The following is a 61,606-nucleotide window of genomic DNA, read 5'->3' as shown; positions in this document are numbered from 1 at the left end:
AGTGCCCTTGCACTCTGTGAAGAAGAATGACCTGCAAAGCTGTGTATGTGCAGTTCGCCTTAATTAATGGCGAACTGCACCTCCGCCGCGGGTCGGCCTGGCATTGCACCGTCTTCGGGATCGGCCCACGTATGAGGAGTGCTTAACGCCTGCTTCACCTGCGCCGCGGGTCGGCCCGGCATTGCGTTATCTTCGGGATCGGCCCATTTACGTATGGGGAGTTTTTTGCTTACCACGCCAACAACGACACGAAAATTTCCTTGGATGGTAGAGGTACGCAGCTTCGCTGTAAAATGATCGAATAGCTGGTTCCGGTCGACTGTAACGCACAACAGCACTTTTGAAGTCTAGATCGAAGCGGGGCCAATGCAAGTGAGGACTCTTATTTCGAATGATTGTTGCTGGGGGGTCCTGGCTATTGCGTAGAGGTGCACCAGTTCCTGAACACACGAGTGCTAATCGGTTCTACTGAGCAAGTTCCCAGCTGTCATATATATATTCAATATAAACCACCTGTTTTGGGGCACTCTGTAAATCTGCTTACTTGATTCATGCAGGCAAGGAAAAAATTCTTTTGACAGTCACTATGTCTGCAATCCATTAAAAGCTGGGTCTTTATCTCTACGTGTTGCATGCCGTTCTTTTAATTGCTGTCCTTATATGATAGTGCACCGGATAACTGAAGCAGCCGCTTATATGCTGTAGTCGAGCGGACGTACAGTTGGGAACGGCATTACATTTATAGCTATGAAATGAAAGCCGGCACTGCGGCCGCAATGCACGCGCAATCACCGAGCGGCATACAAAAAAAATAAATTGAAATAAAGAAGAGAAAGAAAGGCATCTGTCGTAAGGCATAGATGCATGTCATATGTAATTATAAACGCCGTTTGAGCGGTCTGAACGGATATGATAGCGTGCGAAGTAGTACGAATGACTCTTCCGAGAAATATCGCCAACAGTTTTCAACGGCGCGACCTTGATGCGGTCCAATTCACTTCGATCGCAGCGCCGCCACAGTTTTTTTCGTCGTCGCGCGCGTCACTGCCACGATGAAAGCGTGGTGACGGCAAAGCATGCGTTTGAGCATTTCGCCCAGACGCGGAAGGGAAAAGCCGCAAAAAAGTAAACTTTTCATTCACTTGTGTGTTTTGCCTTATTTGACTGTTGCTAATAAAGTGTTTATGATTTCTTTTCGGTCTCCAGCTTAAACTAACATGGATGAAAACGCGGGACTCTTTACAGAAGCGCTCTCACTTGTGCGCGCTTTGCCTCCGTAGAAAAAGTGCTCATACAGTTCAGACGAACGTCTGAGTCTGAGGCTCTGATAACGCGCGAAACTTGCAAAGCATCTAAGACGATGGCGCGTGAAAATGTGAGTACATGACGCCAAATGGGTCTGAATGCGAACTAAAATACGCAACTAGAGTGTAAGCAAGCAAAGTAAATTACTTTATCGCCATCCTCGCGTGTGCCAACTTGTATTTTCTGCCTTCTGGCGTTTGTCTTTTATAGTGAGGCGTGAAGTGTCGTCGGCACCGTCTTTGTTCAAGTTTGCTCAACTGGTTGTCGTGTTCGATCGTCGTGGTTGCACAATGCCGAAGCGTCGTTCAGAGGCTGGACCGACGCACCACACTCCACAGTAAGCTCTCACTTTTGCGTAGTGTGATTGCTGTTTTCCATGTGCGCTGGCTCGGTCCCTGGAACGCTCGGCCCCTGGAACGCTTTTAGTGCATACGCCGTACCATTGACTAATCTTGTCCTGTTCGGTAAATGCTGAGTGTCGCTTCCTCTGTCTAAACGAAGTTTTCGTGATTTAAATATCAACATATAATTACGGAGCTGTCGTAAAATACCTTGTTTTTCCATCATGCAGGAAGTTGCAGGAGGTTATTACAATAAGCTCGGATTCAGAACGTGACAGCGATGACGATGTGCCACCGGTACACGTTGTCAGTGACAGCGACGACGAGTTCCCTATTTTCCATTCCGATGGACGCCTCGAACGCCAAAAAAGATCTGGTAATCATACCTGCCGATAATCTTATTTTCTCGAACGCTAGTACTGCCGATTCATGGCTGATCCCCCAAATGAGTTGCACCATTGCATTAATGATGATGATTTGGGGTTTTAATGGCGCAGCAGCCGTGCAGGCTATAATGCGCCAAGCACATGTTTTTCGAATTGGTAATGACTACAATGACGGGGCCCGGCTGCATTGAAGCTTCACTCTGTTGTGCTCCATTTGGTTGTACAAAAGCGGGCATTAAGAATCGTAACTCACTTGAAAACCGATACACCCAGCAGGTTACTGTTTAATCAACTTAACATATTGCCATCGATCTTATGCGTGAGCAAAAACAGCAAGCCACGTAAACAGTGTTGTGAAACGTAATCGTCCTTTCCCGCTGTCCATATTTTTTTCATCATCACGTGCTACCAGAAGTACTGCCACTGAAAATTTCAACCTGCCTCCTGAACATTATATATATGGCACAAGACTACTTGAATGTGTTGGAGTTAAGACATGGAACAACATACCCTCTATTATAAGAAACACAAAATTTCGGCCAAGTGCCATTTATTAGCTATAAACCACTGATCTTGTGCCTGTATTCTTGCTTGGAGTTCTGTTGTTTGTGGTTTGATAATTTATGTAACTGGTGGTAATTTCTATGCATGCCGTAAATTTATTTTCTGTTTTTAACATGCTAATGTGTTGCATTCATCCCCTGTATTGATCCCCCTATGCTTGTACCGAATGTCTGTTATATTTCACATATCCGGACCCATCCTCTAGCCTGCGGATATTGGGTCCAACAGTCTTTTGTGTGTGTACTGTAACACCTATGATGATAATAATAAAGAGAGAAAAAAAAGTTCACTGGAATGGAAAGGGAACTGTAAAAAGCACATTAAAAAAAAGGCATGGCATATGTTCATGCTTGTGTAGCACCAGACAATGAATATTGTACTGGATTAAGAGAAAGAAGCAGCTGGTAATTGCTCGCTTAGAAGACCGATAAACATACGGTGCGATGCAATTTGAGAAATAATTGCGCATTGAAGCTTCCAAGACTTCAGAAGAAAAGAAAAGGCTGAATCGTCGCGACGGCACATCACAAGTTGCCGTAGACGTCGAAGCCTAGCTATAACGAAATTATTTTTAAACAGCTCTGATAGTACCCATGTAACAATGGTTGCTTGCGCACGGTCAAATGCTCATATACTGCGGCATAAAGCCCACGGCAAGGTGCGAAAACGTTCTCGCAGCGAAAGCGAAACATTGTGCGCCGACATGCATGCAGACGCGCAGTCAGTCACGGCAAACCCTTGCAATCGCTGCATTGAAGCTTGATTCTGATTTGCTCCATTTGGTTACACAGATAGCTCACTATAAGGACGTATTTCACATAGTTTTCACTCAGCTATTGCCTACCTTTCATGCAAGAAACCGATTTGGGGGAATCTATTGCGACGACCGCGCGCAGTGGCCCAGCTTACTGCACGTAGTAGGTAAAGAGATAGAGTCTGTAAACTATTCTGTGCTTTATGTTTGTCCACGATTATTTTAAAGGTAAAATACTTCTGCCATTTCAAGAGTACTTGCAAAATTGTCTAGGAGGGCTACCGCGTAGTATCCTTATTTAGCGCCAATAGCCAAACCTATGCGGGGTGCGTCGCATTATCCCTCAGACTATGCAAAGGAGGCGCTTCCGACAGAGGGCGACTCTGTAAGTCCTCGCCCCCCGTAGTTGTGTGAAACTCTATGCTCGCCTCCAATACAGACATCGTTATAGTGACGGGCCCCCCGTCACTGTAGTCACTACCTTTCAAATGAGCTTATTTGTTCAAATGTGGTAAAATGGTGTAGATGGCCAAGTAAAAATATAAGAACATGAAATGTGCTACAGTTCTTTTAGGGTTCCTGTGGCTTTTAAATAGTTAAAAGTATCTTCATATGGCACGAATGGTTCATTGCTCAATAAGAGCATGGGATGAAAAGGGATTTTTTTTTTTGTAAGAAATTTTGAAATATCTTTGTGTGGCAGGGCAGAGGAAACTGGATTTATTAGTTTTCCACTCGCCCCCTTGAGGCACACGCAGAGGGAGCAGCAAGCAATGGCCAGCGTCTCAATTTTCAAGTAGACAACGTGTATTCGCACTCCCCATGCACTCTTACTGCATATCCCGGAGGCGCGTCAACTGTCCTCGACTCATTAATTCCTTTACCGTATGTTCCAAATTTATGGATGAAAAACGATTCTCTCTCGATTCCAATACACTGCGTGCACGGGTGTGTTGGAAACCAGACTCCAAGAGCACGACGTTCACACATTCAAAGGAGTGATCTGGCAGTGGAACGTGCCTGGAGAAGGGTAAATTCCGGAAACTTTTCACATGCTCGCGGTGATTGTTGAGCCGCAGGCAAAAAGGGGCCTCTGTTTGTCCAATATATTCCTGCTTACACACCTCGCGTCGAATTTTGTACACGACGTTACTGGAATCACAGTCAAGATTTTTGTTAATTTTATATACACAGGACGAGTTTGATGCCTCAGCTGTGTCTGTTGTTGTCATGTGATCACATACCTTGCAACGAAGCTTCCCACATGGGCGACAACCCTTGGGTGCATTGGGCATCTTTGTCCTCGCCCTGACTAACAAATCCCTTAAATTTTTGTTTCTTCTATATACCACATGAGGCGGCCGCTTGAAGATAGTAGCAAGTCGGATGCTCTGTTTCATGATGTTAAAATGTTGGTTGAGAATGGCATTGACCTGTGGAGCACTGGTACTGTATGTGAGGACCAAGTTCGGATCTGATTGGGTATTGGTATTGCTCACCCTTTCTCCCATTATATGTGCTCGATCTAAGCTGTTCAATGGCATTGTCTACTATTTGTGGAGGATATTTTTGGCCTACAAGAGCGGATTTCAGTTCCTCTGTGTGTCTCTCAAATTGTGCAGATTCAGAACAGATTCTCCTGTATCTGTGGGCCTGGGAGTAGGGGATGCCTGTTTTGCAGTGTTTTGCAGTGATTGGGTGGCTACTATAGAAATGCAGATATTGCCGACGATCTGTTGGCTTTTTGTATAGGGACGTGGAAGTGTGACTGCCACAATGCTCTACGCACTGTTGCGATTATCCAGAACGTCCCAAGTTCCGTAAGGTCAATCTCACCATTGACTGCCACTGTTGCGTAGTCGGGGATCCGTGCGGCCAACGAAGTTTTCATTGGTGGTGCCGTGTCAGGTGCTGGGAAAAAAGTTTTAACGTTTTAAGAGAATTAAGAAAAAGCAAAAGAAAGAGCAAAAAGCAATATAGAGAATACAAAACGGCTCCTACTATTGTAGCACACTATGGTAGTGTCTTAGCGTGTCCAAGTCACACTGTTTCTGAGCGTCCCCTCTCAGCCATCCGGATCCGCTTTTTATGCCTGCATCGTCATTGTTCCTGGTTTCCACCAATCCGGCGTCAGGAGACCACTCCCGGCGTCGGTGAGCTGGTTGCCCCTTTCGGTGCGACCGGTCGGAAATGTACGCCCCTCCCTGAGCGTAAAGAACGAAAGCAGGAGTAACGCACGCTGACTCCGATCCCCAGTGTGGTCATGCCAATTTGGCCTCGTGCCAATTTGGGCTATTAACAGGCGTGCAAAGTCGTAGCCTTGCACCGACCTTCACTCCGGCACGGACAGGCCAATTGGGCTGCTGGCAAGTGTGACGAATGGAGGCGTGACGACTGCATTTAGCAGGTGTAGCTTCTTCCCTGATCTGTAGCATCGGATCTACTATATGACCCCGAACATTAAAAAATGATTTTTTTAAGAAAAGTATCAGTGTACTTAAATTTAAGTAAACACAGTACTTCAGTCTTCAAGAAATAGTTTTCGGTTCCCTTATACTAAATTTATGTACATTTGCTCAAATTCAGTATTTTCTGTGCTATGTACAATATACACACTTTTGTTCTGTGCAACCCTTCTCACATAATTTTATAAACCCTGGAAACTACTAGGTATATGTATAAATAAGTTTTCACAATAAATGCATTATGCTGGAGTAGTTTACAATGCTTTATATGAACAGCACAAAAATTCAGGTGAAGGCAGGCAACACAGGTGCTGACTAACAAAACCATTTTGTTGCAAAGACCCAAATTGGTACACTGCAATATGTAGGTGACATCAGTCTAAGTGTTCTCTGCACATTTTCTGGCTTTGATAATTCACTCCTGTGCTTTTTCTGTGGTGTAGTGTATTTGTGTTTTTGCAACAAAACACAGTTTGTTAATCATGGTTTTTTGCAATTTATGCTTTTTTGCTTGTTCACGTTTCTATGTTTATACAGTGCTGCAAACCAGCTGGTTAATCTTCCTCCTGTGTTCTTCTCTATTTTATATCTGAGCAGGCAAGAAAGGAACTGCAAAGGAAGAGACCACTTGCCAGGAAACAGCCGCAGGAACCAGTGCATCAGTTGGAAAACAACTTCCCTCTGTGGATCCACTGTGTGCGAAACAATTGGTTGCGTCAACCATCTATGGTGACGGTGGGGTCTTCTATAATGCTGTACTGAACCAATCATGCCTCCAAATGAATCGGAACAAATTTTATAATATGCAGCTGGTAGAGGATGTGTACAACGACTACTACTACGTATGGTTTCGCTGGGGCCGTGTTGGAGAAAAGGGAACATCAAAATTGGTCTGTTGTGAGAATGACATCCTGAAAGCAAAGTTGCTGTTTGAAGAAAAGTTAGTGGCTTTTCATATTTAATTCACTGTTTGGATGAGAACTTCGTGTGAAATTTTTGTAATTTGTAGCAATGACAACATAATGTTCTTTCTAAATTTAGATTCCACTTGAAAACTGGCAATGAGTGGGCAGTATGGGCCACTAAAATGAAATTCACAAAACGCAAGGGAAAGTACAACATGCTCAAAATGGACTACAGTCCTGTAAGTACATTTGTGTCGCAGCTGGAAGGTCGAAGATTTACACCGAAAAAACTTGCATTTTAAGGAGTCCCATGGAGACCATATGAACAGGCTTGTTGCGGATATTTCCAAGAATATTGAAAAAAGCAAGCTCGAACCCAGCTTGCAGGTTGGGTGACCATTTTAATCTATGCTTATTATTCCAATCACAAGCAGGTACAGCTGGCTTACTGCGTTATAAATTTTTCAGGAACTCATGCATCTCATATGCGATGTGAAGACAATGAAACAAACTCTTATTGACCTGAAGTTTGATGTGGTAAAAATGCCCCTAGGTAAGTCCTATGTCCATATTTGCTAAAGGCACACAAGGTATGTGTTTTTACAACCTCTAGTGCATTGGTTTGCTTCGTATGTGTTGTGTTACAGGCAGGCTCACGAAGGAGCAGATTCAAGCAGGCTATGAGGCACTTCACAAAGTTGAAGATTGCATTAACAAGAAGTGCCCTAAAAGTCAACTCATGGACGCCTGTAGCGAATTCTACACCTGTGTTCCTCATTCATTTACGTAAGTGTGGTTATTTCAGTTGAAAGTGAACCCGGAGGAGTGGTAAAAGCCGCAGTTGTAATAATGCATGTTATAATAAGAGTCTGCTTTTTCCAGGCGAAAGCAAAGGCCTGAGATGATTTGTACAAATGAACATGTACAAGAGAAAATGATACTGCTGGAGGTAGGTGCACAAGACAAATAGTGGCTAATGTTCAGTTCCAATCGGATGCTATAGCACACCTTCACAAAATGGACAGTTGCAATGGCACTACTAGTTTTCTAATTGTTGAGTGGCTACTCTTTCATTACCATTTCAGCCAGGTGTGAGCAGATGCAGAGGTGTATTACACAGTGACCACTCGCACATTATTGCGCAGTGTAAGTGAAGTGTCCTCGTGCATAAATCGGTAAAATTGTCACTTTGTCGTATCAAAATTTCGTTATATTGAAATTCAACTCTTTTTTTTTTTTGCATAACAGTAAACCCTCAACTCTAAATCCAGTATCTCAAAATATTGGTCAAGTCGAAATTTTTTTCCAGCTGTGGTTTCAACCCATGTGTTTTTCACTTCTTATCTCGACTTTGGAAATACTATCAGGATGGAGGCAACGGAGCAGCATTGGCAGTATCACTTGCAATTGCTTTTTACCTGGCTGCAGCTCGCTAGCCAAGCCATGCTCCCCGCTCATCGTTCTCCCTTCTCTTCTGTCACAGCTCTCGTGCACTTGCTCGGCTGCTTGCATGCACTTTTTGTGGCCTTATGGGGCAGGGGTGAGCTGGGAGTCTGTTGATGTGGATTCCTTTAGTAATGGTTTGTACAGTGATCTGTGTTTTTTAGTCTAATAACTCGAAAGATTTTGTTTATTGCTTCCTTTTTAGAGCGCAGCTCTTTGGCGTCCGTTCCTGGGTTTCGCGTCGTCGTTGGCGTTGTCGTCGGCCTCGTAACCAGCTCCGCCCCCCTTTCATCCCCCCAGCGCTAGCAGCGACCGACTGATACCGCTGGATGCCGCTGACGCCGCTAGAGAGTCAAGATAACGTGACTGCATAGAACACCGTCGCCGCCATGCAGAAAGAGGAGGAAAGGGTCCCCCCCCCCCCCTGTTCTTGTGTGGCGGATAGGGTGCTCTTCAGTTGCCGACGCGCCGGTTATTTCACGTAGGCCCCGGCACGTCGACGAATACGTGACCACCTTCCCACGGCTAGACCTGGTTCTTAGCACTGCGGAAGCGAGGGTATCATATTGTTTGTGTCGGCATCGGCGGCGTTGTCCCTGAAACCAACTCCGCAGCTGGGGTTGACTCACTATCGGCGTCAGCGGCATCAGTCAGTCGCTGCTATCTCTTCCCTCCTCCCTTTATCGTGTTGTCCGCTTGCTGCGCGCGCTTCTGCCCCCATCGTTTGCCGCTGGGTGTACACGCGGCCCCCCTCCCCCCTCTTCCTGCGAGTCTCCGGTTGTCAAAGCGCCGGCTCGAACTTAATTCCTTTCTTCGCTCCTCCTCCAATGCAACCCCTGTGCGGTGGCAATCAGAGAGCCAGATCGGTGGCGGCGGATCTGTATATGTGCACCGTCCGAGCCGAAATTGCCGCTGCCGTTCGCCACTGCGAAATTATCTGCCAGTTCTTTCTCGATTGCTCGATTTCTTCGCCTCAATCTATCGAAAAGGTGAAACAGCTTATTTGCTGCGCTCAAATTTCGCATTAGGAAGTAACGTAATCGTCGGTAATTTTTTTCACTGAAATTTTGCAACAAGATGACATTTTTCGTCTGCATTGTTCAATGAAGCAATTCATTTTTGCTTGTCTAGTTCACCAAAGTGTTGGGGAAAGGGGAACCTACATCCTGTGTGCATTTTGCCATCACGAAAGCAAGCTTTTGAAGATATGTGAAATGGTTTCGCTGCCTGTTCGGCACTAAATATAGAGACGAACAGGGCAAACAATGATGGCCCCTTGCGCCAAAAATACCCCATGCATCATCATTATCATCATCAAACAATGATGGAAGTGTTTTATTGAATGATGCAGATAAAAAAAGCAAGCATGTTGTGAAATTTGAGTGGGAACAAAGCAGAGGTATGTGCCAAGTCTTTTTTTTTTTTAACTTGAAATAAAAGTGCAGGTCACTGTACATTCACTACGGGCAGGTTCTAGCATTGCTTTAACCCAGGAAAACAAAAGTTAAAATTCTTACAGTAAAGTTTAACTGAAAATTAGTGTTGGCTGGAAGCATATGTGCCTGAACTTGGCTTTTATGGAGGACTTATCTACTGTGATTAAAAGATTGAACTTATGCTAGGATACATATTTCAGGCTTTGGAGGGTATCCAGACATCCTTGGAACTTCTAAAGAAGGAACTTCTGTCTGGGAACCTGAGCCCCATCGACCGTTTTTACAAATCACTCAATTGTGGATTGACTGAATTGGACTCCACAGAAACTGATTACAAGGTATTTTATGGTGAAAAAGTTCTTGCTGTGTGCTTTCTTGCGAAATAATGTGCCACTATTATTTATGCCATGCATACAAAGCACCTCAGTTTGAGTTGTAAGAACTATTGCTGTAAATGTCAGATTATACAGCAGTTTAGGTTCAAGCTATTAGATTCTTCCTGTTGAAAAACCTGTAACACATTTCTTGTATACTCATCGTTGTTGAGAACAGACATCAGCAGAAGAGAGCAAAAATTTCAAATGTTTCTATGAGCTTTGTTGTGTCCGCTAATGTATGACTCTATGTCTTGATTGAGAAAATTTGCATTTCAGGTGTGGAAGCAAAGTGTACCATTTCAGATATACTGCACCAATGTCTAGGGATTAGGTTGACAGAAACAATTCAAAAGAAAGTTCATATTCTAAAACAATGGTGTTGCCAGTGCAGACGCCCATACATCTATTTTCCTGCATCTTCTGAATCTACTTTACACATGACTGCACATGTCTTTTTGAGAGTGCCTCAATATGTACACAATGCATTTTAAGCATGATTGTACCATGCTTGCAATTCTGAAGCGTTGCCATGCTATGTGCACTTGTAGATGTGACACACCAAGCGGTCATATGGGATCTTGCAGCGGTTTACAGCACTGATTTCAAATGATGCCTTCCATGTGCTTCAGTATATTAATTTGTGCTGCTAAGCCACTATAAGCGCTGGTGTTGCAGTTGTTCTTGCATAGAAAGTTGGATCATGTGACATCGCTTCTCCACAGCGACAGCGGGTGCAGTGATTTTATCCTGCATTTTAGGAAGCTTGTGTTACAGTTAAACCTTGATATAATGACTTCAGTGTAACAAAGTTCTCGATATAATGAAGCAATTAACTTTTTACAACTTATCCATAGATTTAAAATCTCAGTAAAATGAAGTGTGCTTATATAAGATTTTGATGTAACGAAATTTCACTGCTGCCACGAAGAAATACCGAGACTAAAATGAAAACTTCCGCATATGCAGATGGTCAAATAGTGAATTACAAACAGCTGCTTGCGAACGCACCTCTGAAATCGCTTATTGCACAACCGAGAGGGACTGCCGAAGTGTAGTAGCGTCATGGTTGATATAAACTGCAAGTGCGATAAGATACTCTAGTGCCTTGTGTGCTGTGTGATTTGGATGTGAGTGAAAGCATGCGAGGGTGAGCCACTAATGATAGTGACTTCAGAGCTGTCTTCCTGCGAGAGCAAGGGGAAAGGGGGGTAGGGGAGCAAGTTTGCGGTAACGCAATTAAGCACACGCAAGGGGAAGGGGGGAGCAGGTTGGTGTGGCATCTTATTTTCTAGCGCGATTATGGCTACACATAGCTGTCAGCACGGCTGAGCACAATGCAGCTTGCGCGCCGTTTTGGAGGTTATCTGTCATGCGTGTAAAAAATATGCGTACTGAGATGGCAGTGGTATCATGTGTACTGTCTTGCTGCGTGCTTAATGCTGAATTTTACGCAATCTTGAGTTTCGAAGATGCACTGAAGCGCCTTTTCACTGCTGCCGCGAAAGAATACCGAGACAACAAACGGAAACTTCCACTGACGCAGATAGTCAAATAGTTGAATTGCATGTGGCTGCTTGTGAACGAACCTTTCAAATTGTGTGCGCAACCAAGAGCGACCACCGAAGTGGAGCAGTATCATGTTCAGTATGCACTCCAAGTGTGATGGAATGCTATTGCGCCTTGTGCGCTGTATGCTTAGGGTGCGAGTGAAAGTGGCAAATGGGGAGGGGAGGCAAGTTGGCATACGTCTCCTTTTCTAGCTTGGCTGTGGCTAAACCCATGGCTATCAGTGTAGCTGAGCGTATATGCAGCCCACACATCCTGTTTTAGACGCAATCTTCCACGTGTGGAAAGTCTGGGCTGGGCGAGCTGACATGACGTGGCATTGTGCGCTGTTTTACCATACATTTAGTGCTAGAGGTTGTAGTTGCGACTTGAGCTTCGGATACACATTGAAGCGACAGGCAGACAAAACATTCGCTCCCCACCCCACTGCCGGCGCTTTTCATGATGGTGTCGTCCCACTGTGGGCGACACTATCAGTTGCGGTGGCAGAGTAGACGCAAAAGCGTGGCTGTCATATCTTCGTATCACCGATGTAAAAATATTGTCAACACGGCATGAAACCATATCTTTTGTCGCTGGCTCAAGTTCAACAAAATACTGTTTTTTGCTCCTTCAAGTTTGCTTTTTCCGGTTGCCTGATAATTCCGAACATTTTGCAGCCTCTTCAATGTAAGAAATATCCATCAGCAGCTGTACTTATTTGCATAAAAGATCATATTTCAGTACAATGAAGTAAATTGCCGATTTTAGTGGCTTTGTCATATTAAGGTTTAACTTTACTGACTGCCATATTAGAACCGAAAAAAAGTTGCTTGGGGCCTTCTGCATGCTCTTCAGTATGCTTATCCAGGAATATATCCAGCCAAAGCTGGGATTTTTTTTTGTCAGATTGCTTACTTAAAAAGTAGCCACAAGATGTCTGTGCAAATGTAAATAGACCTTTCTCTGACATGCAAGTGCTACCAACGGCCGCACAAGCATTTATGGAAAATGTGTGTATATTGCAGAGATGGATGCTGCACTTTCTCTTTTTTTCCTACACTGTTTGAGCACTAATAACGGAAGCAAACTTGGCAGGGTGGCGCATGTTACTGCCTGATTCAAACAAGAACTTCTTGTTTGCCTAAATGCAGTAGCTTCTCACCTCTCTGGCATTGTAAACATGATCGCGCAATGTGCAGATTGAATGCTATGCTCAATGCATGCTCCACCTTGTTTATTACTGAACTTTTTACTAGCAGACATTAAATCACTTCAGTGCGAGGTAGAGGTTGAGGAGTTTGCTCTACAGTTTCTTGCAGAATATTTTAAAGGTGAATAAAAACAATTTATTTCACTCTGTGTTTGTTGTGCAGTAATGTAAAGCACTCAATTTTATAATTATGTCAAGCACCACATCCGAGAGTGACAATCTAAAATGTTTCAGTGTGTAACGTGAAGTTGTGCGAGTGCTCCGATGAAGCGTATTGCTTAGCTGTGATTCATGGTTTAATATCTGAACCCGGCTGCGTATAGCACATGCACAAAAATTTACTATTGATATTGATAAAAACAACTATTGATATTGTACCGCTGATTAGAATCAATATAGAAACAATTTTCATCGCGAAGCAGCAACCTGCTTCATTTGTGACCAGTGTAGTCAGATAAGAACGCAAACGTGAGCTTCTTCCTAGATTCGGTGGGCTGTGGAAACTCAATATTGGGAGTTCCAGGCCATAAATGAGATCATTCTGCAATGTTTTCTCGTAAAAGAGGCAGGAGCATAAGTGGAAATTTTTTTCTTGTTTTTACCTAGAAATAAAAATACATGTAGCACCCACCCAGATAGCCACAAACATCCAATAGATGTGCCGAATTGATCCAAACACCCAGCAAAAAATGTTTCATCCTTTAAATGCACATAAATCTAAGGGACGTACAATGGCATCAACGTTTTGAATGCCCAGTGAACATCCATTGAGTTCATTCATCAGACATACAGCAGACGAAATGTTGGATGTCCATAGAACGTCTTTAAAAACAGTACATTAGGCCTACATTGCACCTCCATAAAGTTTGTAGTTTAAGCGTGCATTGTAGGCCCTCCAAAGCTTTCGCATTGTATACGCCCTTCTATGATTTTGACGTGGACGATGCTATGCACTTGGTGCATATAGTTCGTGCGATTGTATTACGCTGTATCATCAGTTCACATGTAATGGATGTCCATATGACGTCCCATTCTTTTGCTGGGCGTCGATCGATCGGTTCTACTTCATAAAATCAATGTTTGCACATGAAATGTAATTTTTTCAGTAGAACAAATTGCACAAACAGCGGGCGAAGCGAAAGAAGAATGTACATGGCATCCAAAACTTTCGTGTTGCAGATTCTGAGTTTTTGTAGACTTCTTTGTTTCCAACTTTGGAAAAGTAATAAAATAACAAGGTACCGTAAAACCTCGGTTCATTCGGATTTCACGAGACTGGAGAAAATGTCCAAATTAACCGAATGTAGAATTAACGAGGTTTCGACAGTAATAACTAAAGAAATGTCTAAAACATCAACATACCTTTACTTCATGAAATAACTGGTCATTGTTGCTTGTTGCGCGCGAGAAATTTGCACGGAAAGCACAATTTTTCAGAGTTCTTGTAGGTGGTGCAGTCTGCACAGACTGTCGGGAGAAACAACACAGATGTCCTCCAGAACTTTAAGGGCATCATTGGCCTCTTTAGCAGTGCGGCGCGTCACTTCACATGCATCCATGACGCGCGCATTTTCGCTATCAGAGTCGGGCTGTTCATCGCCTAGTACATCCAGTATCTCATCGTCGTTGAGGCAACCGGCAGCGGCAGCGTCACTATCGATGTGGATCTATTCGTCCAGCGGGACGTCCGGAGGCAGAAGTCTGTCGAAGCGACTGTCATCTTCCTCGGCGTTTTGGTTAACATCCGGATCGCCGGCTTCCAAAGAATCACCATCACGGACAAAGCCACTGTGTCGGAAGCAGTTCGCAATTACTGCGGGCGGCACATTGCTCCACACATGTGCCACCGTATGCACTGCACTGAGCAGAGTTACATTATATTTTTTCTTTGCCTCCATACAGAGCAACATGCGCTCAAGCACTTGTTTTCTGTATCGGCCTTTCAGATACTGAATAATTCCCTAATCCACTTTGCGCGATTTTGCACAAAAGCGGTGGTCCAGTTCGCCCAGCCAGGCCTGAAGTATCGCTGAGGTCATCCACGCCTTTCGATTCGAGCGATAGTCTACGGGAAGTTTCTTTATGCTTTTGAAGCATCTCGGCTTTTCTGCTTTGCCAATTATCAATAGTGGTAGCTGCTCTGTGCCAGTCATGTTGGCAGCCAGCAAAACTGTTATTCTGTCCTTGCGTCGTTTACTGCCAACGCAAGGATCCCCCTTAAATGTGATGGTTTTATCCGGCAGGTCTTTGTAGTAGAGGGCTGTCTCATCTGCGTTAAAAATGTCACAGGCATCATAATCAGCTTGGTGTGCAGGTAATCCAACCCTCAAATCTTCGACAAAGCCTTCATTCACCAGCCCCTTTCTCACCGCATACGCTTCGGTAGACCAGGCCGTGTCTTTACTTGAATCGGCCCATCAAGCCTTCTGATGCCTTGAAGTCTTTGATGCTGAGCTTCAGCATGTACTTTTCGGCTGGCGCACAGATAAGAGGGCCGCTCAAAAGCAGCTGTACATCGCGCGAATCGGCAATCCATCTTAACAACGCTTCTTCGAGTTTCGGGTGCGCTGCCTTTCGCAGTCTCTTCCTGGTGTCAGCGAACTTGTCGCTGTCGTACGCCTGAAGAATCTCCGCTTCATTTTTCACGTACGTGCTGAGCGTGCTTCTCTTCACATTGCATTTATTCATTATTACCTGCCGAGGCACCCCTACCTTCACGGCTTTCAATATTTCTACTTTCGCTGCCAAATCCTTCGCCTCATACTTCACCTGCTTCGGTGGGGCACGAGAGCACATGGTGGCATGGCTTGCACGGTGCGGCTAGATACGGCAACAAAGTGATGGGTACACGCACAATGTCCAGAAAAAACAAAGTGTAAGTGGAAAAAGGGAAAGCGCGAACAAAATTTAACACACACACACAAAATAATTCTGCCGTCCTCGCACATGCACCTGACGTAAACGGATAAACACGATAAAAACGACAACGAAAAAAAACTGCACAACTCCGCGACCGCACAACTGCAAAAGCAAAAGACAATGTCGGAAATGGCGGACAGCAAGCAATACATGTGTACGAAGAAAAAAACATGTATGTATAGATTAGGGTTGCTAGCATAGACCAATAACTGCCGTGCCGATAACCGTAGCGATGCAGAGGTAGTGTCAAGCGCCGAAAGCGACTGCAAAGCCAGATGTACGTCATTGCCGCCATGTTTTTTGAGACGTAGGTTTGTCTGTTATGTAGCAATAAAGTAAACATGGTGGCCTTGATGTATTTCTGGCCTTTCGGCACTCCCAGCACATGCAAGCATGGCCTTTGAGATTGCCCCATGCTAATTGGAGACGCCATTGCTGGCGGTGTGATTTGAACACCCTCTAGTGCCACCAGATCCTATATGCCTCACGTGCCTCTGAGCTCCGTGAACTGTCTGAATTAACCGAAGTACGACGAAATATGTCCGAATTAGCGGGAGTTTCATGCCATAGGGTTATGTACATATTTGACGGGACCAGACAGCGCGTCTGAATTAGCCGAACTTGCGAATTAACAGGGGCCGAATTAACGAGGTTTTACTGTACAGTACATTAAGCAATTAACCGATATATAGCAGAAAAAGAAGCACATAGAAATTATATGAAGAGACTCTACTTTTACTGAGCACCACCAAACGTTTTAAAATGGCGACAACTCTCACGTGCGCAAGTTATTGTGTGGCCTCCGATACTTTACACTTAGTCTCGGAGGCCATGTGTGTCTAACGCAAGGATCCCGATGCATGCCATAAATATTGCACTGAATAAAAATGATGTTTAAGGACGTTAGAAAAGTTGCATAATTTAAAGAGATTTTACGAAGCATTATTGTCCAATTATCAATTATTCTCACAGTCGCGTGCCTGTCATACGTCGCGATGAGCGCAACCATCAAGCAAGCGTATATGGGCATGTGCCAGCTTGTGTTTCGGTAGAGTTTCGGTGCTGGCGCTGAGCCGTGCTCTGGTGCACCCTGAAGGGCTGCAAAAGATAGCAAGCTAGCCTTTCCGTTCTCACAACGAACCACTCTTAGGTTGCGGTGCTGATGCTGTGACACTTCATTTCTTATTCTCAGCGTGTCTGCAGTGGTGTCCGGTCATCAGTAGGCACATGTTTTTCAAGGTATACTGGCAGTTTGTTTTTGCTTTCTTCACTTTTATGCCGGTAATGAGTGCTTAGCATGGGCTGAAGAGCTGATGAACAACGCAAATGCACAACAGTTTCAGCAGTACCCTTCAAGGAGTGTCGGCGGTGTTTCTTATCGGAATAGTATTAAACTGAGCCAATGGCTAAGACGAGTTTGCAACAGCTGAACTGCAACCCGAAACGAATGGCGATAGACAAGCGATGGTCTTGTCTGTCTCCCTTTGTCCGGTGTTTCAGTTCAGCTTCTCATACTCGTCTTGGTCTTTCTTCTATTGTGCTTCTTGCGGTCTGCAGGTTTTGTGCACAACGGCACAATGGTTTCAGTGGTTCTGGCACATGTTTTCGATAGTGGTGCTCAATGTTGTGAAGTAGTCACCGTTCATGCATTGCTTTTGTTCTGTCTACCAGTGCAGTGGAGGTCTTTTGCAGTAAGGGCTGTCTGTAGAGCTAAGTGATCTTTTGTGCTCTTTGTTGCACCTCTGTACGTTTACATAGCTCCTGTGTATAGCATGCAGTATTATGTGCTTGTATCATTTATAGTCACAAGCCATGAACTTTCACGTGTTCTTGAACAGTCAGTCTTTTTGCACATTATATAAAGCTTCACTGTGCTCTACTGCTTGCAAGGAGAAATTTGATTCAGTGGTACTATTTCTATATTCTATATAGGATTCTATATTTGTCAAATTTTTGAAAACATACAGCACTACTTAAAATGCAATCAGGTGCCACCAAAGGCCAAAGCATTGATTCAGCTGATGCTGAAAACGAGCTGCTACATCTACATCTCTGTAGCCTTATCTGGTTAGTGTTCATACACTGCGCTTAACATAGCAGCAGTGGTTAATTGCATTGGCCCCCGCAGCAGTACTACCAAGGAAACATGTTGCAGTGAGTGCTCATCTTAAGGCTGCCACTTCAAAGGGAACATTATTTTTATACTCTGAAAATAGGTTTAGCCTTGTAGTTATTATCGTGATTAGAATTTAGACCACTGCCAGCTTCAAAAGAGGAAGAAAATTTGTAAGCACTCCTAAAGGCACACAGTACGATGCTATGCAGAGCTGGAGGGCAAATCGTACTTGGAAGACCACTCTCTTGCTAGCTGGCTTGAGCATCCTAAACCTTAAAAAGAGGACAGAATCTTAACAACTATGCAAACACATCGCTTATTACCTACCCCGCAATCAGATATGCACCCTTACTTAAAGCCCATGCTTGACATTCACTATAACGACAGGTGAGAACATACCCAAGACACTCACTGTCTCCCCTTGGGCACGTTCGCATTGGGATTTATCTCGACCAAATCAAGCATGGGCTTCAAGTCAAGGCGCATTTCTGAATGGGTGGGTAAGACATGCAAGGTAACTTAAGACGCCTAAAGTAACTGGTTTTCAGCTTCTCTAAATTAAGTGATTAGGTTAAAATCCCAGAGTATAAATCCACACCTATAGCATCTTTATCATGCAGGCAGATCTAAGGCATCTGCTTAAATAGCACTACTGACAATAAAATTTGTCCTTGCAAGCAGTAGAGCACTGCAAAGCTATATATAATGTTCAAAAAGATCGACTGTTCAAGAACACGTGAAAGTACATGGCTTGTGCCTACAAATGATACGAGCACGTAATACTGCACGCTATACACAGGAGCTATGTAAACGTACAGACAAGCAACAAAGCGTGCAAAATATCACGTAGCTCTACAGACAGCCCTTAATACAAAAGACCTCCACTGGCAGACAGAACAAAAGCAATGCATGAACGGTGACTATCTCACAGCATCGAGCACCACTATCGAAAACGTGTGCCAGAACCACTGAAACCATCATGCCGTTGTGCACAAAACCTACCGACCGCGAGAAGCATGTACAGTACAAGAAAGACCAGGACGAGTATGAGAAGCTGAACTGAAACACGGGACAAAGGGATACAGACAAGAATGTCGCTTCTCTATCACCATTTGTTTCGGGTTGCAGTTAAGCGGTTCAAACTAGTCTTAGTTATGTACCAATTGGCTCAGTTTGATACTATTCCAAGAAGAAATCCCACCGACATGACTTGCAGGGTACTGCCGAAACCACTGGGCGTTTGCGTTGTGCGTCAGCTCTTCTGGCCCATGCTAAGCACTCATTAGCGGCATAAAAGAGAAAGAAGGAATAAAAAGAACTGCCAAAATACCTTGAAAACCATGTGCCTGCTGGCGACCATGCAGGCAATGCAAGAATAAGAAATGAAGTGTCACAGCATCAGCACCACAACCTAAAAGTGGTTTGTTGTGAGACTGGAAAGGTTGGCGCTATCTTGCTATCTTCTGCAGCCCTTCAGGGAGCAGAGCATAGAGCAGCACAGCTCAGCGCCAGCACTGGAACACAAGCTCACAGTGCCCGTATATGCTTGCTTGCTGTGCCATTGCAATCGCTGCGCTTATGGCGACATATGACAGGCATGCGACTGTGAGAATAACTAATAATTAGACAGTAATGCTGCATAATATCTCTTTAAATCTGTTAACTTTTCTGGCGTTTTTAAACACCATTATTCATTTAGTGCAAAATTTGTGGCGTGCTTCCTGCTCCTTGCTTTCGAGCATGCTTTCGACGCACATGGCCTCCGAGATGGAGTGTCAAGTGTCGGAGGCCACGCAATAACTTCCACATGGGAAGTTTGCCACTGTTTAAAAAAGTGTGGTGGTGCTCAACAAAAGTAGAGTGCCTTGATATAATTTTCATGCAGTTTTTTTCTACTATATATGTCAGTTCATTCCCAAACATGCTGTACCTTGTTTTCCTTTCTTTTTTTTTTTTCAATTGTCCAGAGTCTGAACTAAAGAAGTCATTAAAGGCAAAAAAAAGGGGGGGGGGGCGATGTCTATGGACATCACTCTAAAAGAAGTTATACCCTTTGGGGTGTTTATCTACCACACAACAATAATCGTCATCTGCCTTGCTTCAATTTCCTTTCTTAAAAATGCCGCGCCCGCTACTTTCCTGTCGGCAATGCTACCTCATGCTGATAACGCGCGCACATGCCGTTAATTACTGGGAAGTACTCGGCTCACAGCGTTAAAAAAGGAAATGCGGGCAAGACAGAAGACGATTATCATTGTGTAGCAAATATACACCCCAAAGGGTGCAAGTGTTTTTAGAGTGCAGCATGTAACTGTTAGTCAATAAAATCGTTGCAATAAAGCCGGATAACCAGTGCTGTAAAATATGTTTAAAACTTTCATTGCTCCCCCATAAAACAGCCAAAATACAGAAAGCCAGTGCCATGAAATCGGCAGTGTCGCACCGACTTCATCAAAGTTACAACTTAGACAGAAAAAAATAGTAGAAGTTTCAGCCTCTTTCTGTCAAAAGAAATGCAAATAGACTAGGAGAAACAAACTAGTACAGGACTTTAGGCTTAGAAATCAAGTAGTATTGAAGGACATATTGAAGTATGTTTATTGTTGTGTGGCAAGATACGACTCAAAGGGTGTAAACTTTTCTTAAAGAGATCCATTACATGTTCACTGAAGATACCGTGCAATCGTTGCACCAAACTACATGCTCCAACTGCGCATCATCGTCCACGTCAGAATCATAGAAGCGTGTGTAGACAATGCGAAAGCTTTGGGCGGCCTACAATGCACGTCTAAAGTACAAACTTTATGGACGTTTCATGGACATCTAAAACTTTGTGCAATGTACATCTGAAGTACTGGTTTTAGAGATGTTCCATGGACGTACAAAATTTTATCTGCTGTACGTCTGATGAACGAACTAAATGGATGTTCATAGGACATCCAAAAAAATAAAAAAACTTTGATGCCATTTTACGTCCCTTAGATCTATGTTCATTCAAAGGATGTCCATAGGACATCCCCTTTTTTGCTGGATGTTTGGAACAATCCGGTACATCTATTGGATGTTTGTGGCTATCTGGGCAACTGGTGAAGCTCCATGGCCATTTCTATGTAAAACCCCACATCGTATATGCACTTCTTTTATCCGACCACTGTGGCAGCAAAAGTACAATAAACTTTTTCCCTTTTAGCAAGCCACAGTCTCATTGGCTGTTCACGCACTGTTCGACAACATGGCATTCTGTAAAAGAAGTTTGAAACAATGGAGGTGATATGTTTACGTCTGACTTCAGTTTTCCGTGAAAGGGCCACCGCTCAATGATATCTGCACTGACTGTTACTTCTTTCACATTTCTGCTATAGATATACAAATGTAGATGCTTGTGCACATAGCTACTTATGTCATGAAGAGCATCAGGAAAGAAGCAGCACCTTTTCTTTGTTTTGTACTCTCTTGGCGACAATGCTGTAAATGTGCAGCGGTGTACTTTGCCCATAGAGCACAGTGTGCCCGCGGAGCACTGTGGGATTTCCTGGGAAACGTCTATTGGTCAAATATTTTTTTGACAGCTTGAATGGGTTAAAGACCTGTCTACAAAATTTTGGTATGAGTAAGTAAATTTGCCAAGGATTGTTAACCTCCAAGACACATACAGGTTAGGGTTGGTGATAATGTTTGCTGTAGAGAAAAAAAAAGTATTTGACTTGTTTTTTTCACCTGCAGCGCAAATAAAGATGGCTTTGACGGCTCTGTAATACAAGCAGGAGATAAAATTACGTAAACATTGCTACATACAAAACTAAAAAGGACCATACCCCACCTAATTTTGTAGTCTAGCATGTTTTTGTTTCTTTTGTTCTCTTTGGGCATCTGCTACAATCGGAACAGAAAACTACATCAAGGTTTGTCATGTGGGTTATTGAGTGCTGGGATGAATGTGAACAAGGCACAACTACATGGTGTGATGCGCTTCTTAAGCAGATTAATGAAGGCCTGCACTGATTCCGAAGGCGTTGTTTTGTACAAGTGATAAAACATCAAAGAAAAATTCCACTACAACGATGTGTTCACCGAGAAAAGTAACTTAAGGCAGGCAGGTGCCTGCAGTGTTGAGTTATGCAGGTAATAGAGCTGCATTTCGTGGCATGCATATGGCGAAAGATAATGATCTGACTGAAACGAACGATGCGATACAGGCGCGAGTGTTCGCAGCTGACTGCGGACACTGAGCCATCTTACATCGCAGCAACCACTGACTGAACACGTTAGAATCTCACTGATTCGCAATGACAGCGCTACTGTTCCAAGCTGCTGATAAGAGGACCGGCGATCTGCACATACCAGTGCGAGAAAAAGCGACGTAGTGCTCTGGTTCAAGGCTACGCTACGTCTCGCCAATAAACAGTCTGTACACAGATGTGACTTATGTGCCAGCATTTTCGTCGAAACTCATGAAAAGTAGGAGGAGCGACTTATGCTCCGGAAAATATAGCATTAAAAAAATATTTTGGTTATTTAATAGTGACTATTTGATTCGTTATTTGAAAGTGCTAACTATTCTTATACCCCTAAAAAGGGAGGAAAAAAAAATTCGCATTAGAGCCTTTGTCATTATTATAGGTAATTGCCTAGCGAAATATGGGTCTCTACAGTTTCTTGTAATGAAGGCCTTGGGTAGTTGCTCGGTACATTTCAAACACATTTTTCAAATGCCAAATGCGAGGGTGTTGCGAAATTTCTTCATGATATTAAGGAATAGCACTTAATTCTCTGGGAATTCATAATGCACAGAAATTGAGACTACAAGAAAAATTTTTATAGTAAACATGTTTAACGGAAAGTCATGCTGCACTCATGCAGGCTGATGCACCAAAATAAACTGTTATGAATCAGAGCATTTGCACTTTTGTTCTTGGTAATTGAAATACTTAGCCTTGTAGGGTAGTGAGTAATGCTAAGTAATGCATATAAGTATGTGTATTTGTAACCATGAGTGAAATTGCTTTCATTGGCAATGTGACTTAGATTTCTAAAACACATTGCTTGTGGTGCTATTATTGGTTATCATTCATTGACAGTGTGCCTCCTGCTTGTAGGTTCTGTCGTACAATCTGCAAAATAACACTCACACTTGCCAAGTCATGCCTTATTAATATAGTACTGCCCTAACAATGTGTGCTTCACTGACTTTCCATGGCCACAGGGATTTCATAGCTGGGATTTGTTCCCTTGTCATTGCTCTCTCGCTCTCTCTCTCTCATACACCTACACAGCTGCTGGTAGGCTGATGTATTATGTGTGAAGAGCGTTAAATCAATGGCACGAAAGTACCTTGCAAAATCACTTAAGTAATGCAGTCTGTCATGCAAGCAAAACTGTGAACTTTATGGACATGTTTTGTTATAGCAGTATGTCTTGCGCTGGTGTGCGCATTCTCTGAGATGACACAAGACGTTGCTGCATGCATTTTATTTATTTTTATTGTCTCTGTATGCAGTGAGTGCTACTGCAGTATTGTCTACAAAGTAAAGCAAAGCTATGGCCCACTACAGCAAATAATGTTACCCAGTTCTTCCCTAATGCTCTATTAGTCTGAATTTCACTCTTAGTGTGGCATATAGATGAAGACATAAAATGAAGCTTTATATTTCATTTCCCTCTTTATTTTCCAGCTCATTCAGCTGGCCATTAAGAACACCCATGGATCAACGCATGTTGGCTTCCGGATTGTCTTGCAGCACGTGTTTCGAATCGAGAAGACAACCTACAACGAGAGCTTTGTCTCTGTTGGAAACCACCAAATGCTGTGGCACGGCTCACGGTGCTCAAACATCGCAGGCATTCTGAGCAAAGGACTGTGCATTGCCCCCCCGCATGTCCCGGCCAATGGCTACATGTTTGGCAAAGGTGTCTACTTTGCTGACTGTGTCAGCAAGAGTGCAAACTATTGTCTCCGGGAACCAGTGGAAGAAGGGCTGCTGCTTCTTTGCGAGGTGAACAACCTTCCAGCTCTAAGCAGCAAGAAAATTGTTTAGCACCACAGCAGTTACCTTTTCTCCAGCCACACCTCACTGGCAGAACTACACAAATGGTGCACTCTGGTAATTGCGACCAAGGTTTTGTGCTGGGTGACGAACAAAAGGGCAGCTCATTAACATTTTGTCTTTGATAATTTTATGTCATTTGCTAGATGTCTACGATACATGGATATAGACATGATTTCGCACAAAAAAGAGGAAAAAAAGAAATGCAGATTTTTAATTACAGTCGAACCTTGTTATATCGAACAGTGTGGTGATCGTGAAATAGTTTGATATAGCCAGAATTTGGTGTATAAAATAATGTAAAGAACGCATAAAAAACTTCTGCAAATGAATCAATGAACCAAGGGCGCCATTGGGGATCGTTGTTCAGAGCGCAAGTTCGTTTGCGCCACATCCAATTAGCCTAGGCTGTGCCGATCGTCAGCCACGTGAAGTCGACATGGCCTAGGCCAATCGCACGCGGCGCAACAGAATGCGTGCTCCGAACAACGATCCCTGATCGCGCCCCAATCGTGGCGCAGTAAATATGAAGCTTCACACAAAGTATTCATTTATTTGGCTAATAGTACTGCAGCAGTGTAGCCTGCTTCTTATTGGCAGCTGCGAGCTTAAACACGAGGAGTCCTCAATATAGTCTAAACAATCCACAAGCGATAGGCCAGTGCCCTCTATTGTGCCGCAGTAGCGGCATAGAAGGGCCAAACCAGCTACAGCCTCAGTTAAAGTTGGGAGCTGGGAAACATCAGTGCTTGCAGGATCAACCTCAGCAGCGACTTCATTTGGCCGCTACTTCTGCTGCGATCTCCACGTCCGTCATTCGAAGCATTTTGAAACAGTGTCAATAACAAAGTGTGAAGTGGCGTCTGCCAAGGTGTCCATGAGTGAGCCCAGTGAGTGTGCACTGTCGTGCATCTTTGTGTATGCAAACCGCCAGTCCTTGTGAGGCGCAGCTGGCGCAGAGTGTGGCACCCAGGAGGAGTCAGTGCAGCAAATACAATGTGTTGACGTCGAACTAGCCAAGCCGCTGAGTGCGTACGCTGCTACATTCAAATGGCACCCTCGGTGCGATCTATGTGTGCAGCTATAGTGCGCAGCAGTTGGGAATGCCCATCGCGCCCCCGCTATCTTCGAGGGTGTTGCGGGAAAGCTCACCACCTGTCAACAGAGCGGACGTGGTTTGGGTGGCGGTGGCGGAGTTCGATACATTTTAACGTCCGACCCCGTTCGAAATAAAAATGCAGGCGATTTTCCAGGTGATATAGAAAGTATTTGATAGGCGCAATGATTCGATATATCTGTGTTCAATGTATCGAGGTTTGGCTGTACTTTAGACTCTTTAATTTTGTTCTGACTGAAGTCCTGGCCGGCATCTATATACATTTATATGAGCCAAGCCTTTCGTACCGTATAATACGGTATATAGGTCGACCCCCTTACATTGAAGCAAGAAAGTCAACATAAAAATTATAAGGCACAGAACTTCGTTTTATTTAGTGATGCTGCCAGACTTGTCACCTGCTCATTTGTTCAAGCTGTCTGAACTCGTCTGAAGATGACTGCTTTTCACTGGCTGTGTCCCACAACATGTCATCCTCGGTGCTGTTGAAGGAGTTGCTAATGCAACACTTCTTGAATGCCCGCACCACCATATCGTCGGGCAGCGAGCGCAAAGCCTGTGACACCTATGTGGCCACAGTGGCGAGAGGCGGCCTGCGCAGTTGGCCAGTTGGGGTCGTCGGGTTGTCGCCGGCCATCCACTGATTATACTGTTCATGGACACGGTCCTTAAAGGGCTTGTTGAGCACAACATCCAGTGGCTGAAGCGTTGACGTCATGCCTCCTGGAATGACGGCGAGCTCCGTCCTCCTGTCACGGAGTGCCTGCTTCACACTTGCGGTCAAGTGCCTGTGAAAGGCATCGAAGATGAGCATGCTTGGACACCGCAGGAGTGTGCCGGGTCGCCGATTCCAGACGGTCTTGATCCAATTGAGCATGAGGGCTTCGTCCATATAGCCTTTTCATTCACGCAAACGACAACATCCCGCGGGAAAGCCTCTTTCGGCATCGTCTTCCTCTTGAAGATTATGTGTGGGGGCAGCTTTCTGCCGTCCGCAGTACGCGCGAGCATTGCTGTGAAGTGCGAATGCTTGTACCGCATAGAAAGAAGCTTGACTTCATTTGTGCCACATTCACACACTGTGGTGGGCGATGGCATGTCGAACCACACCGGCATTTCATCAGCGTTGCTGATCTGTCCGAACATGTAGCCATACTGCTGCCAGAGACGGATAACATAGCGCTGGAATTCGGCCAGCTTGTCCTCGTATGCCTCTGACAGTTTCTGGCAGATTGATGTGCGCTGTCGAAATGCAAATTCCTTGCGTTGCATGAAGCGACGAACCCAGCAAGTGGAGCCCTTGAATTGTTCCTTGGGCAGTCTGGATTCTCGGGCGATCTCGATAGCTTTGATGCGGATGAGTTCCGCTGTCACTGGCAAAGATCTGGCACGATGCTCGTGGACGAAATCCGCCACCTTGTCTTCGAGCTCCGGGTGCACCGCGCGGCGCCTGTGAAGGACGTCTTTCGCGCGTTGCAGGCAAAAAGCTTGACTTTCTGCGTTTGCCAGTACTGGACGCTTTTTTCCGAGACGCCAAGTTGCCGCTGGGCAGACATGTTCCCATGCATTTCAGCATATTCGATTACTATCTTTTCAAATGCTGCGGTGAACTGACGTCGAGTACTCGTACTCATTTTGCGGGTTGTCGGGAAATTGGCAACACCAGGAACGATTGCTGCACGAAAAGGGAAGATGGCATTGGTCCAACTGCGTAGGCCACGTTAACGTTGGGCCGCGTCGGTCACCAAGGAGGTGATAACGATGCGAATGCCGACAGGTCTGCGCTCCTACATGTTGCCAGACGACTATTCAGGTTGTGCCAAGGGCCGGTATATAATTCGAGGGGTGACCTTTTAGTAATATTTTTTTGAAGAAACCTCGACCTATATTCCGCACTATACAATAATTTCACCCTGAATTTGGTCATAAAACACAGACCAGCCCACACATGCCCGACTGTAATGGCTGTAACATTGGTTTGGCAGCACTAGGAGACAGTGGATGCATCGTAGATAAGCTATCTTCTGCTGAAAACTCCAATTTATGACGTGGCCATGCAAGAGTTTCAAGTAAACCTATAAGTAGGCTATTTGCAATAGCCTAGTGTCAGAGCTAGTGTCATTGTAAAATGAAGACAAGTAATTGCTAGGTTGGTGATGACAGTGTGCAGCTTCCATCATTGAGGCTCGTTTAAAAGAACAGTTATTTTACTTGCTAAGCAAGCTGCAATACAGCCACATGTGTTTTAAATGTTGGAGTCTTGCATGCCTCACACCTAAGGTTGGTGATATCGAATGATTAATCGATTAAATGTATCCTGCAAAACTAATCTTCATCTATGTCCACCGTTTATTTAATCAACTAATTGATAGACCTATTCGATTAATCATTTTTGAGAATTTGATAGGAGTGGCACGAAAATTTTGAAATCCTACTGGAATGGCGGCACATGACTGTGCGGCTCTGGTAGAGCGACTGCAGTCTGTTTTTCCGAGTCCTGAGTGATGCCGTGCCGAGTGCTTCCCTTATTTTCCCCCACACTGCACATGCCACCTGAAGCCACAAGCTTGAAATGCCCTCGCAGTCCAAGGCATATTATAGTAATGCAGTCATTGATCGTCGTGCCACTCCCATTCCACTAAAAACGTGGCACAGCGTACGCGCCAGTTTGGAGTCTGTATTTGACATAGTGATGGAGTTCATGTTGCTTTCAGAAAGTCTGTAGCGTCTAATTATCTATTCTTGCATGCTGGTGGTGCGGCCATTCAAAGATGTCGGATTCACCCAAACATCCCAGCCAATTGACATTCCTTTGTTCTGTAGAAAAGAGCATGTGATTTAATATCCTAAACCAGTAATTTCCTTTTTCCCTGAGAACATTGCAATTTCTTGCACATTTCAGTTGGACTTCACCTTTCTCTGTGCAGGGGTTCACTAGTGCCATGTATATTATTTAATTCTGCACGGAGTGTCATTTTATAACATATACTGTTTATCTTTTCAAAAGCCACTAGTGCCAACTATATTTAGTCTTTAACAAGTTAAAGATTATCCTTTATCAAACATTTATACATTTGTGTTTCAAGCTTGGTTCCACTTCTTAAACATTAAAATAAGGTCCTATAGAAGTAGAGAACTGTGTATCGACCTCTTTGAAAGCGCCCGGCAAAAATGTTGACTGATATATTAACCATTTCGCTGTCAGACCTTTCTGACCGTGACGCACCCCCAGTGTCGGCTTGGTTTCAGGGAACGAGCATAACAGGGAATGAACATAGCAATTTATTTTTGATTATGATTAGGGGTGTGCGAATATTGAAATTTTCGAATACGAATCGAATACGAATAAGGTGAAAAACTGTCTTCGAATATCGAATCGAATATCGAATATATGTGTAGTATTAAAAAATTGCAAAACGAGGTAACAATAGCTTTATTACCCTTTTAAAAATAAAACTGCATTTTATGAGGCTGCTTCAGGTTAAAGAGGCACTCATTATAGGTAATGCACTCAGGTAATGTCAGGTAATGCTCTGTCAGGTAAACGCTTGTTACAGATTATCGCGAAGGAAAATTGACTGCTCAACATGTTCAGAAAGTAAGGGCTCTCTATGCACTGTGACAACATTTGTCCAGGTAACATTTTCTAGGTGCATATTTTATTGCGCATACTTACAAAGCCCGAAAGTACATCATATATTGTTATGAAAGAGCCCTGGAATAAAGCTTGGTAAAAAAAAAAAATCAAAACTGATCATGTCTCACGGGCCTGATGCAGACAGACTGGAACAGAGCGTACACATTCATAGTAAGGTTCGCTACAGCACTTAAGATCACAGTGCTGTAACGCTGTGTCGTCGTTTGGTATCTTCTTTTGTCCTTGTTTTGTGTTGCGCTGTAACGAACCTTACTATGAATCCCAACCAACTGGCCCAATTTGCCATCTTGATGCAGAGCATACAGATAATGAGCGGATCATGTGAAGCTCTCAGTGAATAAACATGTTCTTAGGAGAATGTGGAGCAAGCATATAATTCTTTAATTGCTAAATTATTCACAGTCTGTCCGAATATTCGCCGTGTCGACCATTATTCGGCCGTCCTCGAATATTTGGGAATTTACGAATATGCATTTCTCGAATCGAATACGCTTCGAATAAGGAAAATATTCTATTCGTATTCGAAATTTCGAATATTCGCACACCCCTAATTATGATTGGTTTACAAATAACATAGTCACTGCAATATGCACATTTCAGTGTTCTGCAGCTGTTGTTAGTAAACATCATCATCATCATCAGCCTGACTATAAAATCCCTTCAACATCCGAATCTGACGATGCGGAACCCTCTTCCTCGCATGCGACTCTGTCCGAGTCTGAATCCGAGCTCGGCTCGTATTCTGAATCGGAATTGAGGCACCGCTCCAATGAGCAGACGAAGGTCCCGCGCGCTGAGCCATCCGAAAGTAACCGCGTGCAGGGAGGATGCGCTTTCAGTCGCCCGCACAACGGAGATAAATGGGACGTTGCGTGATCAAGATGCCAGAGAGAGATGGAAAAAGGCTAAATAAAGTTCGAAGGGCTTTACGTTTACTGCTGCAAGTCGAAAGCGAGGGTGCGGCGAGAGAGCGAAAGCAGCAACGAGTCACTCTTTTCGGAGAGGCAACGGCGGCACGTGCGCCTGAACTTGACGCGCCGTAGCAGGCACACCAACAGAAGAAAAATAAAAACCTTCAAACCAGCGGAGAGGGCAGAACAACCCTTGAACCCATAACCACACGCGCGCGATGCATGATACAGTGAACACGCAGCCACCGCGCCACTCAGCAAAGAGAAAGTGGGGAGTGGCAGTCGCGCCGTACTCTTCAATACATGGAGTAACACAGGTCGGGGCGAATATACGAACTTGTAGAAAGAGTCAACAGATAGCGTGGCCAATCCAGGAGTGCCAGCTTTGCGCTCGGGCGCGAAATTTTGAACGCACAATAGAGAACGTACCGGTACGTCCGTGACAGCGAAAGGGTTAAAGGCTAAAATGATGAATGATTAATTGTTAATCGATTAAAAAATTAATTGGCCATCCCTACTCAGACCACAAGCTCATAAAAGGGAACTAGGCATGGGTCACCATCCCATTTGTGACAGTCGCAGAGTCGTTCAGGATGTGCTGAATATCAAACTGTGGACTGCTTGGAGGATGACATGTGGCCCATAGTGGTAATGAACTGTCTGAGAGTGACAAAGATAGGCGTAAAGAGTAAAAAATTTCCAGTCAGTGTAGGTAAACCCTGCAGGTACATCTTTTACTAATTGTGAGAATTGGAGGCATGCTACATTTTTCTTGTTATAAAGACTGGTGCATGTTACTTTTGTGTTTAACAAGTGAATACTGGTAAGCGCAATTACAAGACGGGACAGAAGATAGACACAGAAACTTAAAATTGCGCTTACCATCATTCAGTTGTTAAGCATGAATCAGCTAGCCCAGTAATAAATTTTGCTAATGATTTGGGCCAAAAATACAAAATATTTGTTTTATTCATCATTTCCATTTTTACGATGAGAAATATTATTACATAGCCTTTGCACCTCGCGTAAATTTCGCAAAAATTTGTTCTGCAGGCTGAAATCGTGGCTGAAGTAAATTGACAAGGTGAAGTGTTACCGGGACTCTCAATGAAACCCCATTTTAGGCTTAGGTGTAATGCACCTTATCAGAACACAGTACTGCTTTAATAACTTTCTTTTTCAAATTTTTGCTGAAAAAGGTTGCTTGAATGCTCCAGTGTTGCCAGATGATCACACAACAAACAGCCAAATGGCTGGAGGGAATAACCCAAAACTAGCCGAAGCCGCTGATATTCAAATGTTATCTCAAGAAAAAAAAAGCATAAATTGTCTATAAAATTCCAGCTATATATGGAGCCCAAAATTTCCATCAAATTAGCAAGATTCCCCTTATTCCCAACATAGACGTGAAATTTACCTTAATCTGGGAAATTTATCTTGAGTTGGTGGCCCTGCGTCCCCTCCAGGCTTCCACGTGTGCACCGTCGACTGTTCTCTTTGGAGCATGTACACAACAATCTCAAATCCGTGTGCCGCTTTGAACACATAGAACAGCTGTCTGCGACCGTTGGCGAAGAGGCATGGGCGCTCTTTTTTCATTACGCGCAGTGTATTATGGGCCGACACAGTTGGCGCGATGAACACTCAGATAGAGCAAGAGCCACCGCTATGTAGGGCCGCGTTGGCCACGTCCAGTTACGTTGGCTGTGCCGTGGCTTTGAACTGTAGACATTCTTCTCGCCAACGTGACGGAGTATGTGCGTGCGCGTGTTCAAGCTACGTCGGACTATATATGCGCCTTAGCCGAGCGATTTTTTTTTCTGACTTTCATTAGTTAGAATTTTGTAGCATCCCCGCAGAATTTGAATAACGAGCTTTTACTGCACTTCCTCGAGTACTTCAATATGTCCTTCAATACTACTTTATTTCTAAGTCTAAAGTCCTGTACTAGTTTGTTTCTCCTAGTCTATTTGCATTTCTTTTGACAGAAAGGGGCTCAAAACTTCCACTCTTTTTTTCTGTCTAAGTTACAACTTCGATAAAGTCTGTGCGAGACTGCCGATTTCATGGTACTGTCTTTCTGTATTTCGGCTGTTTTATGGGGGAGCAATGAAAGTTTTAAACATATTTTACAGCACTGGTTATCCGGCTTTATTGCAATGACTTTATTGACTAACAGTTACATACTGCACTCTAAGAACACTTGCACCCTTTGGGGTGTATATTTGCCACACAATGATAATCGTCTTCTGTCTTGCCTGCATTTCCTTTGTTAACGCTGTGAGCCCGGTACTTATCAGCATGACAGAGCATTCTCAACAGGAAAGTAACGGGCGCAGCGTTTTCAAGAAAGGAAACGCAAGCAAGACAGATGACGATTGTTGTGTGACAAATATACATCCCAAAGGGTGCAACTGTTTTTAGAGTGTGCCAGAATCATAGTAGTATCTGAGGAGCTGCTGCAGCATTTTTAACCCTTCTTCTACCGTTGATGAGTATAGTCGTCGTAAAGCCACGATTTTTTCAATCTCTGGGAACTTTCATGTACTTTTGCCACTTCCTGCTGTACAGAAAAGGTTAAAGAGACTGTGAAGAGTAGCATTAAGTTGAAGTATTAACAAATTATGCTACTGCAATAGTGAAATAAGCTGCGAAGAAGATGAAAAATAGGTAGTGTCATGGCACTAAAGCTTCCACATGAGCTCACCAGCATGTCGTGTTTTCATGGCATGTACAGAACGGAGAGCATGTGCCGATTTCCTTCCCTCACAAAAGTATGATTGTTTAAATTGGCAGCAAATAACTTGTGGTTGGTAGCTCTGACTCCTTTCGACATGCCTGTGCAGTGCTAAAGCATAGCTTCTGCAGCCACTTGTAGCTAGGACGCCAGTAAAGTGAGATATGCACATTTGAGTGTTCTCTTTAACAGCATCGGTTTGTAATTTTGAATATGTGAGGAAGTATAATTCTGTTACGCGGAAACTCAAACACGAACCCCTTTTCCAGCATTTCTACTATTCATAAAGCAGCTATGGCCACCAAGAGTTGCGCGCACCAGCGCACACAAATCTTGGTGGCCATAGCTGCACTATAATCTCCGCACTATAATTGCACTATAGTTTCCGTGTAACAGACAGTGCGCGCACAGCTCAGAGGCCATAAAGCAGCGCAGCTGGTTCCTTGTAAAACACCTCTAGATGGCGCTCCCCTCTGCCACATCGTAAGGTCCCTAGATAAAGGTTTTCAAGGTAGCGCCACTCCTTCTTTCCTGCTAATTTCCTCCTCCCCAAACTGCACTGGAGTGCCCACAAGAAGGGTTAAAATTAATGAGGTTGGAATAAAAAAGGGAATGTTCGGTGTGAGTTGTCGCACCAAATATAAATATGTATGTTTTTATAGAAGTAAATCACACATACAATAAGCAATTGCTTAGTTCAAAATATAAGCTATAGTATAAGAAGAAGCGTAATGCATGCTGTCCAACTAGCAACGTTGGGCATGTTTTATTTTTTACACCACTAGCTATGGTGCCTCGTATGCACCCTTGCATGCGCCCGCTTCAATCCAAATTCACGCTTGTTACTTGCTCTCCACTCCAACAGCAAGAAATAAAAGATGAAATCAGCCATCGCTTAGCCTTACTTCATACTGAGGGCAGGACATTAGGTATGATTTGTCGTTGTTATTGCGATCAGCTCTTTGTTTTGACGTTGTTAGGCCTACAGAGACGATGTCGAGGTATAAAAGAGGTTTGAATTTAATCTAGCTGATGGCACCACAGCTTTAGCGCTGATGTGTTGACCATGCGGAACATATTATTTTCTACTCCACACTTGTACAGTACACGATGACTGCAAGTAGCAAACGCCAACTAAGTACCGAGCAGATGACCAGGCATGGGCGAGCATATTCAGAAGGACGTTTGCCCCCTATTGTCAGCTAAGTAAGCTTAAGGAACTGGTGAGAAAAAATGTACTGTAACTCAAAGAAAGCCCCAGGATTCAAGTAAACGCAACCTCTTGTTACAGCACCAAAACATTTGTTGTTTGGGGTGTATCACCGATGCGGTCATTTGGCTGCGTGTTCGCTCCGACAGCTGGTCAGGTCATACAGCTGTTTTGGGGCTCCGACGCAGGCAGCATTTCACCCTAAGAAAAACTTATCTTCAGTGAAATATACTTTGTCTCATAAGCAGTGTTTAGCAGAGCCAAGGCTGCAAGGTATGGGAATGCAGATGCTTGCACAAGGTGAATATAATTCGCATGTCTGCTACCACACCCCATTTGCGTATTGTTGTGCAACGACGCAGCTGCGGACACTTGGGACGTTACAGGTTTCGATAGCTGGCAACAAAACTCGGACGAAAACATTTTGATGTGTTCGCCTTCCTCTATGTCCAAGGCGCCAGTAGCTTCCACAGAGCTGCAGGAGCTTCTCGTGCGGATTATTACAGTGCCGTGTACTTTTTTATGTCAGCTGCCGTAGCACACTCTGAAATGCCATTCTATCTCTTGGCTACGACTGTGCCTTCAGGCAAAAATCCGACAAGATTATTAGCGCTGACGTCTCTAGATATTTTTTGCTAGCAGAAAATCTAAGGACATTAATTAGTGCTTGCACACTAGTTTTGAACCTTTTGCAATATATTAAATACTGCCTCTAGCTATTTAGCACATCATATGCAAGTAATGCACCAGTCACAGACTCTGATTAAGTAGAAAAGAGAGCAAGTGCGTGAGTGAGAAGGACGGCGCAAAGTATTATGAGTGTCGCTGCCTTCAAACTTGTTTTATCTAGGGAGCTTACCAGCATCGCGGCCCACACATGAAGCCACATTTCTACTAGACAGCTCGCCTTCATGCATAGCGTTCACTGCCAATGTTTCCTGGTAAACATTACAGTTACATAACCCGCAGTTGCTGAGAAGCGTGAGAAGCAGTCTGGGATCTTGGAAACTCTCACATTCCACTCTTAAAGGTGAAGCTTAAGCGTCCTCCCTAGTTTTTTTTTTTTATTTCCCCAATGGCGAGAGATGATCAGAATAAGGAGCTGACCTGTTTACAATGGCTTGATAGTGACACCAAGAGTTATTGTGATCATCATCCTAACAGAAAAAAACTGACAGAGGGATGGACACCACAAACCTAGTTTTAAGCTCTTGAAGGAACTGACAGCCAGTTTTGTGGGACTTTTTTAGTGCAATGGAGATATTATTGGTCAGTCTCCAATACTGCAGTGGTAATACAGCACACATTGTGGAACATTTCTTATCAGAATTTTTCTATCTGCAGTTGTGATTGTGATTATGAAGTTGTATGCTGGAAACAGTGATAGGGGAACGCGATAGTAATTGCACACTTTCATTTGTGGGAAGCAGTAGGATATGCCATTGGTGCTATTCATGATACGGTGGCACCCATTTACAGCAAGCTGATGGCATTTTGTATCTTGCAAGGGGAACGCAGAACTTGAAATACTCAATTGCAACTGGTGTGGGAACACAAGCACTCGTGCGCCGCCATGTAACGATTTACCACAGCTCTGCCATTCCACTCGTTTTTGCAAACGCAGCGTTGCTTGTTAGTGTGAGTTTCTTTTGCTTCTAATACGTGTAAAGCGCAAGTGTCTGTAATAGAAAGACTGCAATATTTAACTACGTATGAAGAACTTAACAGCCGCCCTATGTACAGTAATCCGATTGCATACATCTCATGTACCAAGGTTTCACTGCTAGTTCATGACGCTTCCCATTTTTTGCGACTTTCTGAGCCAGTCTAATAGAGTTAAACCTTGATATAATGAACTTCAGTATAACAAAATTCTCAATATAATGAAGTACTTAACTTTTCATAACCTCTTTTCCATAGAACACCATGCATTTAGAACCTCAATTTAATGAAGTGTGTTTGCGTGCGATTTCAATAGAACGAAATTTCGCCTCCACGGCAAAGGAATGCCGAGACAATAAATGGACACTTCCGTGGACGCAGATGGTCACATGGTTGAATTGCAAGTGGCTGCTTGTAAACGCACCTCTGAAATCACATGTGGCGGGACAAATGCAACCGCCTAACAGGAGCCACATCATGTTCTGTATGAAGTCAAGTGCGATAAGATCCTCTTGCGCTGCACACACTTTGCACTTTGCACTAGGTGTGAGTGAAAGTGTGCAAGGGTGAGGCAAGATAGATGGTGGCTTCTCGAGTGCCGCCTTCACGCGCAAGCCATTAGTTGATTGTTGCACTTATGAGATTTGAAAGAATATTTTACCAGTCAAAATTTGATTTTCGTTGTTCTCGCTTGAGCTTTTGTCATTCATGTTTTGATTTTGCATCTCTTCTCACTTGCCAGGCCTCTGGTCTGGTTTTACGATAAGACTGATTTGTTTGGTATTTCATAAGTGTAATCCTCCAGAGAACTTAACTCAATACTATCCTTTTAAAAGGTAGTATTTCCAAAAAAGGTATCCTAAATACTTAGTGCTTTAGAGCTTAAACTAGCAATGCTATCTCCGTATTACTTTTGTGAGACAACCACTGTTGCATATTTGCAGCCTACACTCGGTGCTGATGAATTTTAGATGCTTCAGAACATGTGGTGCCGCGCAGTTGTGAATGGTGCTATCACAATTTTAAACTGTTCTGAAGAAATACCATTGATTCTTCAGAAGAACTTGTTTACCTAATCGGTACTTGCTCTGAGATATAATTGCTGTAAAAAAGAAAGGATGCACATGTCCATGTTGAAAAACAAGTTTGTTTGAACGTCTTGAACTTACACATACTCATTGAAGCGGTATGATCCTTTGAATAGAAGATGAAGAAGCGCAGAAACCTGGGTACAGGAGAAGAGAATGAAGTTATGATAAAGGTAGACAAGATAGATGCCAGTTCCATAGCAATGTTTTATGTCTATTGTGTCCTTTAACTAAGAACGCTACACTCATATGTGTGTGTTGTCTTGCACACATTCACTCTGCAATGTCACAGTTAATCATGTGCTACATTGTTTAGTTTTTCTAAAAATGCAGGTATCCCTGGGAACTGTCAAGACAGAAACACACTCCAAGACATATGACAAGTTGCCACCTGGAATCAGCAGTGTAATGGGCATTGGCGCATACATTCCAGAGATGGCTGGTTATGCCCATATGTAAGTCGCTTTATTTTTTTTCTTTACTTGACATTCCGTTTTGTGGAACTTCTTGATGGTTTAGCAACCTGGTTTATACATGTATGTGCACTGTAGGTTGTAGGTTTATGTGTACCTGCCTGTAGACCAGTTGTGGAGGAACTTCAGTGCCATTTGCAGCTTCCCTGCATGTTAAAACTTTGAAGGTAAATTTTTTTCGCCAAAGTGAACCCCCCCCCCCCCAGGGTCAATTTTTTTTTTATTGTAGATTTAAAATCTTCAAAGTGACATATTTCGAAAAAAAAAAAATACTGCAATTTTTGTACAGTGACCAGAAAGTGGCAAAAAGATATTTCCCTTTGGTAAACATGCATTGTTTATTCATGAATACAGAGGAGCTTGCATAAATACTCATAGTAAGAATTAAAAAAATAGATACAGTGGAATAGATACATTCTTAATTTGGCACTTGGGCAGTAGCCTGCATTGAAGGAATAGCCGCTCTACTAACTTGCAGAGAAGCAACCGGTGCACCCGCCGTGGTTGCTCAGTGGCTATGGTGATGGGCTGCTGAGCACGAGGTCGCGGGACCGAATCCCGGCCTCGGCGGCCGCATTTCGATGGAGGCGAAATGCGAAAACACCTGTGTACTTAGATTTAGGTGCACGTTAAAGAACCCCAGGTGGTCGAAATTTCCGGAGTCCTTCACTACGGCGTGCCTCATAATCAGAAAGTGGTTTTGGCACATTAAACCCCATAAAAAAAAAAGAAAAAAAAAACGGTGCACATGATCATAGTACAATGGAACCATGTATGTGAGCACATGCAAGAAAACTATGGTTGTGCGCCCATCGGAAAAACCAAATAAATCAGAAACTTGCAGTAATCCTTTCTCCCACATCCACTGAGGGGCAGTCAGTTTTAGCGAGTCTCAAGAAGAGAAACGCAGGCATGGCAGCCTCATTTCTACACAGTGGCACAAGCAGCGCCTGCTTGTGAACATGCAGGTGCTGTGAGCAATTATCTGTGAGCAATAAACAAGCGAGCATGTAGTGTTGACCCTTTCAGTGACTAGAAACCAGGTATCAGTTTTTGCAGGCGCAACAAACGGAAACAGCCCGCGAGACAAAACCAACCAACTGCTGTGCGCCTATGCAGATGCGTGAGCGGTCGCAGACGTGTCGGCATAAACAAGCCATGGAATTAAAACCAAGAGACAATGGAGGGGAAAAAATGATTGTATCCACACAATGTGGCAGCACTTGCTGGGCAGCAGAGAGTTAAAAAATTGGTGCGTTCTTCAAACATACGTACGGCACCGTAAATAGGCATAGAACATTTGGGGTGTATTCCATGGTGCTGCATATTTGTCTTTGCCCTTCAAAGGGTTAGGCTATGAAGTGACTGCGGTAGTGGATTGAACACTACAACTGAGTTTGTACAAACATAATTACTTGCTTACTGTTGCAGGAGCAGTTGTAGATGACTGAATATAAAAGATTAGTGTAGGTAATTTGGCACATTAAATGTAGTTTACTGTTTATTTGTCTTATTCCTTTAAAGTTTAACCCATCAAAGTATCATGTGTGGTGGCCATTGCTGCAGAATATGAATAGTTTCAGGAGAATTTACATAATATGCCCTGTTGCGCTATTTTACCTCTCCAGTAAATTTATAAAATAAAGATAAAAACAAAACAGTTCTAACTAATTGGACAGCATGTGTGTTGGATTGCATTTGGATTGCTACAGTGGTAAATGAAGAGAAGTTATCATTAAAAGCAATGTAACACCAAACCAGTCACATTCACCGTTACTGGATACATGTGAAGTTCAGCAATATAAATTAAATAAAAAGTTACATTGCTGGCTTCTTTTATTTATTTATTTGTTCATAGTACCGTATTTACACGATTGTAAGTCGACCCCTTTTTTTAAATTTGAAAGTCTGAAGTTGGGGGGTCGACTTACAATCGAAACCGATACATGGCCCCGCCAAAAAAAAGCGATACCAACGGGAGCTACGACGTAGTTAGAATTTTATGTTTGCTATATGGCCCTACCCGTATCTTTTCGCTATCCCGCATGTTATTTCGCTTAGCGGAAGGGTTTTTCAACATTTTTGAGAGTTTTACAGTGCATGCAACACTTATGGGGGGTGTCGATAGTTGATGGAAGCGCCGCTGTTCCCATTTGCGGCGGCACCCTCAGAACGGCGGCGCTTGCGGGGAGTATCGGTAGTTCATGGAAGAGCAGACACTGCGCGCTGGTTTCTCTTTCTGTGCTTGAAGGCATTAGTATTGGCCTCGAGCTCCACCACTGGAAAAGCTGGCGCCACCGTCGGCGTGACGTGCTAGGAGGGATCACGTGGACACAGCGGCCGCGTCGGCTGCTTCGGGCGCGCCGAAGCGAGCTGAAAACGAGTTTAAATTCCCTCGTACGCTGCAGTTTTCATTTAGTGGCGAAATTTTCCCGCTTCGAGTGTCTCCTTTACAACGCTTGAAATCACTACAATAGGTAGTGGCTGCCTTTGAAGGCGCGCAACATGGCAGGCTACTGCTCGGTGCCGCAGGGCCGGACGCACGTAACGGAGGCCAGTGTCGGCCTTATTCACACGTAGCCGCAGTACAAGAAGCTGTGTGAAGCTTGGCTCGCGAAACATAAAACCGGCAGTCATCGGCTACAACTCGGGTATGCAGCAAGCACAGACGCGAGGAAGATTTCTGCTACGGCGCCCGGTCTGCGATGTTCTGGAAACGCGCACTGAGACGCTCGCCTGAGTCCGCTGCCCGACTAGTGTCATGACGGTTTGGTCTATGAACTTGTCGATGCTATAGATACTGGCAAGTTCAGTGGAGTGGAAAGGCAGCGGTAAGAAGCACATTTAAAGAAAGCGTGGCATATGGTCATGTTTGTGTTATGAATTAATGCACTGGATTACAAAAAAAGGAGCAGCGGGAAATTGCACGCTGAGAACGCCGATAAACATACAGTGCGACGCAACTCGAGAAATAGTATTGAAAGGTCAAAGAATTTAGAAGAAAAAAAAGATTGCATCGTCGCGACGGCACATCGCAGTCCCCGCAGGCGTCGAAGTCTCTACAACGAAATTATTTTTGAACAGCTCTGATAGCGCCCACGCAACAATGGTTGCCTGTATACTGTCAAATGCTCATATTCTGCGGCCTAAAGCTCATGGCACGGTGCGAAAACGCGCGCGCGGAGAAAGCGAAACAGTGCGTGGACAAGTATGCAGACGCGCAGTCGGTCGCTGCGAATCTGCGCGATCGCTGCATTGAGGCTTCGTTCTATTACGCTCCATTTAGTTATACAAACACTATAACAACATATTTCACATAGTTTGCTCTCAGCGTTTACCTACCTTTCACGCAAGAAGCCGGTTCGGGGGACTCCATCGCGGCGACCGCGCGCAGTGGCGTTCACTGTACGTATTCGGTAAAGAGATAGCGGCTGTAAACGATTGTGTGCTTTCAGCTTGCCCAAGATTATTATTTAGACAGTAAGAAACTTCTCTCGTTTCGAAAGTACTTACAGAAATGTCCGGGAGAGCTCGCGCGTGGTGTTTTCAGTGAGCGCTGACAGCAAAACCTATGAGGAGTGCGCCACGTGATCCCTCATACTACGGCAGCGAGGCGCTTCCGATAGAGGGCGACTCCGTAACTCCTCGCCGCCAATTGGCATGGTATTGGTTTGACGCGTTCTACTTGACTGCCGGCTACGTGCTACTTCTATGCTTCCCCAGTCGTCATGAGTGCTCCAGGCCCACTAATCGTTCGGCACTCGTTCACAGCACCGTTCAAAAGGGCTGCCATCCTTTACGCCGAAGAAACAAATCACTGCACAGCGGGCCGCAATTTCGATGTTTGTAAACGGGTGGTGCGAGAGTGGCGACTGCAAATTTTCACCTGGTATGACAAGTGAGAAATTTCCCACGTGCCAAAGTCTGGACGCTTTCCGGAGCTGTAGGCTAAACTTGCGGCGTACGTCGCTGAAATGCGTGATCGGTCACTGCCAGTGAAGTGTGACGTGGTCGTGAAACAAGCCCGGACCTTCGCCTTAATTTTAAGGTTCTGCTCCGCCGTGAGTACGTACAACGAGTGGCTGGCGGCAGAAGACTGCGAAATTACGCCAACCGGACCTGTCAAAAGAGCCTCCCTGACGGCTGCGTGTGGTTGAGTGCATTTGGCGTGGGCTGCTATTCTGCAAGATGTCCTGGTGTGGTCGTTTGCCAAATTTGAAATTTCGCTGCACCACGACGCGCTGTGGGACTGCAGCAACGATGACGATGGCAGCACTAGTGAAGACGAGTAGTCCAGTGACCATGTCGGCTACTAATAAATTTTAGTTATCGAATGCGCCCTCGGGTATGCTCCTATTTTTTTTTTTTTTCGGGCGCGCGATATGGGGGGGTCGACTTACATTCGAGTCGACTTACAATCGTGTAAATACGGTACAATGGAACCGTGTAGACACATGTCTTGCAGTTGCATTTTCCCGGCTGTTTTGTCATGTTTTCGCGGTCCTGACCTAAAGCCTATTTACTCCTACGTATTATGTTCTCATTTGATATGTCACCATCCTGTAATGTTCCCACATATTACGTTCTATTTGAGTCGGTAGTCATGTAGGTTTAGCGGTGTAGAGGCAAATTTGGAAGTACAAAATGCTGGAAGTATGTGATCGTCAGTCCTGATAACCATGTCACGGTGCAGTTGTTTTGCTGTTTCCTCAAAGTCAGTTTTGCCGGAATACAGACGTGTTGTGATCACCTCCGAACCTTCGCTTTCGTTAACGTTAGGCCAGATAGCACTCGTGGACTGCATGATTTCAAGTATCGCCGCATTGATCTGAACACCTTGAGCAGCTTTCGAAACAGATTTCCGCCACTGACTGGAAATATGTCTTATCAATAAATGACCTATTTATTTATTGATAAATGAAAGCTATTTACGACACTTCTTTTCCTCTGCAGCACGCAGGAAAATGCAAAAATAGAAAATCATGGATAACGGCAGAACTAATTAGTCAAATTAAGACAAGTTAGTTACACAGTTCATTAAATCTTGAGACCCTGCAAAGTTTGACTCATATAAAAAATACCGTAATCAGTTAAACCGAGAACTGAAGAGGGCGAAATTGGAATACATTAGCAATCTTTTGACCCCACCTCAAGAAACAGTGCCTGAGACCAATGGGGCCAACTAAACCGCTTGCTTAACTTCCGGTCACGCCGTCCTATTGCTTCCATTGAAAAAGAAGGCGAAGTTCTGTGCAGAAAGGAACTTTCCAATCAGTTTTTCATTAATATTACAAAGTCGCTGTGTGTCACACCAGGTGTTCCTTTTGGTTATGCCTGTGCGAAACCTTATTCATGTTTCCAACTACTGAATCAGAAATAATATTAGTGTTTTCAATCCTCCGGTCAAGTAAATCTAAGGATAAATATGGTTTTCAAATCCAACCATTTAAATTTGTAATAGACTTATTAACCCCGACACTAGTATATATTTATAACCTTTGTATAAGTACCGGCATCTTCTGAAAACAAATGCATATAGCGAAGGTTGTTGCCATACATAAAAGTGGTTCTGTTTCTGACTTTTCCAATTACAGACCAATATCGATTCTTCCAGTACTGTCTAAACATTAGAGAAAATAATTCGTTGCAGGTTGACTAACTTTCCAAGTAAGCATTCTGTTCTTTCTGACTACCAGTTTGGATTTAGAAAACAGAGATCCACTGAGATGGCATTGACTAAACAAAAATCAATTATAATTGCCGCCTTTGAAGAAAAGCTTCTTGTTCTCGGGATATATATAGACTTATCCAAAGCATTTGATCTAATTGACCATTTTCTATTATTTCAGAAACTCAGTCACTATGGCATTAGGGGCATAAGTCTTGCTTTAATACAGTCTTACCGAAAGTACCACAAACACATTTTGTGTTTAAATGAAACCTCATCAGATGTTGAGCCAATCTTGTCTGGTGTACCTCAGGAAAGGATTTCAGGGCCTTTATTGCTTTTAGTGTATATAAATGACATTTTTCATACCCCCTTTCCAGTTCATCTCGTAGCTTACGCTGATGATATTACAATGCTCGCCACAGGAAACACACTAGCTGAGTTATTCCCCCGTGGCAACCAATTTTTGGAATACTTGCATTACTGGTGTAATAAAAATTTTCTTAAAGTTAATAAGAGTAAAACAAAGGCTGTGATATATAGGACAAAAAATAAAGTAGTAAGTGGTGATATCCAACTATTATTAGGTCATTGCAAGATTGATATTGTACCCAGTATAGAATCTCTTGGTGTTGTATTCTCTGAGACACTATCTGGGACCTACAAATTGAAAATATTCGTGTTAAATGAACAGGTTAAATGGCGTGTTATGTAAACATAGGTTAACCCTTCCCACACAGGTTTAACACCTCATTTATAATTCATATATAGCGCCAGTGATTACTTATTGCCAGACAGTTTGGGCTACGATGACAGAGAACAATAAACAGCGCCTTTTTATTGCACAAAAGCATGCGATAAGACTGATAGCTAATGTACTGTGGAATGCTCGCACCAGACAATATTTCAGGCAGTTCAATATTTTAAGACTAACTACCTTGTATGTGTTCAAACTGCTTTGCATTTACAAAACTGCTGTAGCAACGAACAATAGCCTTATGCTAACAATGTTTCAGCTAGTATGTCATGAACCTACATATGATGTATGTCACTCTGTCATGCACCTTACCATTAAGTCGCACCAAATACCGCACACAATCATTATCATACAATCTGTAGAGGTACCTAAATGTTCTCGAAGATAATCGTTTTTCTCTTAGGTCACTTTCAACAAAAACCTTCATGGAATTGATAAATCTTTTCGAGCCTTCAACCGAATAGCTCACCTGTGTAACTCAAAATGGCAAGGCCTTTAACGCAATTGAAAAAAAGACAGGGACAGGACAGAGACACAGGACAGCGCTATAAATATAACAGCATGTAACTGTTTGACAATGCATTGTAAGGGAACTTGATCTTGGATTGTAGCGCGAAGTGACACGGACACAGAAAGGAGCAGACAGGACGAGCGTTAACTCTCAATGAAATTGCTATTAAACTTCGCGCTACAATCCAAGATCATGTTACCGTACCAACTCGCCCAACTTTCTATCCTTTTGCATTGTAAGGGACTTGAATGAATTCTATTTGTCTGTATTTTTGTCTACGTTGGTGTTAGAATTGTGTTAATTGTGTAAAATCACAATAATGTAATAGATTACGTGTTAAATTACAATTATGCAATAGATTACAGGTATTGTGATTTTGAATTCTGTTGTGTATACCACACTGCTGCTCTGTGGGGCGTAGGGGGTCCTCATGCTGCATTTGGGAGCTTTTTCCTTTCAGTCTTCTCTCATTCTGTACTTTGTTTTGAGAGGAAAAAAAATAAATGTATCTTATCTTGTCAGAGTGCGTGATGGTCTGTTACAACGTTGAAAGGCCTGCCGTACCAATAGGGGCAAAATTTTCCTAGTGCTCGTACAATTGCGAGGGACTCTTTTTCGGAGACCGAATAATTTGCTTCCGCCTTGGTGAAGGCACATCTTGCATATGCCACAAGATACTCAGGGAAGCCAGGCTTGCGTTGCGCAAAAACTGCACCAAGGCCGGTACCACTGGCGTCTGTTTGTATTTCAGTTGGCACAGCAGGGTCATAATGGCATAGCACGGGTGGCGAAGCAAGTAGGCGGTGCAGCATCGCGAAGGCGTCGTCACAGGCCGGTATCCAATGAGAAAGGTCGCTGGGGTCGGCAAGGAGCTTCGTATGCGGAGCTATGATTAAGGTGAAATTTCGTACGAAGAGACGAAAATGGGAGGCCAAGCCGACAAAGCTTCTAAGCTCTTTGATGGTAAAAGACTTCAGAAATTCGGCAACAGCATGTAGTTTGTTCTGGTCACGTCATCGAGATAGCAAAGACATATCTTCCATTTCAGACCACGTAAAATGCCATCCATCATACGCTGGAATGTTGCAGGCACATTGCAAAGTCCGAAAGGCATCACTATAAATTCATATAGACCATCCGGTGTAACGAATGCCGTCTTTGGATGATCAAACTCCGCCATAAGGGCCTGCCAATATCCCGATCACAAGTCGAGAGAAAAAAAAAAAATTCGGCACCTTGAAGGCAATTGAGGGTGTCGTCTATTCGAGGAAAAGTATAGATGTCTTTGCGAGTAATCTTGTTGAGGCGCCAGTTGTCCACACAGAACCTAATAGAGCCATATTTCTTTTCAACCAGTACAACGAGAGGACCAAGGGCTGCAAGAAGGTGTGATGACTCTCTGCTGAATCATGTCGTCAACTTGCTCCATATTTACACGATGCCCCACACGTGACACATGATAGGGGCGTTGTCGTAAAGGAGCGCAAGTCCCAGTGTCAGTTGTGATACACGTCGTTGCCGGTGAAAAGAAAGCGCACTGCTACAGATTTGGAAACAAAGTGCTTCTAACTGATGATCAATGGTTGCAAAGATGCTTGCATTGGATAGCGACAGTGACAGCCACGACGTGGTAGGGCAGGCTGCCTCAACATTGTCCCTGCGGGAGGTCCTGTAGATGATTCAGTCCCTTATGGTCTTGTTTTCGCGAGGGACCTTCCATTTCACTACGTGGAGCACCTGGATACCTTGGAGAAGGATGTCGGCAAGCTTTGCGTAAAGCAAGCAAGGCTGACAGACATGCAGTTTTGTCGTGCAAGCCAGTGAGAAGTATGTGGTGAAGTGCTTGTGGTGATCTTGCTCCAGCATTTCTTCTGGATTTCTCAAGCCGAGATGCTGCCATGGCAACCTTCTCGCATTTTTTAAAAGGTGCCTTTTGGGGCCACTAGAGCAATGCTTTGGCAGAGCTTGTATGCCACTTGCCGCCCATGACCCTTCTTTGCAGTTTTTATAGCAGTGCCATTTTTTAATGCTGACAGCCGGGGTTTGCTAATAAAATGTGATCGGAGCATGCGGTAAGCAGAGTTAAAACAGGTAAACGAGTCAACACAGAAGCCGTATGCAGGAAAGTGGTGGGGATAACTAGCCTACTTGCTATTATAGTTTTCTCGGAACAGCTACGCCATCCCCCGTTCTGATTTTTTTTTAATGCAACCCAGTTATAACAATTATCCGTTATAACAATGGAATTTTCGTCGCACTTCAATATTTTTATAAGTGTGTGCGACTGTAGTTGATAATCAATACACGCCATTTTAGGTGTATGGCTGCACTTAATGTTCAAGAAAAATGTCTTGCTCTCATAATGAAGTAATGTGGTTTCATTGCGATAAAAATCATATGGGAACTCTAGGTGAATTTTTGCCGCTGCCAGTAGTGTGAGGCTTCATATAAAGTCCACGTACGATATCCTATCGTGTACCGTATGCTGTGGGTGCGAGGTAAAACGTGGGGGTGAGCCAAGAAGGATGGTAGCTTGATGAGTACTTAGTGTTCCGGGTCATGTAATAAAGTGTGTGCAAGTGTGTAACACCATGCTTGTTCATTTAACTCGTAAACTAATGTTTACTGCAATTTATATGGTCAGTAAAACTACAAACCTTACTTCATGTAGTTTTCTAATACTTTGCCATTTGGATGAAACTGCAACTTTTGGCAACGCCTTTTATGACACACTTTTGTGCCTCGTGAGAAACCTTTCATGGTGCTCAAGCTGGTGATAAATTTTCTTCACAAAATATATTTCATGAAATGACTTTGTGCTTTACTGAAGGATCTAAAATTTTCCGGCAGAAATCGTAGATAGCCGAGCAACAAGGTTGGGACAGCTGGAATGGAATAATCCATTTCTAGACCATTTCTTCAGTTCTTCTGTTTCCCTTCTAGCCTTCTTTAGTTCATTGCATGAAATATGTGTAGGTCTTGTGCTCCGACTAGACTAACATGTAGCACATTTCGCAGTCAGGCAAAATGTAACAACTGGTGTCATATTAATGCGGTTCTACTGTGCTTGCAGTTAGCATACACCTTCCTGTTTTTCTGTGAGCATGAACATTAAGTGTAGGCTATTGTTTTGTCTTTGCAGGTCAAATGGAGTCAATCTGGCATGTGGGAAGCTGATACGGCGTCAACAGTTAAATACCACCCTTTTGTATAATGAGTATATTGTGTACAATACTGACCAGGTGAAGATGACATATCTTGTTAAAGTGAAATTTCAAAAAGAGAAGGCCAAAAAGTAACCTCGTACAGCACACATATTTTCACTGTTTCTAACTGTGATAATTATTGCACTTTGTGCATTGTACTTTGAGGTGCAGCCTGAAGGAGTATTTTTTCAATCCTTCTCTCTCCCCCCACCCTTTCTTTCTTTTTTTTTTTTATTCTCCTTGTAGTGCAATATCTGAAAAAGTCCAAAGTACTCTTTACTTTGTAAAGTATTCTCCAGTCAACTTGTCATGTCTGTAAAGCATTTACTGATGTGCCAAGTACACATTGAAGCATAATAATCTACTCAGTCACATTGCAAAACTGTTTTAAATTTTAGCGTGTTATTTTTTTAATTGTAAGGTGTTCATAATTGAAAAAAAATGCTGTTTTTACAAAAAGCATGTCCATTACATACTTCTCATGATCTTGTTCGTGTGTTCATTTGTGTTGTGTGATAGTAATAAGCAGGTTGAAATCCTTATACATTAATCCTGCTACATATGTAAGAGGAAACATGATCTCAGTGTCATTATATGAATAAATATTTTTCTTTACATCTTTAGTGCGAAATTGGCCATTTTATGTGGTGGTGTTTTCTGTTAAAGTATGGAGACTGACTTGCAATACATATTGGTCGATACGTTATCCATGGTTGGCAATTGACAGTGTTTTCCAATAATATAAAGAAAATTTCAGCAGAACTCATGCCACTGTGAATGTCGATGTTAACGCTATTAGCATTCAAGCAATGTAGTGACACACCGTAAGGTCACCACTGAGACACGTCATATATGAGGTGCGAGTGCCCTGCCGGGCTTCTCTCGCGCTTCCCTCTAGGCATGCTATGCCATCTAGTGGTGCTGACACAGTCGGTGGTGGTCCAACTGTGCCATTTTGCTACAATTCGACTTGCCTGCTCCTGGCTGCGCCCACTCAAGTGCGATTTGCCCCAACTGCGCGAAAGTGCAGTATTTTCGCGTTTTCACGGCCATACAATGTTTCCAGTCAACGACTGATTTTTTGGACGCTTTCGCGGCACTGCCACGGTACCCCACAGAGTCAAGAACGTCTGAAATTTCGGACGCAACTGTCCTTCGCTGTTCGATTTTCCTGACTTCTTGCCATGACTGCAGGTCCGCAATGGCATTGATTGAAGCCACCGCCTCCACCATTTTGATTATCTTGCTCACAGATCCGCTGGCAACATAGCCACCACCGTGGCAACGCTAGGCCTAGCTCCTTCAACATTTATTACCAAGCTTCTCGCAGTTTGGTGCTGTGTTTTCACTGAAACAATTAGCCACTGTTAGCAATGGTGCCGCCTTTCTAGTCCTTACAAATGGCTTCGAAGCTCGGAAGGTACAGCGTGTTGCATAATGCCAGTTCCCAAATGTCAGCTTCACCTTAATACAGCAGTGTATGCAGTAAAGCATACACGCAGTAATGCAGTGAAGCATACCAAAAAATTGGAAGAGGCAAATGTCACGAAACACAGTATGTATTCCTTAATTATGCATATGTGCATTTGCCCTCTCCTGTCGCAATACGAGCACCTATATGCCTAATAAGTGTACTGGCAGGCCCTCAGAGCTATTTTTGATGTGCCTGTGACGATTTGAGCCCTAGGGCCAGTAAAAGGTGTGCATTCATTCTTTCGGATGTTTTCGTGGCCCCTACACTCTTAAAAGGTACACCCTTTGGGGTGTATATTTGCCACACAAAAATAATCGTCATCTGTCTTGCTTGCGTTTCCTTCCTTGAAAACGCTGCGCTCGCTACTTTCCTGTCGAGAATGCTTTGTCATGCTGATCACGGGCATGCCGTTTGCGACTTGGAGGTACCGGGCTTGCCGCGCTAAAGAAAGGAAATGCGGACAAGTCGGTTGACGATTATCGTTGTGTTGCAAAAGGGCGTAATTTTGCTTAAGAGTGTAGGGAGTCCGAAAAATTGGACATTCACAGTACTCAACTTTACGAATCGATTTGTGAACGTTCAAATAATTCAGTTCGCAGCTTGATTAGCTACTCAGTATGTAGTTAGTGTGATGCTCAGCTGAGGTCGATGCATTGCACGCTGCCTTACCACGGCGCTCAGTTTGTTTGTTTCGGTACAAAAGAAAATTTAATTCTGGAGTTCTTACATGGTAAAACCACAATCTGATTATTAGGCAGGCCTGTCTTGGTACAAGGGTCACTCGGAACAATTCCTATACTTGACGCCAACAAAGGAAATGGCAATGAAAGGAGTGTCTATGTGCAAAGATATAGGATTAGCCACTGCAAGGCACGAGATTGTATCGGATACGCGTGTTCAAGCATGCAGATTCACGCATTTGCACATGCAGTTCATAACTTTAAATCTGTCAATCTGTGAACTTCTATGCACGAATGCAGTAGTTAGCTTCGATAGTTGTCAAAAACACGTATTCATGATCTTGGAGCTGATCACCATGTTATCCACTCATACGAACATACTAGAGCGGCAGGCTTTCCATGACGGCTTGTGGAAAGCTTGCCGGTCACATCGGCCATGAGCCAGTTTTCGCCATGGCACACTGCCTTAGCCATTAGGCCTAATCGGTAGTGCTTGGAAAGGTTGATCAGGTATCGCGACAGAAGCTTCGGTTTTACGCCAAATCGACTCCTATCTATTCGCAGATGCCACACGACACACAGGAAGCCAACAAACTGCCTCACAACGAAAGCGAGTGTACAGGATGGTACAAACATTGTTTTTCACCACTATCACTATCCTTGCGACGCACCATATGCAGGCATCTCATCTTGGCGCGGTTCACAAAACGCATAGTCTCTTGTCGAGCTTCTAGCATTGTTATTGGGCATAACACATTTTGTCTAGTGCGGCAAAGCATATCAAAGCAGATTTGTCATTTGGAATGCACATGAGACATTTGCCATGAATTTTTGTCTTGTGTCCGACGGTGCAAATACAGGGTGTCTGCAAACCGGGAATTCTCAGGGACTTTGAGCAGTCTGAAAAAACTTGGGGGAATTTGTCCTTCTATTAGAGGAAAGTGGTAGTCATTTTCTTTAAAGGGAATGAAAGTCGCATTAATGCTGGCTCGAGTAACAGACAGGAATCGTAACGAATCGTCTTTGATGCCCTGCCGTCGGCTGGAGGAGTTGCCAGTGTGCAGTCAACGACAGACTTTCCGGATGCCCAATAATTCGGATGGCTTCGTGGCACCACCACGTACCCAATAGAGTCAATATCAGAACTTCTGAAATTTCGGACGCAAGAACCCTTCGCCGTCCAATTTTCCCGACTTTTTGACGTGACCGCAGGTCTGATAAAGCATTAGTCAAGGCCACCACCGCTGCCGTTTTCATTACCTTGCCGCCTCGAACTGGCGCTCTCTCACGCAGATCCACTGGCAGCTGTAGCCACCACTCCGGCAACGCTAGACCTAGCTGCTTCGACGTTCTCTATTAAGCTTCTTGCCATTGGGTGCCGTGTTTTTCATTGAAAAAATTCGCCGCTGTCAGCAATGGCGCTGGCTCTGCCTCTGTGGTCTTCGCGATTGGCTTTGAAGCTCGGGAAGCACAGTGCATTGCAAATGCCGGTTCTCTGTACATAAATGTTACTTGGTGGACCATATGCAAAAGTATTGCGGTGAAGCATAAGCGTGGGAAGAGGCTATTGCCACGGGACACAGTATGTATTCCTTAATTATACATGTGTTCACCCGGTATCTCCTGTCACAGTACGAGCACCGATATGCCTAATACGTGTACCGACAGGCCTTCGGCACTTTTTCGAATGTGCCTGTGGCGATTTGAGCCCTTAAGGGCAGTAAAAGACATTCATTCATTGTTTCCAACTGGCCGAATTTTGGGACGTTTTCGCGCCCCCTAGGCAGTTTGAAAATTTGGACGTTGACTGTGCAACTGACCAAGAAGATGCTTCAAATGGTCCATGGAGCAAACGAGTGGCGGAAGGACGAAAACAGAACAGACTGACGCATTGAGGAGTGAACAGGAAAGGTAGCGTGCTACCGCCGTTTTGAAGCAGCTTGAGCTCAAAAAACAAACTGTTGGCTTATGCCGAGATGCAGGTGTCCCTCATCCAAACCAAACTAAACTCTTTAAAGCAGTGACACAACAGTGAGGTGTTGTACGCGGGCTGAGAGTATGGCACGACAGTCGAGGTTGACTTAAGAGCTGTTGAGAGAGGATGTCAATTGTGACAAAGTTCGAGACTCGTAACACTGAGCTTACGATCAGTTGATAGAAATATCTTATTCAAAAATATTTGCTTCTGTATGCACCTGCTTTTTATTCGTATTTAAAAATGTCCCACTTGATTTGCAATTTTTTTTTTTCGAAGACATTTTATTTGCTGTGCATTTTACTACCCCTCCCTTCTACTCTGTTTTTGAATAAAATAAACAGTGCTCCTTATTATTCAAACTGGATAGAGTAGTTTCTTCTTTAATTTTTTTCACATAGAGTGACAGCATCGGGCGACATGGCGACACGTTGGAGCTTGGCCTCCTCACAGAATTTGCTGAGGGATCAAATACATGAATATTAACTGCATTGCCATTGCCAAAGATGCTGCAAACGAATTCTTGGACGCTACGCACTGTCAAGACAAGTAAAATATGTATGTTTTAATAAAATAATGTATTCTCATGTCCCAAAAATTGTGCCAGAAAAACGGATATCACTGCTTCCATGTTTTTTGTCTGTTTAATAAGAAAGAAATTATCACATGAACTTTAGAATTATATCAGTGTGAAACCAGCAAAGCAGTGCATACTGCTGATATGATAAATGTAAAGACCGTGAAATGAACAAGTTGAGGACAAATATTTCAATGAAACTTGTTCATTCACGAACCTTGTTTACATTTTTATACATATGCAACGGCCAGGGAAAAATCTCAGTGACTCTGTCCTTCGTTCCAATGTATTGCACAGGAGCAGCTGTTACCAGTTGTGTATTGTAATTGCACCGAAATTGTAGTTGCCACAGAGATCACATATAAAAAGCAGCAGTTCTGCAAAATATGCATTAGAAATGCAAAGTACAATGGAATACACAAATGCGAAGATAAAAGCTTGATAAAAAACAAGAAACTGTCTCTGGAAACAAAGTTCACCGCATGTATCCAGAAAACCTCGCAGCAAGATATTTAAATATACGTATAAGTATCCAATAAATCTACGTATCTAAGCAAAAGTCGCTGTATATGGGGTGTTTCAGCTAACTTTAGCCAGAGTTAAAAAATATGCCGATGCATTCTAAGATGCGACCAAATGCATGTTGCTCACTTTGGTATGCAGTGTGTCATGGTATTTCTGTACTTCGATTAATATGATAATTAGTCAAGATTGATTAACTAACTTCTGAAGCAACAAAGCGGGGGAAAAAATTCTAATTAGAAAATTGCAGAGCGGTTTGTAAAACGTCCGAATAAACAGTTTCTGTCTTTCTACACATCTTTAAGTATTAGTGTATTTCAGCTTACTGATGGTGCCTGCGAAATACAAAACACCAGTGACATGCCTGCTTGCGCGTCGTGATTGCACTGCTCCCCACCGTTCTGCACACAAACAGCCATAGGCACGCTGCCGCTTATAAGGCTACAGGGCAGCGACGTAGGCGTTGGGAGTCTCATTTGGAGGAAATCCTTTTGGGAATCTCTTTTGGAGGATCTCCAAAAGAGACTCGACTTTGCGAGTTGGATTTTGATTCAGGAGGAGCAGGATTCTGACTTTTTCGCCAAGGTTTCTGAACTGACCAGGCGAACTTTTCCCAAAATTACCAAGTAAATATCCACAACGCACACTACTGCAGTGAGCAAAATCCGCACTGGCTAGGAATATCCCGCCACCAATATCAGTGGTCTTTTAACGTTTGGTGCTGAACATACGATAGCACAGTCATTGGCCCAGTGTTTTTGAACAACACTCTGGCCGGCAAGAGCGAGTTCCTTAAAGGACCGGTTGAAGACTTCTGCTGCAGCATGCCACCAGCCCAGCTTGACGCAATGTGGTATCAGCACAATGGGGCCCCAGCCCACAGCTGCAGTCAAGCACGAGCATGGCTTGATGTTACCTTCTCAGGGCAATGGATAGGGAAAAACGGTCTGTCCTGTGGCCTGCAAGGTCACCCGACCTCAACCCTCTTGACTTTTGGTGTTGGACTGCTGAGCACGAGGTTGCGGGATCGAATCCTGGCCTTGGCAGCTGCATTTTGATGGGGGCGAAATGCAAGAACACCCGTATACTTAGATTTAGGTGCACGTTAAAAACGCCAGGTGGTGAAAACTCTGGTTAAAGTTTGCTAAAACACCCTGTATAATGCGTCAAACAACACAAATAAACGTGCAATCACAGATCACAGAAGGCAATGCGCTTCCTCCCTCCCTGCTTTTCTCTGTTGCGCACACGACTGACTCACCAACGTCGGCTTACCACCCCCCCTGCACTTTCACTGACACATACAGCATGCAGCACGCGCTGTCGATGTTATCGCCTTGGACTTCATACGGGACATGACGGCAACTACAGGTATGCGCCTTGAGTGTGCATATAATTGCTATCGCAATAACATAATAAGAGTATCCGGCAATTGAAGAGTCCCGTGGCCCATTACTTTTCGCAAAAGAAGTAAAAGAATCTAACTTTCGCCACGCGAGAATTCGCTGCATCACTGTGAGGGTTGGAGGCATCGAAATGAAGAAACGCAAAGAAAAGCATGTTGGCCACAATTGAATGCCTACTTGGGGCACCAATGTAGCTACCCAAGGAATATTGAAGAAAACCTGAGACGCTTGGCCCACTGAGAACTAACCATATGCATGATGCTCGTTATCCTACACTAGCGAGATAAAAGACTTTCCGTAGACGTTGTGATAAGATTGAAATGATGGTGATGCCCTCAAGCGAACGCGTTGTAATCTGTCGAGTTTCCACAATGATGGTGGCAAGCGACCATTGCTTCTTTTTGCCATCTGCTAGCCAGAAAGCATCCGAAACTCGCCAAGGCCAAAATCCACTCGGCCAGAGAAAAACGAATGCGCACCAAAGTGCATCACGTGGTTGTCAGGGCAACACGTGAAAAACGCATGACCTCTGGCTGGCTCTGGCAGCTCGCGGGTAGCGAGAACAAAATTGAAGAGGCTCAATGTGTCCTCGTGAATAAAAGTCAAAGTAGAAAAAATAAATAAGAACATGGTTACCTTTGCTGGCTTTAGTGTCTTGACATGGATACTTTGGCGCAGGTGAAAAAAAATGTTGATTTCTTTTCTGTGACATGATGGCACAAATGAATCATCACAACGTTTCGTCTCATCGGACCTTGCTGTATGCTTTGTCAACTTGTCTGATAGTGTTGATTTGGCTTGTCTCGTTGTATGGTCCAATGTACGACTTTAGAAAAGTCAACGCAGCTTTGGCATCAAATGTTTATAAGAACATCTAACTCGCAAAGGTCCGGAATTGAAAATGTAAAGCATGACTTTGTAAATGTCAGTGCACCTTTCACATCAAAAGTTTAGGTGATCTTTATACCTATAAAGTTTCGGAATTGGAATCCATGCGGTCCGTAGATACCGCAGCCTCTGCGAAATGGCACGACAAGCCCGCTCGCCATCAAAGTGCCCTTAAAACTTTGTGCTCGGATGGGGATCTTTGCGCTATGCGACTCCAGATGCATGGGCGTTGCCACGAAATCAAGCCCGAGTTCACAATCTTTGCGCCGAAATGTCTTTTCAAGCGTGAAAAATACATTCTAGACAAAATCCAGAATGATTTCCGACACCGGGGGTTGTTTGGTCGGTGGTGCATCGCAGCACAAAAGATTTGGCGGGGGGGGGGGGGGAGGCTGGAGCCCTATGAGCCCTCCCCCCCCCCCCCCCTCCCCTGGCTACGGCCCTGCAAGTAGCGTATGTTGAGAGCATTCTGTCACAGTGCCAAGCGTGTCTGGTATTCCAGTAAACGCAGGCGAGCTGGGCATTTTTATGGATGGGCGGAGGCGTAAACATGAGCAGCCTGCACGTCACAGCCACCTGGTGGCAGAGCTAATATTGTTGTAAATTAAGTCTTATAAATTTTATGTTGCAAAGCATGCCTCGTTACATGAAAGATACCACAGATCTGAATCTATTTACCAGCAACCAAGTAAGGGGACACACTTCTCTGACCAGTGGCCATAGTGCATCACCTGTACTTGCAACTAAAATATAGTATATTGCCCATACTGGAAGCACAAATGTGCTTAAGTGCATTTGTACAAAGTACATTTGTGATTTGTAGTAAACTTGTGCCCACAAATTGTAGGTGTAACATATACGAGATGGGTCTTCCACAGAAAACTTTGCAGATCAAAAAGGACTGCACTGTAAAAGGTGCAAAGTGAGACCTGTATGACTGCACCACTTGCACAGCTTCTGCGGCATTGCCTGCTATGTATTAAATACTATGGTATCTCCAACATTTCTTCCCTGCTTCCTCCCATAGTAAGTGACTAAGTGAACTAAGGGACTGCATCAGGTACAAATCTGCTCCACGGTGCATCTCCAATGGCAGTTTTGCATGTCCTGTATTGGATTGATATACTGGTCACGTGCCATATCCGGTAACATTGTGGGAAGTGTGTTTGATCAAGATGCGTTTATGCATGTGACCTTGATTTTCCAGCAGGAAGCAAAGCTCTCTTAAAGAGAAAGGCCGCACAGGCTTTCGTCAATAATTTCAGCTATTTTTTTGCCGTGCAGTGCTTTGAAACTTTACAGACACAATCATGAGCACATGATTTATGCATTTTAGTTGTCTGTATGCAATGCCCAAATCTGGTGGAGGCACTTTAACAAGGCAGTCTAATGTACACTGTTGAGCTTAAGTAGGAAATGTGCATCATGTGTAGACAAGAGCAAAATTTTTTCTCAGGTTTGGATGGCTGTGAGAGATGGTACCACTAATGCATCAATTAGTTATTTTTGCAACAATGTATTTTCAAATTATTCTGGACAGAACATCAGGGTGTAGCTTCCATAATTAGTAATAGTACCAAACAAATCTTACCACCAAATGCCACTTGTCTGTGAAATTCGGGTGAATGATCCAGTGGTTTAGCTGAAACAGCCTGGCCACCTGAGTGACATAGTGTACTCTAATATATAATTTTTCATGTTTTCTGTCTACTGTGATTCTGGAAGATGGATCTGAGGGTCTGAAGTACAAATCCTATTGGAGCACTGCAGATATTTTCCTTCATATCTTCTCAAAAGGCGCCTTGGGATTCCTGTGATGGACACTAGTGAATAACAAAACTAGGAGAGTGAGCCCATAACAGCCATCACTATAAAAGGTCACTGGTTAGGCATTTGGCCCATGAAAAGGCTGTTTTTTTTTTTGCATCCCAATAAAGAATTGCACATCAAGGAATTAAGCTAAAATGTTGCACCTGCTGTTGCTTTCGAAACTTGTAAACAAGAAAATAAAACTGTGCTACTTTCACCAGTACTTGTGAATTCTTGCGAATAGAAAATTCAGTGATTACAGGTTAGCATCGTCATGAAGGTTGGAGATTGAGTCATGAAGGTTGGCATCCACTGTAGCATGAAGCTACCTGGGGCACCTTTGTGGGCTTCGTTTGTAGCTTCATGCTAGCCCTTTTTCCTTTTGTGAATCTTCCTTCATCTAACAGGTTGCTGTGGAATTCATTTTGTTGTAGAGCACACAGTAGAAATGCCATTCTGCAGGCCATATTAGCTGGCTTATGGTGGTGTCAGCTAGGTTATTGTGAAGATGCCTAATGGTAAAACTTGACTAAGGTAGGCAGGGTTAACCAGGATTCACCAGGACAGGTCCAAAGCACCATGCTTCTGGCTACTCTACTTCACTTAGTGAGGTGCAATTTGCTTTGAAAAAAATAAAACATATAAATTATGAAAAGGACACTTAAACATCTGCAAACACTAATACCCCTGACACACGGGCACTCTATAAAGTCTTTTAGGTAAGGGGACATCTACTGGAAAGGTGTTCAAGTACAGTGACACACAATAAAGGAGTGTCTCCCTTACGGCAAAGTTATTTTTCGGGAAAGGAGATCGCGCACCTACGTTTAGAGTGGAAGGGGCATTACTCTCACACACAGCGTGCACAACTCGTCAACAGAAAGAAACCTGTCACAAAACTACAGTGCCCCATAAGTATTTTTGTTTTTACCTTGCGAAAATGTTTTCATTTTTAGTGGTAATGTGATTTTTGGAACAGTGAAGATTTACTTTAGCTATACTCCCAAACGTGCACATCATGTCGCTCGTATCGCAACACTAACGTGAAAAAGGACAGCAGAAACGTGGGCAGTACCATGGCAGCACCGTAATAAACAGCGTGCATAGCAAAAGCGCAAAAAAAATGTGAAGAAAATAAATGAAATGTTTTTCGGTTCTACAATCGCTAAATGTAGTGTACACATGGAGCTTTTTAAAAATGTTTTCTGTCTTGCTGCTCTAACAAAAAGCGGAACCCCCCCCAGCGTTCATCTGAGGATCCACTTAAAGAAGTTAGTGCAGTGCCGTGTGTAATCGGCACAACTCCTTTCTGCAAAGGGTCCTTCAGAGTAACAAAAGGGGCTTACTGCAAAGGACTTTACTCTTGTCTGTGTGTCAGGGGTACTAAACATACTGACAAGGAGAGAGACTGAACGGAGAGGCAAAACAATGACAGTGTCGCTGTACGTAAAATTGTCCCTTACAATTTTAAACACATGTCCACGCTAATGAAATCTTTCATAATTCACTGAATTTCAGTCCAGGGTCTGGGGCATACTGGATAGATCCTCTGGCCTCTTCTTTGAATCATGCTGCATATCTTTTCACAAAAAATTGTTGTATTATGTTCCTAATATCAAGAGTAAAAAGCAAGAATGTGTATTATTCTCCATGCTTGTGTACATGCTTAACCAGTTTGTCTGCTCTTCTATTTCGAAATTTGCCAGTGTGATTGAGGACCCACAGAAATGAAATTTTAAGGATGATTTTACTGTATGCACTTTGTATGCTGCAGAACAGTTCAAATGCAAGCTATGAACCTACACACCACCCATCTCTGGACATTGACTCGTGGTAGTAAACATGCTAGCTTCCAAAATTGCCTACAGTTCTGTGGTGGTACATGCAGTCACTTGACAGAGCTTAAACGTGTGTTGTACTGCTAATTGCAAATAACGAAAGTACGTGCTGAAATCTCCTTGGTGCACGAGTCATGTGTATTGTTTCTTGCCAGAATGCTGGCTGCACAATTAACTGTGCGCCATTAAAATGCTCCGTGTAGAGTAGCATGTAGGCAACTATACACATGCCAGCAGAAATCTTTGCATTTCATTCAATAGTTCTCGCTTTCTGTACCATGAATGGTGAAACTTTGAATTTTTTTTCTTGTCTTTCTATGTTTACAAAACACTTAGTTCTGAATAGGTTCGTGTTGGTAGTGCGTCAACATAGAGTTCGGAAATGGAAGTTACTTTGTATAGTCACACATCTTTATAATGAAGTGCATGGGACCCCCGAAATTATATATTACAAGGTCACTTCATTGTAAATGTTGTCCATCGCACACTTCACCATAGAACTGGGAGAGAGTTACCCTTTTATTATACAGGTCATTTTTTTGTAGAAGTGCTCGAGTGTACTTGACTACTCGTGAACGTAGATTACAGCCTCTTCTAGTGGCAGCTCCTCTTAGAGCAGATGGTGTTAAGCAAATATTTCAAAAAAGTGTTGTAACGTCTCTCCTTCTGCATGGCCACAGGAGGCTCTCACACTTTTGCAATGAATAGTGTGCTTGATATTGCCTTCATAACTTCAAGGCAAACTGAGGAAGCACTACTATTCTTGAGCATGACACATTATATTAAGTAATAAAAAAAATTTAATTCTGGGGTTTTATGTGCCAAAACCATTATCTTATTATGAGGCACGCCATAGTGGGGAAACTCTGGATTAATTTTGACAACCCAGTGCTCTTCAACGTCCACCCAATGCACGGCATGGGGGCATTTTTGCATTTCGCCCCCATCGAAATACGGCCGCCGTGGCCGGGATTTGGTCCCATGACCTCATGCTTAGCAGCGCAACGCCCTAGCCTATAAAGTACTAGCAGTGAAATCGATCCTTTAAAGTGAAATTGAGGTTCACCAGGCTATCCATGAAGCTTACACATTTCAGCCAGACATCTCTGAATCTGGACGAATTTTTCCATTCTAATGTTTCAAAGTGTTGGGTTCATGCTCTGCACTGATCGAGAACAAAACCAAGAAAGTGATTATGTTTTACTACATCCAGCACATAACTATCAAGACAAGATTGCTAAGGACGTCCTTCAGTAATCTTCGGCAGTGCAGTTAAGAGGACTTGGAAACGATTCTCCTAGTTGAAATTTCAACAAAAAATATATTTTTACAGGACAAAAGATCTACAGAGCAAAGCAGAATGAAATGAAGGTACAGTGGAGCTACAGAGAAAGTACTTAATTCGTACCAAGAGCAGGTTTGTTCTGCGAGACATTCATTCTGTGGGACATGTTTTCTCGTTGTTTGCTGTGGGAAGCCTATTTAGTTTGTTCCTGGATTTTTGCTAATCATGCAAAAAGGCAGAAAATATTGCAACACATTGGAGGGAAAAAAATTATACAGTGTATTTAACAGAGATGGATGATGCGAGAGATCCAGAGAGAGAGAGATGGTGGATGAAAGGGAGCTATTTACACCAATGTTTTCACCAATCTCAGCTAGATGAGGCAGAAGACACTGTTGTGAAGAACTTTCTCTGTCCTGGCATTCTTTAATCATCCAGGATGGAAGTGACCCTCAGATATTTGCCTCTCTGTAGCACATTTCTGAAGGTGAGGCTAGGTGAGGGAAAATGGTGGCCTAGGAACACGGAGGCCCAGAAAACACGCACATGCCTGTGCACAATGCGTCTAGTCTATCAAGAGAAACTGGGTTCTCTCTGCAAGTTAAGAACGAGTGAGCCTGGTTCCCTCCGACAAATTTTCACTGAGTGAAGCATTCACTCAGCAAGGCACCACTGTATACAAAGAAAGAGGTATAAAATACAACAAACTCTTATTTAGTTCGTTTAAAGTCTTACAAATCAAGAGAGCAGCCTAGACTACAGTGTTATATGCCGAGCATGGAGCCTCACTGACCTATCTTTTTGGTTACGATTACAGTGATCTTAAAGTCCTTCAGGCATTGTACTGTGAATGGTAGAACAGTAAAGTCTTTATCAGAAAAGCTCATGCGCCATTCCTGTAGGAAACTATTCACTTTGTTGAAAACCCCTCACTGGATTATGGCATGACATGAAGTGTTTGCCTCAATGTTCATAAATTAAATGTGTCGGCATATGTTGAGCAGCAAACGTTTGGTGAAAGGTGACAAAAGCTTGAGCTAATGTCACTGGTAGGGCAAAGGAAAGGTTTAAGGGGACATGGCCCTGGGAAAACCATCTCAATTAGTTCCAAAAAATATCAGTGAAGGTTTAGGAGTCATGTCTAATATAAACAAATATTCTCCTAAATTTGTTTAGTTGGACAGAAGGGACCCGAGGTAAAAATCAGTTGTGCTGAGACAAGAGCTGTGTGGTCCCTTTATGCACATTACACTGCCATATAAAATAGTACAGAGTTGCTTGTACCTGTACATTGCACAGCTACTGTCTTGTATAGTCTATACAAGCCATTGTTGAAATTGTTTTTCCAGGTCAGACACATCGCCTCATGACAATGGTGAACGCATGAAGAGATATACGCGCATTCCTGCCCCTGTACGTTTAATTATAAAAGTCCTCTTGCGTTCAGCAGTTCAGCTTAGAACTGCACCCAGTCGGCTGACCCAAGCCGGGTCGGTCGGTTTTGGTTGGTCACAGGCAGTGGTGCAATAGTGGAGACAATTTTTCCATTAGATGTTTAAAAATTAATTTACTGAAGTTTGCTCTTTTGTATATGTCTACATGTACATGTGTGGACCCTGTTAGGCCCAGTGGTGTTCTGGGCTCTGGTGTATGTAACCATGATGGTCATGCAAGTGAGCCGGTTTTGTCTGCTAAGATGCTGTCCTCATTGTTTTACAGCACTGAAGAGGCATGCTCTCTGAACTGGGATAGCTGCATAGAGGATGTATTAAAGTAAGCTGTATAAGCCACATGTAATAAAGGAAGCTGCAAGGAGTGCCAGCTGCTCCTTGCAGCTTACTTTTAACACAACCAGCAGGCACTTGCCACAGCACAGCATTGAGCATGGCGACGCCCACCAGTCTTTTTTATAAACATGTTTACCATTCAGACACACAGTTTGTGTCACTGTACGTGTCACTCTTTATTTTAACAAATATGTTATAGCATCTTGAATGGCACACCATACATTAAAAAACATTGTTTTTTCAAAAATTTCACAAACTAGAAGAGCTACATCAACAACATGGTGATTATGTATCATTTACAATACTTTAAAAATGAAGCGACGTTTAGTGAATGAACCGATATTTCTTGAACAAACCGTACGCTACAGACGCAACGTAGTGTACAGCTTCTTACGAGCCACGACATAGGCAGTTGGGTTTAAGGGAGAATTATTAACGGGTCTCGGTAACTGGCGGCAGAAGCAGAATAATTCAGGTAAGAGCAGGCCGTCTGTTCTGAGACACCCGATCACGCAATGCAGGCAGTCTCATTTATGACTGAACATTGTTTGCTC

General features: G+C 43.6%; 2 protein-coding genes across 6 annotated transcripts in view; one reads left to right on the top strand and one right to left on the bottom strand.

The window, feature by feature from the left end:
• The first annotated feature begins 1,106 nt into the window (after positions 1–1,106).
• On the top strand, positions 1,107–47,434 carry LOC135896926 (poly [ADP-ribose] polymerase 2-like). Of its 3 annotated transcripts, XM_065425449.2 has the most exons (15): positions 1,107–1,125; positions 1,207–1,375; positions 1,516–1,642; positions 1,877–2,022; positions 6,413–6,755; positions 6,857–6,959; positions 7,024–7,107; positions 7,189–7,273; positions 7,368–7,506; positions 7,603–7,669; positions 9,800–9,937; positions 23,442–23,762; positions 36,530–36,651; positions 42,320–42,336; positions 46,748–47,434. In XM_065425449.2, the coding sequence occupies exons 3-15, from the start codon at positions 1,596–1,598 to the stop codon at positions 46,780–46,782; spliced, it is 1,647 nt and encodes a 548-aa protein (XP_065281521.1). In that variant the 5' UTR covers positions 1,107–1,125; positions 1,207–1,375; positions 1,516–1,595; the 3' UTR covers positions 46,783–47,434. The 3 variants fall into 3 exon arrangements, with proteins under 3 accessions (XP_065281521.1, XP_065281520.1, XP_065281522.1); XM_065425448.1 differs by lacking the exons at positions 1,107–1,125; positions 42,320–42,336; XM_065425450.1 differs by lacking the exons at positions 1,107–1,125; positions 1,207–1,375; positions 1,516–1,642; positions 1,877–2,022; positions 42,320–42,336 and having other exon boundaries at positions 6,418–6,550; positions 6,625–6,755.
• A 13,749-nt stretch (positions 47,435–61,183) lies between these two features.
• The window catches only part of LOC135896917 (protein C10), a 3,934-nt gene continuing 3,511 nt past the window's right edge, over positions 61,184–61,606 (bottom strand). For all 3 annotated transcript variants that reach the window (XM_065425425.1, XM_065425428.2, XM_065425426.1), the window contains exon 4: positions 61,184–61,606. This exon is cut by the window's right edge and continues 383 nt beyond it. The gene's annotated coding sequence lies outside the window, so the exon portion shown is untranslated.

Source organism: Dermacentor albipictus, chromosome 1 (assembly GCF_038994185.2).
Source record: "Dermacentor albipictus isolate Rhodes 1998 colony chromosome 1, USDA_Dalb.pri_finalv2, whole genome shotgun sequence".
In the NCBI taxonomy this organism is placed as follows: Eukaryota; Metazoa; Arthropoda; class Arachnida; order Ixodida; family Ixodidae; genus Dermacentor; species Dermacentor albipictus.
This window is presented reverse-complemented; position numbering and strand designations above follow the sequence as displayed.

Coding starts and splice junctions, on each gene's coding strand:
- LOC135896926 (XM_065425448.1), top strand. CDS start 1,596: ATGCCGAAGCGTCGTTCAGAGGCTGGACCGACGCACCACACTCCACA. Junction 1,643..1,876: donor CCGACGCACCACACTCCACA/GTAAGCTCTCAC, acceptor TCCATCATGCAG/GAAGTTGCAGGAGGTTATTA. Junction 2,023..6,412: donor CGAACGCCAAAAAAGATCTG/GTAATCATACCT, acceptor ATATCTGAGCAG/GCAAGAAAGGAACTGCAAAG.